This window comes from Camellia sinensis, chromosome 8 (assembly GCF_055761805.1).
Source record: "Camellia sinensis isolate YWXY chromosome 8, ASM5576180v1, whole genome shotgun sequence".
In the NCBI taxonomy this organism is placed as follows: Eukaryota; Viridiplantae; Streptophyta; class Magnoliopsida; order Ericales; family Theaceae; genus Camellia; species Camellia sinensis.
In genome coordinates, this window is record NC_138968.1 from 168,503,808 (window position 1) to 168,575,896 (window position 72,089).

The 72,089-nt window shown below is 39.1% G+C and overlaps 2 protein-coding genes and 1 pseudogene across 2 annotated transcripts; all 3 read right to left on the minus strand.

Moving 5' to 3' along the window:
- Positions 1-26,558: 26,558 nt before the first annotated feature.
- Positions 26,559-27,263, minus strand: LOC145798274 (uncharacterized). The gene is made up of 2 exons (XM_082885783.1): positions 27,036-27,263; positions 26,559-26,984 (listed from the first exon to the last, which is right to left on the minus strand). The coding sequence occupies exons 1-2, from the start codon at positions 27,261-27,263 to the stop codon at positions 26,559-26,561; spliced, it is 654 nt and encodes a 217-aa protein (XP_082741909.1).
- Positions 27,264-32,869: 5,606 nt separating this feature from the next.
- On the minus strand, positions 32,870-36,733 carry LOC114322460 (transmembrane 9 superfamily member 12). The gene is made up of 2 exons (XM_028269756.2): positions 36,464-36,733; positions 32,870-35,213 (listed from the first exon to the last, which is right to left on the minus strand). Exon 2 carries the CDS (start codon positions 35,127-35,129, stop codon positions 33,117-33,119), a length of 2,013 nt encoding a protein of 670 aa, XP_028125557.2. The 5' UTR covers positions 35,130-35,213; positions 36,464-36,733; the 3' UTR covers positions 32,870-33,116.
- A 9,570-nt stretch (positions 36,734-46,303) lies between these two features.
- LOC145797306 (transmembrane 9 superfamily member 12 pseudogene) lies at positions 46,304-48,183 on the minus strand (annotated as a pseudogene).
- Positions 48,184-72,089: the final 23,906 nt, after the last annotated feature.

Here is a 72,089-nt window from a genome sequence, read left to right on the forward strand (position 1 = left end):
ATTAAATTTGTGCAAATTGGATCTTTGGCTATCATGCATTGAGATGCTTGATTGATGGTTTTGGATCCAATTATGCCTCTCCCTTGATGTTTTGAGATGATATGGAGGGGCATAGTACATACATGTTCTTGGGAGACCCTCCATTTCCTCTGTTTTGTGCTCTATTGCGGTTTGGTGTCACAGCACACCAGTGGCCAGCACCCTCTCATTGTTGGCCGACACCCCTTCATCCTTGGCCGGCGGTGCACATCCTTGGCCTGCAGGGGGGTCGGCAGTAGCTTCTCATGGCCGGCAGGCCACTGGTGCACTCCCCAGTATTGTTTTGGTAAGTTTCAGCAACAAGCTCTGGAAGACACCCTGCAAATAGAGCCTCTAAAGAGCAAACTGGAGAGCTTTTCGAGGCAAAAACTGAGCATGCGTCTTTAACCTCTTGGAACAGAGCTAAGGTAGTGTAATTTGTAATTATCTTTACTTGTTAGTTAGCTTGACTTTGTAATTTAATTAATTTGTTAATTAGTTAAAGTGTTGTAATAATTAGTGAGTAGTTTACTAGTTATTCATTTTGTGGTGTAATAATTAGTCTAATTAGCTTAATTAGATTAGTTGATTAGCTTAGCTTAGATTAGCTTAGCTCTCATTCGGACCGTCCTTCACGAGGGCGTAATGTTGTAATAAGAGTGCGTGTGTGTGTGCATGTCTTCCAACCCCACTTCTTTCTCCCTTTTACTTAACTACTTTCGATGGTTAGTTTTAGGGCATTTTTTGATTAGCATACCTTATGCTTTGCATGCATGCATCATTCATTTGTCTTGCATGCACCGGGCTCGGCGCATCATTCAAACTTTATTGTATTTCAATACACTTACTTGAATACGTATTCCAAAGCATGTTATCAAGTGTTGCATTCATATGCCATTTTAGATAGCCGAGCCTATTTAACTGCATTTTGCATATGTTGCATTAGGCATCTTATATAGTTAGGATTATGCATTGATTTCTAACTAGTTCTCTGTTTTGGCTCGAAGTACACTGCAAGTGTTTATGCTTTAGCATCCTTGCATGAGTGTGAGTGATTGCCATGATAGCATGCTTGCCATGAGGCTAATTGCTTAAGTGATTTAACTCCATGAATGCCTATGGATGAAGGCTTCATTGCCTAAATTGGAACAATTCGACAAATGCAAGTTTTAAGCCCACTTTGCGAAGTGGCAAATCATCATGTTTTAAGCCCATCCGAGGGTGGCAAATCTGTGCTTTAGCCTACTTGCGAGTAGCACTTCTAAATCATTTTCAAAAACAAACATGAGTTGTTTTGTTCCAATTCTTGTGATTGAGTCTATACTTGTATGCTGTGCGCATCACATAGTAAAATTAGCTAATAACTGGAATAAGAACACATGTGTTTATAAAACAACATATCATGTTTAGTAGAGGCTGGTCCTTTGATCGAGCGAGCGAGGGTGCTCATTTCAGGACCTTTCCCTCTCATACCCAAGTTCCCAAGCCGAGGCAACTTTGGTGATGATGGACACGTGGCCTTTGGCACAAGTCAGGGTTTCCTAAATTTTCCAAAACAAAACATTTAGGTGGCGACTCTGTAATCTGGCAAAGTAGTCCAGTTTTGGCATTATTTGATTTAAAATCTAATTTTTCAAAATGATTTGCCGAATTGGACTCTTTGGTGTTTATCAGTCTCACATTGCACTTTGTGAAATTAGATTCAGAACTGTGACAGGAGTCCGAACTATAGTAGCATGGACCTAATTCGCGCCCTCTCCGAAAGGAGTGGCACACAGAGAAAGTTCGGGCAGTCTACACAAGGTATGCCAGTTAGATCCCACTATCTGCATGAACAGGTTGAATCACCCAAATCAACTACAAATTATTGCCCATTGAAGCAATTGATTTGGTACCTCAGGCTTCCTGCCCACATAGCAATACAATTGTGTAGACACCCCATTTTTGACCGACCTTAAGACTCAGACATCATCGATTGAGCGCTCGGTGATGGTGCATGTTGTGCTCGTCCTGAGGTTTCGGAGTTCTCGGCTGAGAGTCTTGCCTCCGAGCCTCGAAACGTTTTGTGCTTTGACTCGGTCCGCGGACCAAGTCTTGTTTTCTCTTTTCGGGGGGAGGGAGAGATCTTGTAGATCATCTCTCGGTGGTCATAGGCTACTTTTCGTGGTCATAGGCCACCGTTTCCATTTGGAGACTAGTTTTCAATTTTTGGAGCCGTCGGTCGTGCGCCTCGGCTTAGGACCGCTTAACATTCTCCGTTTGGCACGATTTTTGGAGCACACCTTGTTTCCTCTGTCCAGAGGGGCACCGTGGTCCAGGAGACCACTTTTGTGGTCATACACCACTTTTGGTGCTCAACAGCCAGTTTTTGAGGCTCTCGGTCGCGCGTTTTGCCTCCCGAACTCTCGTTTTGCATCCGTGTTGGTTTGTTCTTGGAAAGAACCTTGTTTTCCTTGTTTGGAAGGTGGTACAAGGGTAGGAGACCAGCTTTCTCCTTGGAAACTACTTTTCTCCCCGCCAGCCGATTTTCTTGTCGGGAAACTAGTTTTCTTGATCTTTGGGCCACATTTACTGGTCTCTCACCCCACCATTGGCTTGGTCTCAGTGTGGAGACCTCCAATTACCTGGGCCGACCACTTTTTTTTTGGGAGAGCACTTGCCTTGGTCAGCCGACTAGGGAAAGTGGTCGGCTGACCACCTCTTCTGGTCGATAGGTTTCTGCCTGTTTTGTCTGACTAAGTGGATGCTAGTTGTGCCAGCTGGAAGGCACAGACTGTATCCTCCATACACATGTATGGAGGATTTGCACCCTTGTTTTAGTTTCTTGGGGAAGCTTGAACCTTTGCTCTTCTATAAGAGAGGCTCTCCCTCTCCTTTACACAGGTTCTAAAATTTACTAAGGCAAAATATATATCTCTCTCTATATCTCTACATTTTGGGTTCAAAAGTGTGTTGTTCTTGACCTATTGCACCACCTCTCATAGCCATACACCCCCACCATTGATCTGAGGTTCTTGGAGGACATTTTTGGAGGTTGAAGAGTTGGTTTTTGGTCCAAAAACTTGCTGATTTTGCTGTGCTTCAAGGGTAACCTCCTTTCTCCATTTTCAAGCTTTGTTTTGGTCATTATCTTAGCCATACTTGCATGCTTATTTGAGCTATGTTTTCAACTGAAAAAATTCTTGTTTTAAGTTGCTTAAAATGTTTTCTTAAGGCCCTTTGGTGTTGAGGGTCATCTTCCCTCTTGCATGCCCTATTTGGCCTTGTTTTATGCCATGCCATAAGGCCTTTGAGTTGATCTTTTCTTGGCCTTTTAGCCACTGAAATCCAGCGGATTTTTAGTGGTTGGCATGTGGTTTTGAGGGCCTAAATCAGAGAGGGGAGACCCTCTCTCTTTTGGTCTTGTTTGCTTATATTTTTGGCCTATCAAAGGAGCATAAGTTTTCATACTTTCAAGGCTCGGTTCAGGCACTTTTTGGTGACATTTAGGGTCTACCTAGACTTTTTCTATGGCTGGTTTGGTCACCTTGGGTTTGCTTTTTGCATGTGCAGAGTAGCCCCATTTATAGCTTATCAAAGTAGCATGTCATTCTTGCATGTATTGGTCATATTTCAGTGGCTTTTTGGTCATCATTTGACATGCCATGACTCTTTTTTTGGCTGGTTTGATAGCCTCTCACATACTTCATATGCTTGTAGTGTAAATCATGTTTACTAGCTTAGAATGCATGTTATTTTGGCCCTCTATTCTAGCACATTTTGGCCATGTTCCAACCTAATTTTGTTCATATTTCGGGCTACCTTAGCTCTTTTTTGAGGCCTCTTGGTTGAATGATGCTTTCCATGCATGCTTGTAGTGTAATACCCTTGACTAGCTTTGATTTTTGAAGTCCCTTGCATGCTTAACTTGAGGTATTTTCATGTTTTGGCATCATTAAGCATGATATTTTAGAGCATACAGGGCTGTCATACTTCCATGTTTTCCACTCTTTAAGTGCCCTTGAGAGTTGTGTCTTTGTACCCTATTTGTGAGCCATTGCATGAGTTTCATTTTTGAGCCTTTCAAGCCATCATCCCAACTCATTTTGCTACTATTTTGGGCCTACATAGGGTGTCACGACCCGAACCCGCCCCCGTGGGTTAAGGACGTAACCGGCCAGTAATCATGAGATTACCTACGGCCTCAAACTGTTCTAAACGTATTCTAACAGAGTTAATGGGGGCCAAACGGAAGCAAAATTAAAAACTTTGTCCATAGAGCCGTGCTTATATGCACATCAATCAAACCATATTCAGATACGTTAATAACTCACATCAAAAGTACAGTTTCACAAAATTCATTACAGACAGGATCGTCCAAAACGAGTCAACCTATAACAGACTATGTACAGACATGCACTAGGTCCTTGCCAACAAGACAAAACATAGGTACATAGTAAAAGGGCAAGGATGGTCTCATGCGCGAGGCACAAGGCTGACTCTCCCAAAACTCCTGTTGTTCCTAGCAGACTTCACTGGGGCTGGGTTTGGACTTCCCTTGGCTCACCTACAAATACATGAATGAGCGTGAGCGATAGCCCAGTGAATAATATCAAATATAACAGTTACATAACAATATGTAGAACAACATGCTCCAAACGGCCTTGGGCCCAATTCATACTTCTGTTTAACAGCAAAATATATATAACTATACGAAATGCAAGTCAAGTAACTGTAGTTCCAGACATTCTGGCCTTTGGCCCATCCGGGTTTCTATTCATGGCAAAACAGCCTTCGGCCCATTCATTCATGTCAAACGGCCTTTGGCCCACTCATTCATGTCAAACGGCCTTTGGCCCATTCATTCATGTCAAACGGCCTTTGGCCCATTCATTCAAGTCAAACGGCCTTTGGCCCGTTCATTCATGTCAAACAGCCTTTGGCCCATTCATTCATGTCAAACGGCCTTTGGCCCATTCATTCATGTCAAACGGCCTTTGGCCCATTCATTCATGTCAAACGGCCTTTGGCCCATTCATTCATGTCAAACGGCCTTTGGCCCATTCATTCATGTCAAACTTTTGTCCACAATCCCAATTAACAACTCATAATATTTATAGGGGAATAACAATTGGACATTGACAAGTTTTCAAATATTGATATTACTCACAGTGATCGGCTTGTGGATGCGCCCTGGAGCTTGACTCTACACATTTCATGAATACAAAAGGGTCACTAACAGTTCAATCCGTTCTTTAATTCACATATTCCTCTTTAGGCTTTGTTCTTATCTCATTAACTCATTTACAATGCTTAACACATGCCTAAGAGTGCTTACAAGTGAAAGAGAACGGAAAACGAATCACAGAATGCATGAACAAAATTCCAGAAAACAAGGTCCCCGCTCGAGCGTAAGCTTCTACGCTCGAGCGGACCCTTAAGGCCTGCAAGGTACTGGTTGCACAAAAGATGCGCTCGAGCTGAAGGTCCATCTACAAAGATCCACGCTCGAGCGTGAAATGTCCCGCTCGAGCGGGCATCCAGCTCTGCAAAAATGCTGGGAGCACGATTTTCCCGCTCGAGCGGCCATTACCCCGCTCGAGCGGACCTCAAAAATCTGGGTTTCCCAGATCGTGTTCTTGAGCTCCAAATCAGTTTTCCATCTACATTTCTTGCATGCAATGGTTCAAATTACACATTTACACATGCTAACATGCTACTAATGCAGATTACAACATTAGGAAGCTCAATTACATGAATTATCTACATGCATGTCCCAAATTGTCTCAAACCCATCATCAACATGCTCAAATTCAAACATTCAAGACTTATACTCCCATGATTTGTACATGCATGTGGGAGATGCTCATCATTCTCAACTTAGATGGTACAAATGGTGACTACAACATGAGCTTTACCCAAAACTCCACATGAATCATGTGTTTCAAGCTCAAACATGCAAATTCAAAGTAATTTCTTACATGCATGAGTTCTAAGACTTCAATCTCAACAAAATCGACTCATTACATGTTCTTGATCACAAACAACCCTTGAACTTACAAATTACAAGTAAGAGTTCAAGAAATCACTTACCTAAGAGCTTCAACACTCAAGCTCTAGCCAAATCTTGAGCTAGATCTTCAAATTCCCAAGTCTTGAGCCCAAATTACACAAATCTCTCCCTTTTTCTCTCCATGGCCGGCCTCTCTCTCCCTCTCAATTGTCTAACTCAGATTTTTGAGTTTTAAGAGAGCTAAAGGGGAGTGCAATGCAAATATACAACAAGCCCCACTAACAAATATTTTAATATAAAATAATGGGGTACTTAATTTATCAATTTAATCAGTTTAAATTGACCAGAATCAAATTTCAATTAAATTTCACCGTAGGCCCTAAAAATTATGCCAACCACAATGGCGTAGTCAATTTCGGGTTCCGTGGCCGATAAGGCCCTCAATTAAATTTCCAAAACAGACTACTCAAACAGATATTCCTACGATGAACAGATAAAATTTCAAACCACATATTTTCACATAGTGGAACACAAAATCATATCAAAATACATAATCACATCATGTTAAGGACCAATTAACATACTACGGAACAGGGGTGTCACAGTCTTCCCCCCTTTAGGAAGTTTGGTCCTCCAAACTTAACTTACCTTCGTCGGGAAACAAATGTGGATAGCGTAGACGCATTTCCTCCTCTTTTTCCCATGTAGCATCTGTCCCATAGTGTTCCTTCCATTCCACTTTCACCATTGGAATGGATTTGTTTCTCAATTCTTTCACTTGTCGGTCAACAATTCTTTCCGGCCATTCAGCATATTCCATATTTTCATCAATAGCAATCCGGTGATAATCAATCACATGCAACGGGTCTCGGAGGTAACCCCTCAACATTATTATAGGCAAATTCTGCAAGTGGCAGGTAATCTTCCCAACTCCCCTGAAAATCCAAAGCACACATGCGAAGCATATCTTCCAAAGTCTGTATTGTTCGTTCTGACTGCCCATCTGTCTGTGGGTGGAATGCAGTACTGAACCTTAGTTCTGTTCCCATAGCTTCCTGCAAACTCTTCCACAATCTAGATACAAACTTCGGATCTCTATCCGACACAATGGTTACTGGAACTCCATGTAAGCGGACAATTTCATCAACATAAATAGTAGCCAACCTGTAAGCAGTAAATGTAGTTTTGACAGGCAGAAAATGTGCAGATTTAGTCAGTCTATCAACTACAACCCAAACAGAATCCATACCACGGGAAGTCCGAGGTAGGCCAACAACGAAATCCATAGTCACATGTTCCCACTTCCACTCAGGAATGGGGAGAGGTTGAAGTAGACCGCCTGGTTTCTGATGTTCAGCCTTAACTTGCTGACACTGAAGGCACTTGGACACATGTTCTGCAATCTCTTTCTTCATTTTAGGCCACCAATAGGTTTGTTTCAAATCCCGATACATTTTATTGTTACCCGGATGCATAGCAAATACGGATCTGTGGGCTTCATCTAAGACCCTCTTCTTTAGCTCCGGAATAACTGGAACACATATTCGGTTTCGAAATTTCAACATTCCATTCTCGATGCTGAACTCTGCTTTTGGGCTGACTTCAAATTCATCAATTACCTTTCTGAGGAACTCATCCTCTTTCTGTTTTTGCTTGATTTCATCAACAATTGCCGGCTCGGCTGTAATAGCGGCTATCAATCCGCCCTGTTCACACACTACCACTTCAATTTCAGACTTCTCAAAGTCTTGCAAAATCTCCCTTTGTTCAGTAAGCAAACAAGCCATACTTCCCGTTGATTTCCTGCTCAAGGCATCAGCCACTGTATTAGCTTTTCCGGGGTGATACTGAATTTTTAGGTCGTAATCTTTTATCAATTCCAGCCATCTTCTCTGACGCATATTCAACTCTTTCTGCGTGAAGAAGTATTTTAGGCTTTTATGATCTGTGTAGACTTCACACTTTGCCCCATACAAATAATGCCGCCAGATTTTCAAAGCAAAAACAACTGCGGCCAATTCTAGGTCATGTGTTGGATAATTCTTCTCATGTGGCCTCAACTGTCGGGAGGCGTAAGCAATAACCTTTCCGTTCTACATTAACACACAACCCAAACCCTTATAAGATGCGTCACTGAAAATCACAAAATTTTCCGTACCTGAAGGTAGTGTCAAAATTGGCGCAGTGGTCAATCTTGTCTTCAATTCATGAAAGGCTGATTCTCTTTCACTATTCCACTCAAATGGTTGTCCTTTACGTGTCAATTGGGTAAGAGGCACAGCTAATTTCGAAAAGTCCTTTACAAATCTTCTGTAGTACCCAGCTAAGCCCATGAAACTGCGAACTTCTGTCACATTAGTTGGTGTAGGCCAATTCACAATTGCTTCTATTTTCTGCGGGTCCACTGAAATTCCTTCCTTGTTGACCACGTGCCCTAAGAAAATAACCTCATCTAACCAAAACTCACATTTCTTTAACTTAGCAAATAGTTTTCTTTCCCGAAGTATTTGTAAAACAATCCTCAAATGATGTTCATGTTCAAGTTTATCTTTAGAGTAAATCAAAATATCATCGATGAAGACTACAACAAACTCATCAAGGTAGGTTTTAAAAATTCTATTCATTAGGTCCATAAACGCTGCCGGAGCGTTAGTCACTCCAAATGGCATGACAAGGAATTCAAAATGACCATACCTCGTTCTGAATGCGGTTTTCTCAACATCTTCTGCCTTAACCTTCAGCTGATGATACCCAGATCTCAAATTAATCTTAGAAAACACCTGTGATCCCTGCAACTGGTCAAATAAGTCATCAATACGGGGTAAAGGATATTTATTCTTTATCGTTACCTTGTTCAATTCCCGGTAATCAATACATAGGCGTAAGGTACCATCCTTTTTCTTTACGAATAACACTGGTGCGCCCCAAGGCGAAGTACTGGGCCGGATAAACCCTTTATCAAGAAGGTCTTGCAACTGTTCTTTTAATTCTTTCATTTCGGCCGTAGCCATCCTGTAGGGAGTTTTAGAAATAGGTTGGGTGCCTGGCACAGTTTCAATAGTAAACTCTATCTCCCTGTCTACCAATTCCCCTGGTAATTCATTTGGAAACACATCTGGGAATTCTCTAACGATGGGAATATCATTCAATTCAACATTCACGGATTGTTCAGTCAATACATAACACAAATAACCCTGGCATCCCTTCCTGATCAATTTACATGCTTTCATTGCAGATATCAAATATGGTGGAGGTACTACCCCATTTCCCACAAACACAATTTCTTCCTGTTCTGGTGGTTTAAATACAACCCTCTTTGTCACACAATCTATAGTGGCACAGTATTTGGTCAACCAATCCATGCCCAAAATTACATCAAAGTGTCTAAAGTTTAAGGGCAACAAATCTACATACAGGGTAGCATCCTCAATATGCATGTCACAAAACCGATATATATAGTCACATAACACAGATTCCCCCGATGGAGCAGACACACATAACAAATATGGCAACAATTCTAGGGGTCTTTTCAGTCTAGATGCAAATGCATATGTCACAAATGAATGCGTTGATCCAGAATCAATTAACACAAAAGCATCCTGATTACATATCGAGATAGTACCTGAGACAACGGCATTGGCATTCCGTGTATCACCCGGAACGAGTGCAAAGACTCTCCCTTGTCTCACTGTATCCCCAGTAGCAGCAGATCTCAAAGTGTTTCCCGGCTTCGGGATCGATGCAGTGGAGCTAGCAGCTATCTTCCCACTATTCTGATTACAATCTCGGGCTATATGCCCTTGTTTCCCACACTTAAAACAGGCTCCCGATGCACGGTAACAAACTCCACGATGCCTTTTGCTACAAGTGTTGCACATGGGAGTCGTGTCTCGGGAAGAACTTGAGGTAGTTGAGGAGCCCGTGTTTTGCTTTTTCAGAAATTTCTTCTTCGAAAAGAAGCCTTGTCTTTTGTTGCCTCTCCATTCGGTTGTTGGCTTAGCTTGTCTAGCTATATTAGCCTCTGATATGATGGCCCGGTCAAGCACTCCAATGTAGGTCTCCAATTTCAGGACATTCACCCGCTCTAGGATGTCACTTCGGAGCCCACCTTCAAAATGCCTTGCCTTCTTATAATCAGTGTCAATTACGTGTGGTGCAAACCTGGCCAACTCAGTAAATTTGGCCTCATACTCAGCTACAGTCATACTGTCTTGTTTGAGTTCCATGAACTCTGCCACTTTCCTGTCCCGGACACACTGCGGGAAGTACTTGTCATAGAAGATTTCCAAAAATTTCGCCCAATCAATATCTCTGTGGCTTTCCCTCATCAACATCCACCATCTTCTCGCTTCATCTTCTAGCATAAAGGTGGCTAGAAGCACTTTCTGTGTATCCGAGCACGGAAACACCTCAAACAGTTTTTCAATCCCAAGTACCCAAGCTTCGGCTTTTAAGGGATCTAGTCCACCATGGAACTGTGGTGGTTTCATTTTCTTGAATTCCTTGGTGAGGGCGATTATCCGATCATCATTTTGATTATCTGGCACAGGTGGTGCCGGAGGTGGAGGTGGCGGATGTGGTTGCTGCCACTGTTGTTGCCACTCCTGTTGCTGTCTCAAAGCTTCTGCCATTTCCTGAATCAGTCTTTCCATTCTGTCCAGTCTGGCAGCAGAGGATTCCTCTAACTCATCACCTCTGGTTCTCACCATCTAATTAAACTTGCATTATATTCCATACCAAAGGTACACAAGTACACATACACTAAGGAGCACATATTTCCAGATAATTCGTAATGCAAGTAGTTCACAACTTACACATATAATTATTCATAACAAAACATTTAAGCATATAATCAATGCTTCCAAACTTGTATTTATCACATGAATGCATCCTAGATCTTATCTAGACGCTTATTGCTCTTTTTGGACAAGTGTGTGAGTTATTAACTCGTGCTCTGATACCACTCTGTCACGACCCGAACCCGCCCCCATGGGTTAAGGACGTAACCGGCCAGTAATCATGAGATTACCTACGGCCTCAAACTGTTCTAAACGTATTCTAACAGAGTTAATGGGGGCCAAACGGAAGCAAAATTAAAAACTTTGTCCATAGAGCCGTGCTTATATGCACATCAATCAAACCATATTCAGATACGTTAATAACTCACATCAAAAGTACAGTTTCACAAAATTCATTACAGACAGGATCGTCCAAAACGAGTCAACCTATAACAGACTATGTACAGACATGCACTAGGTCCTTGCCAACAAGACAAAACATAGGTACATAGTAAAAGGGCAAGGATGGTCTCATGCGCGAGGCACAAGGCTGACTCTCCCAAAACTCCTGTTGTTCCTAGCAGACTTCACTGGGGCTGGGTTTGGACTTCCCTTGGCTCACCTACAAATACATGAATGAGCGTGAGCGATAGCCCAGTGAATAATATCAAATATAACAGTTACATAACAATATGTAGAACAACATGCTCCAAACGGCCTTGGGCCCAATTCATACTTCTGTTTAACAGCAAAATATATATAACTATACGAAATGCAAGTCAAGTAACTGTAGTTCCAGACATTCTGGCCTTTGGCCCATCCGGGTTTCTATTCATGGCAAAACAGCCTTCGGCCCATTCATTCATGTCAAACGGCCTTTGGCCCATTCATTCATGTCAAACGGCCTTTGGCCCATTCATTCATGTCAAACGGCCTTTGGCCCATTCATTCATGTCAAACTTTTGTCCACAATCCCAATTAACAACTCATAATATTTATAGGGGAATAACAATTGGACATTGACAAGTTTTCAAATATTGATATTACTCACAGTGATCGGCTTGTGGATGCGCCCTGGAGCTTGACCCTACACATTTCATGAATACAAAAGGGTCACTAACAGTTCAATCCGTTCTTTAATTCACATATTCCTCTTTAGGCTTTGTTCTTATCTCATTAACTCATTTACAATGCTTAACACATGCCTAAGAGTGCTTACAAGTGAAAGAGAACGGAAAACGAATCACAGAATGCATGAACAAAATTCCAGAAAACAGGGTCCCCGCTCGAGCGTAAGCTTCTACGCTCGAGCGGACCCTTAAGGCCTGCAAGGTACTGGTTGCACAAAAGATGCGCTCGAGCTGAAGGTCCGTCTACAAAGATCCACGCTCGAGCGTGAAATGTCCCGCTCGAGCGGGCATCCAGCTCTGCAAAAATGCTGGGAGCACGATTTTCCCGCTCGAGCGGCCATTACCCCGCTCGAGCGGACCTCAAAAATCTGGGTTTCCCAGATCGTGTTCTTGAGCTCCAAATCAGTTTTCCATCTACATTTCTTGCATGCAATGGTTCAAATTACACATTTACACATGCTAACATGCTACTAATGCAGATTACAACATTAGGAAGCTCAATTACATGAATTATCTACATGCATGTCCCAAATTGTCTCAAACCCATCATCAACATGCTCAAATTCAAACATTCAAGACTTATACTCCCATGATTTGTACATGCATGTGGGAGATGCTCATCATTCTCAACTTAGATGGTACAAATGGTGACTACAACATGAGCTTTACCCAAAACTCCACATGAATCATGTGTTTCAAGCTCAAACATGCAAATTCAAAGTAATTTCTTACATGCATGAGTTCTAAGACTTCAATCTCAACAAAATCGACTCATTACATGTTCTTGATCACAAACAACCCTTGAACTTACAAATTACAAGTAAGAGTTCAAGAAATCACTTACCTAAGAGCTTCAACACTCAAGCTCTAGCCAAATCTTGAGCTAGATCTTCAAATTCCCAAGTCTTGAGCCCAAATTACACAAATCTCTCCCTTTTTCTCTCCATGGCCGGCCTCTCTCTCCCTCTCAATTGTCTAACTCAGATTTTTGAGTTTTAAGAGAGCTAAAGGGGAGTGCAATGCAAATATACAACAAGCCCCACTAACAAATATTTTAATATAAAATAATGGGGTACTTAATTTATCAATTTAATCAGTTTAAATTGACCAGAATCAAATTTCAATTAAATTTCACCGTAGGCCCTAAAAATTATGCCAACCACAATGGCGTAGTCAATTTCGGGTTCCGTGGCCGATAAGGCCCTCAATTAAATTTCCAAAACAGACTACTCAAACAGATATTCCTACGATGAACAGATAAAATTTCAAACCACATATTTTCACATAGTGGAACACAAAATCATATCAAAATACATAATCACATCATGTTAAGGACCAATTAACATACTACGGAACAGGGGTGTCACATAGGGTCTTTTTGGAGTTGGTTTGGCCATTTGAGCATTGCCTTGCATGCCTATAGTGTAATGCACTTTACTAGTTTCGATGTTTGAGCCATTCAACATGCATTACATGAGTTGTTTGCATGATTCAAAGTCATTTGGTATGCCATTTCAGAGCTAAAACATGTGTCATTGCACCCCATGTTTCATTCTTTCAATGCATTTGGAAAATTGTGTTTTGTGCCTTAAGCTTGGTCCATTGCATTGTGCATGCTTGCATGTGTTTTGAGGCCTTATTTTCATCATCTTTGGCCACTGATTTGGGTGTGGCTGAGGCCCATCCATTTTGGTTTAAGTCCATTTTGCATTAAGTATGCCATTGTAGTTCATAGCATTGAGTATGCCATGTTGTCGCATGATTGATCATTGCATTGTGCATGCCTTGTTCATCTCATTGTGTATGATAGTTTCTACGTGCATTGTGTATGCTAGTTGCATGTTTGCATGTTATCCCTTGCATGTTTGCATGACTTAGTTGCATTGCATTAAGATTGCATGCTAGAGTTGCATTGGCACATGCCTTGTTTGTTGCATTGTGTTTGGAATAGGAGTTAGTCCAAACACGAAAAACGAGGGGCGTTTCATACTCGAAGTAATGAAACGTGCCTCAATTCCCGGTCGCCGACACTTCTTGACTACCCATGACGGAGTTGTTGGCTTTTGGTGCTTGCATGTGCATTCATTTCATATTAAGTTGTGCAATTTGGTTCCTCGGCCATCATGCATCGAGATGCGTGATTGGTGGCCCGAGGGTCAAGGACTACGCTCCCTTGAGCTTATGCAATGATGAGGAGAGTGGTCGTGCACACTTGTGTCGCGAATACTTTGCCATCTCTCTCTCTTGCCTTTTGTTGCAGAAAACCAGAAACCAAGGGCAAAAGCTGGTCGGCCGACCAGATTTAGTGGCTGGCCAACCACTTTTTCTGGTTTTTCACCACAAAAGTGGTCGGCAGGTGGTCTCCAAGGCCAATAGCTGGTCGGCAGCATTCCCACAGATTCCCAGGGTGGAGTTTCAGCCTTCTAGAGCTTTGTGCAATGTTCTGGGTCCAGTTGCAAACAGAGGCAAGTCGGGGCGTCGCGAGGGATTTCCGAACAAGGCAATTCAAGCATGCATGCATCCTTTGTCATTCAAAGCAGAGCTGGGGCAGCCCACATTCATTTAGTTTGCATGCTCATTTAGATTGCTTACTTAGTTAATGTTGTGTAATAAGTAGTTGTAACTTGTTATTCATTTCATTGTGTAATAATTAGTTTAATTAGATTTAGCTTAGTTTAAGCTAGTTAGTTCTGTATTATTCATTCAGACCCTCCGTCGAGAGGGCAACTGTTGTAATAAGTGTGCGTGTGTGCGATGCATGTCTTCCAACCCTCATTTCTTTCTCCCTTTTATTTACTAGCTTACGATGGTTAGTTTTAGGGCATGTTTCAAGTAGCATCCTTATGCTTCGCATGTTTGCATTCATTCATCTGTCTTGCACGCACCGAGCTCGGCTCATCATACTAACTGCATTGTATTTCAATTCTTGTTTGAATACATGTATCAAGTTGCATTTCACATGACATTTTAGAACAGTCGAGCCTATTTCTAGTTACATTTTGCATGCGTTGCATTAGCCATCTTAACATGAACTAGGATCATGCATTGATTTCTAACTAGTTCTCTGTTTTGGCTCGGAGTACTCAGTAAGTGTTTATGCTTTAGCATCTTGCATGAGTGTGAGTGCTGCCATGATAGCATGCTTGCCATGAGCCTATTTGCTTATGTGATATAACTGCCTGAATGCCTGTGGCTGAAGGTTGGATTACTTGAATTGGAACAATTCATCAAATGCGAGTTTTAAGCCCACTTGCGAGTGGCAAAATCATGTTTTTCTAAGCCCACCTGAAGGTGGCAAATCCATGTCTTAGCCTACCTACGAGTAGCACCTTCAAACCATTTTCAAACAAACAAACAAAAGATGTTTTGTTCCAACTCAGGTGATCTAGTCTATACTTGTATGCTGTGCGCATCACATAGTAATTCTAGGTTAATACACCGGTATAAGAACGCATGTGTTTTCAAAAATAAGATATCATGTTTACTAGTGGCCGATCTTTGATCGGGCGAGCGGGGGTGCTCATTGCATGACCTTCCCCAATCGTACCCAAGTTCTCGATCCGAGGCAACTTTGGTGATGACGGACACGTGGCCTTAGGCACGAGTCAGGGTTTCCTAAATTTCTCAAAATAAAATATTTAGGTGGCGACTCTGTATCTGGCAAATCAGTCCATGTTTGGCACTTCTTTCTCAAAAATCAATTTTCCAAAACGATTTGCCGGATTTGGACTCTTTGGTGATGTATTGGTCTCGCATTGCACTTTGCGGGACTAGATTCAGAACCGTGACATTTTGAGTCCGAACTGTAGCATGAGGCCCACAGGCGCATCTACAAATTGCTTGCATCTTCTTTTCTTTTCTCCAATGCTTGTTGTATAATAGGGCAAAATAGATCCTAGGCAAACCCTCATTATTTCCCTTCTCACCTACAGCCTCTTCATCAAGATACACCTAATGTCCTCTAACAAAGGGATTATGGTTTTTCCTCTAGCTTCTAGGATCAAGCTATTAAAGCTCTCACACATATTGTTGTCTAAGATATCAGACTTAACTATAGGTGTGAAATGAGATCTAGACCAAGTACTTAGGGGTTTTCCAACTAACCAATTGAATGCATCTTCATCAGTTTCCTTTAACTCTTCCATATGAGCCTCAAATGCTTGTACATAAGAATCCTTTGCAGCTTTGTACACAATGTCCTTCAGGTGCACCCCCTTGAAGCTATCTCTAAAATTGGTGTAAAGATGTCCGATGCAAAACCTATGCTCTGCCATGGGTACAACCTTTACAAGTGTTGGACATAATCCCTACATTTGCAGGAGGAAACAAAAAAAAAAGTTACACATATTAAATGAACTAAACAGTAAAAATAAATGCATGAAACTTCCAATAAGCATTTACCTTTTGCTTGTCTGACATGAAAGTCACTCTTTTCTTATTGAACCACCCAAGAGTGTCATACAATATTTCAAAAAACCATTTCCATGAACTCTTTGTTTCTCCTTCAATAACTACAAAGGCCAATGGATAGCTGTTGTTATTCACATCCAAACTAATAGCTTACAATAGTTGTCCTGTATGGCTCTTTCAAAAAGCAAGCATCAACCCCAATGAATGGCCTATATCCTGCCAGAAAACCTTGCTTGCAACCTCCAAAGCATACAAAAATCCTTTGAAACCTAGGCTTGGCTTCATCTATTTCATGTTCTTCATTTTCTGATTCTTTATCATCTTCCTTGCCTATGATAGTTATCCCTAGATTAATTCTTTTTATCTCTTCACAGTAATCCCATAACTTGGCATATTGTTCCATGAGGCTTCCCTCTATCAATTCTTGTTCTTTTCTCTTTGTCCTATACACTTGGCTCCTGGATATACCAACCTTGTGATCCTTTTGCACAGCTTGCTTGAATGACTGCATTGGAATAAATGGATTGGACTTTAATTTCTCTAAGTACTTCTTAGACAACCAGGTAGAATTCAATTGTCTATTATAAAAAAAATTCTGCCACAATTGTGAGTGGGGACATATGTCTTTATCTGGAATGATGGTTGTCCTTGCATCTTGGATGCATAAAGCATCCACTTACATGCTCCTTAATAGCCTTTCCAATCTTAATACCATGCTCCTTAACAGCAGCTTTGAATATTTTGGCAGTGCCAAAAACCATGCCAACCTTGAATTGTAGGTCTGCCATATCTGTGTTTGGATTAAACTCTGGGTATCTAACCATGTTGTTTCCAGCCTCTTTATCAGAAGATCCATTAATGCCCTTCAGGTCATCAAATGCAGTATCAGGCTCTAGGCAGTCAATATGAGGTACCTCAACCCTTTCATCATTATGCTTCTGCCTCCCGAACCCACCCCATTCAACATTCCTATCAACATTAGCATCAAATAGTATGTCATCCTCATTGAAATCATAGTCACTATCCTCAAACTCCTCTAGATCTGTAGAATAGTTGGATAAATCATGACTTTGCCTTTCAACTTCAACTTCAACTTCAACCTCACCCTCTCCCTCACCCTCATCCTCACCCTTTACATTACTTGTGCCACTTCTAATTTCCTCAATAACAACTGATGCATGATAAAAGTGATTAAACTCTTCAAGCTCAAGTAACTGATCATCAGGGATGTGCTCTAAATACACTTCAATTATCCTACTTACATGCACCCATTTCACCATATCTATTACATCACTATCATTCCTAAGTGGCTATAATCCATAATTTAAGTCCCCACCAGTCACTCGATAATTGTATGAAATGAATTCAGTATAACCTAACTTTTGAGCCATATCCCCTATCTCTGTCAACCTTATTTTGTCAGCATCACAGTTGTCCCAAAATGATAATTTCCCCCTCTACATAAGCCCTATTTACTAAAGACTTAAAAACCCCACCATGATGCATTTTGATAGTTAAATAATCATCATCTGGATCTAAAATCGAAGATAACATATTTATTGTATGATCCACAATACAGGACAAGGGAGACCACAACATATTATATTTACATCAATTATATATATTAATTAGTTTTTTTGTCAGTGTGCAATTGTGTAGATGTGTCGACATGCGTGAATATATAAACATATATTCACCTCGTCACTTTTAAACAAAGCAAAGCAAAAGTAGATTCTTTAACCCACCCAATGATTCAACTTGCAGACAGATAAAATAAAGCAAAATACAAAACCAAAAAAAAAAAAGGTAAAGAGTACTTTTTTGCTTACCATAATCTGGTATTTCATCACCAATCCTCACAATCACCATGTTCGTCTTCTCACCTTGTCAATCGTTTTCTTCTCTATCCATGCCAATTTCAGCAGATTTACAATCAAACAATTTTTTGGTAACTCAAAACCCCAAAAACGATTCGATTGTGTAGAGAGAAAATGGACTTTCTGATTTTGGAAAGATGCAAGTATAGGGACGATGGAGGTAACCTAGGGTTTGAGGTGAAAAGACAAGTATACCCCTCAGCAATTGCTAAAGGGAGCACGTGAGAGGCAGGTGCTGGCTTTCCGTCCATAATTTCAAACAGGTGTCAATTATTGGATGAAATTGACACACTTCGTTAAATTGAGGGACTAAATCGAGCAATTTGAAATGTCAGGGACCAAACTGACACACGGGATAAAGTACAGGGACTAGTGATGTAATTTACCCTAATATTTTAGCCTTTTATGAAAAGACGTGTAAAAAAGTAGAAAGAAGAATGGACATTTTGACTATTATAGTATGTTCCCAAACTTGCAACCTACTTTATTTTATACCCAAATAATTGATTTATGTTATTTTGGTTCATGTATATATTGTTCTTTACGTGAAAATATGTAAGAGCATAATGGTCTGCTATATGTCTTGCTATTGTGTCAAATATAGCATAAGTTTTGCTTATAGTTAAAATCTTTGTATCTCTCTCTATCTTCTTTTTTGAAAACATGGGAAATATTATATTAATAAATAACAACATTAGATAAACAAGATCCCAAAGGGTTATCCCAACCAAACAACAAAAAACAAAAAACAAAAAATAAATCCACCAAAAAAATAGTTACAAGTTAGGAAAACCCATCGATCTTCTCAAAGATGTGGTCTGAAAAGTAAGATCTACTTGAAAGGCCACCATCCCCGTCGACGTTGTCCCCATTATTGCTGCCGCCGTTGGACATTGAACACCACTAGAAGCTAGAGTTAAGAATAAAGTACACCTACAATGGTATAGGAGAAGGCTTGAGAGATGAGGAAACCATTGTGAATGTTGAAAATCTAAATATCTATGTCAAAACCAGAGAAGAAAACTCTCAAAACCCTTATTTCGGACATAAAAAGTCTAGATCTACACTCAAAAACTGTCGATCTATACTCTAAGGGTGTGTTTGATTGGACGGACTGATAAGAGGGGATTAGAATCCATCGGACTTGAGTCCTGGGACTGTGAATCCCCCGGACTATTTGGTTGGATTGGATATATATCCTGTGTTTGTTTTTTCATGGGATTAGATGTCTGGAAATGACTATTTTTAGTGAATCCAATGTTTGGTTGGACGGACTGAATAGGATAAATGAACAAATGACTATTTTATCCTTTTTTTAATTGTTTACAAAGTAATAGCAATATTAAACATATCTTTAATATTTTAATTTTTTAGCTAGATTAAATAAAATTTTATTTTATTTTATTTTATTTTTTACACAATTAAATAAATTTATTTTCTTAAAATTAAATAAATAAAATAAATAAAATATCAATAAAAATATATGTTATTTTTTTAATTAAAATTTTAAATAAATTTATTTTTAAAAATAATAACAATTAAATAATGAAATTAAATAAAACATTTATTAAAATTTAAATAATGAAATTAAATAAATTTTAAAAAAAATTAAAATAAAACATCAATAAAATATCTATAAAAAATTATTTTAAAAAATTAAATAAATAAAACATCAATAAAAAGTTAAACAAAATTATTTTATTTTTAAATTGAGACATTTAAATTTTATTGAATTTTATTAAATATAATACATAATTAAATAGTAGAGGGTCAAAATGGTCATTTCATCACCTAATCCCAACAGTGGATAGTCCTTCGAAAATTGTCCCATACCCCCTACCCCCCCCCCTCCAAGGATACAATAGTTCCCCATATGGGAGATAAAGAGTCCAGCCGAACTCCATGTCCGACGGACTAAAAAAAAAACAAACGCCGAATAAAGAGCCTACCCCGGATTATAATCCCAATAATGAATAATCCCCCCCTTATAGGGTGTGTTTGATTGGGGGGATAAGAGGGGGGACTATTTACTATTTAGATTGTAATCCATTGGAAGTGGATAATCCGGCGTTTGTTTTTTTTTTTAGTCCGCTGGACATAGTGTAACGCCCCAAATTTTCAGCCCAAATGATAATACAACAATCATGGCTCTTAAAAGGAAAAATAGAAATAAATCTCCACACTTGTATTACAAGATACAAATAGTTCCTCATGCGATTACATATTTAATCCAGCAACAAATAAATAAACAAATAAATACCCCCAAGGGTTTACAATTTTCCAAAGCTTAAGCCTGATTACACAAAGCGGTTATTCCAACCCACACATACAAAGCCCTTGGCTTACAATCAGAATCACAGCAAAATGAGAACATTGTGCTCTCAGCACACACATTTCCACGCCCTCAGTTAGGCGGATTCACCACGTCTTTTCCTGCACCAAAATTCCCGTAGGGTGAGTATAAAGCCCAGTAGGAAATCCTTAACAAAATATATACATTTAATACAATTCTCAAGAGATGAATACACACGTCATGCCATGCCATTTTCAAAATAAAACATATCTTCATCTTTTGAAAACCATCATGCTCAATGATGTCATGCAACTTCAACTATTCAACATTTATCAGTTTTAACCAAAAGGGCAGTAAATACAACTCTGGTAATCCCTAGGTCGGTGTCTGCAAGTAGACTATACAAGTACTACCAAATTGTCATTTTTACCGGTACCAACCGGAAGGCTCGACACCTATCAATTATCATTTTTACCAGTGTCAACTGGAAGGCTCGCCACCTATCATCTACACCACCTGTTAAGACTTACCACTCTATTTATCCCAAAACCATTTTATGAAAACTCATTTCTCAACATTCTTTTCTCAATGCAAGTTTTCAAATCAACTTTCAAAGTTCAATGTAATTAAATGAATTGATATGCCAATGCAACAATAATCAATACAATACAACAATTCTTTCATTTCCAATTCTTCCACACAATACTATCATTATGATCAAAATTCTCATTTCTCTTTTCCATGCAATTTTACAAGAAGAATAAATATACATTTATTTCAATTCATCCAAGGAATAACACATCTTCCATATTTCGAGCATTTTCAACAAATTAGTCATTTCAAGACTAAATCAACATTTTAAATAACAATTTCAAAATGAATAACAACTCTCATATTTCTCAAAATTTATCATTTATACAATATAAACAAGAAATTTTCCAAATATCACTTATTTTGGCAATCAAAATAAATATAACAATACCAATCACGAATTTTCAACTTCTTTTAAAAATCCCCAATTTCTAGGTTTTCTCACCAAAACCATCCATCTTCAAACATATGAGAAAAATCTCACCAAAATCCTCTTTCTTCAATCAACATCGTTCAAAACCCTCAACTTCTATTTTTAAGGAAACAAGAAAATAAACCTACTTTCAAAAATTACTCATCTTCTTGAATCAACTACCCATTTTCAAAGTAAATCAAAGGATGATTTCAAAATCATCTAGATCTTGCAAAAACATATATATAACTCAAAGAAAATCCCTACCTCAAGTTTAAAGAAGAAAAGAGTTGAAACCCCCAAAATCAACGACAATGAAACTCAATCTCCACCACATACAATGAAGCCCTCGAGAAGTTACACAACTTTGACAAAGGAACTATGGCCAAAATCCCAATGGATTTGGAGAAATCAAAGAGAGAAGATGGTTTCTAGAGAGAGAGGCTCTAGATCTGGATCTTGGAGACTTTTAGAGAGAGAGAGGATTGCAAAAAGTGATCTGAAATGTCACTTTCGCGAGTTGATAAAACGCGGTCCACTTGAGCGTCAGACACAGACTCCCGCACGAGCGTGAAACCCTGCGCTCGAGCGTAAAATACGCTCCTCCAGTACTTTCGCAGACAGAGACCCCGCTCGAGCGTAGAGCAAAATTTCAGAAACCCACTCGAGTGCAAGATTGTCACTCGAGCGGAGAGCCAAAATTCTGGGCAACCAAAAGTTTGGAAAAACAAGCAACCAACCTTTTCCAAACACACAACTACAACCCAATAACCAACAATGAGGGGAAGATAAGGGAAACAAGACATGAACCACCATTCAACCCATACAAACCCGAGTTCGGAACACCACAAGGGACGGGTCAAAACCAGGGTCGCTATAACCTCCCCCCCTTAAAGAATTTCGTCCCCGAAATTATAATTTCAAACCAAAGTCAAAATTGAACCATTTACAACAATGTTATTTCCACAAATTCATCACCATGACCCATTCTCCGGTCACCTTTTCTCATCGTCTTAGTTCACAAGTCCCAAATTAAAATGAAATTTTCAATTTCCCAAAACATTTACAATGTTTAAATCAAGTCCAAATTTTCAAAAATGTACACAGCATGTACACTACTTTCCAAAAATGATACAACATCATTAATCTTCCATATTCTAAAAACATACGCAGTGCTTAGACTTTTCATTAATACAACAAATTCTCAATACATATTCCTGCATCAACAAACAAATCCGGATATTTCTCTCGGACTTCTAAGTCACGTTCCCAAGTCGCTTCCTCGACTCTGTGATGTTTCCATAATACCTTTATCAAGGGAATTGTCTTGCCTCGCAAAACTTGATCCCGTCTATCCAAGACTCTCACCGGTCTCTCCTCATACGAGGCATCCTCATCTACCTCTAAGTCGGTCCAATCCAATACGTGCGATGGATCCGGCTCATATTTCTGAAGCATACTAATATGAAACACGTCATGAACCCTGAAAATTTGTAGCGGTAATGCCAAACAATAAGCAACTTTCCAACCCGTTCAAGGATCTCAAAAGGGCCAATAAACCGAGGGGACAACTTCCCACTCTTTCCAAACCTCATCAAACCCCGTCTAGGTGATATCTTCAAAAAGACATGATCTCCCACCTCAAAAGACAAAGGTCTCCTCCTACGGTCGGCATAACTTTTCTGGCGACTCTAAGCCGTAGCTAGCCTCTTACGGATAAGTACAACTTTCTCCGTCGTTTCCTGAACCAACTCTGGACCTAACAAAGGTGCATCACCCACCTCGGCCAAACATACAGGGGATCTACATGGTCGACCATACAAGGCCTCAAATGGTGCCATATTAAAACTCGATTGGAAACTATTGTTATAGGCAAACTCTACCAAGGAAAAATGTCTCTCCCACAAACCCTTAAAGTCAAGGACACAACCACGAAGCATATCCTCAAGGATCTGAATAGTATGCTCGGACTACCCATCAGTTTGAGGATGATACGCAGTACTAAAAGTCAATCTAGTGCCCAAGGCACTCTACAAGCTCTGCCATAACTGAGCTGTAAAACGTGGATCTCTATCCGAAATAATCGTCACAGGGACTCCGTGCAACCTCACTATGTCCCTAATGCATAAGTCGGCAAGTTAATCTACCGAATCACTTACACGCATAGGAATGAAATGCACCGACTTAGTCAATCGATCAACTATCACCCAAATGGCATCACTACCCCGTTGAGTCCTTGGAAGACCCACAACAAAATCCATCGTGATATGTTCCCACTTCCATTCAACTATAGGCAAGGGTTGCAACAAACCCGCTGGCCTCTGATGTTTAGCCTTCACTTGTTGACAAGTAAGACATTTCGATACAAACACAGCCACATCCTTTTTCATACCTCTCCACCAAAACTGGCAACTAAGGTCATAATACATCTTTGTGCCTCCAGGATGCACCGCAAGGCGCGAATGGTGAAACTCTTGGAGTACTTCCTCTCGGCAAGACTCCGGTACAAACAAACGATCACGATATCTCACACTCAGGTCGGGATACACAGTCAAACCTCTTTCTACCTTCCCATTGAAAATCTTCTCTCGGAAAGATTCCACCTCAAGATCACCCCTCTGTGCTTCCAACACTTGATTCACAAGTGTAGGTTGTGCAACTACTGAAAACAAAGCTACAGATTCAACAGACTCACTCAGATGCAAGTCAAACTCATTAAGAGTACCCAACATTTCCCATTCTCAGATGGCGATAAAAGCTACCCTATTAATTGGCTTCCTACTCAAAGCATCGGCTACAACATTGGCCTTCCCAGGATGATAATGCAACTCAAAATCATAATCCTCTATGAATTTCATCCACCTCCTCTGTCTCAAATTCAAGTCTTTCTGTGTAAACAGATACTTCAGACTCTTATGATCAGAGAACACCTCAAATTTCTCACCATACAGATAATGCCTCCAAATTTTCTAGGCAAATATCACTGCCGTAAACTCTAAGTCATGGGTAGGATAATTTCTCTCATGTATTTTCAACTACTGTGAGCCATATCCACTACTTTCCCTCACTGCATCAATACACAACCTAGACCTTCCCGTGAAGCATCACAATAAACTGAATAACCCAAACCCCTCTTCGGAATAATCAATACTGGAGCAGTGGTGAGTCTAATCTTAAGCTCTTGGAACGACTTCTCACAAGTCTCACTCCACGCGAATTTGATTTCTTTTCTCGTCAGCGTAGTCAAAGGTGAAGCTAACCTAGAAAAATCCTTCACAAACCTACGATAATACCTGACCAATCCCAAGAAACTACGAATCTCGAAAGCATTCTTAGGTTGTGCCCAATCTTGCACTGCCTCTATCTTGGATGAATCTACAGTCACCTCTTCCCCAGATACCACAAGGCCTAAGAACTTAACCTCTCTCAGTCAAAATTCACATTTCCCATACTTAGCATACAGCTTGTGGGCTTTAAGTAACTCAAGTACTACTCGCAAATGTTCCTCGTGTTCCTCATCGGAAGGTGAATAAATCAAAATGTCGTCCACAAAGACAGCCACAAAATGATCTAATAACTCACAAAAAATCCGATTCATTAGATCCATAAACACCGTAGGTGCATTGGTTAGCTCAAAAGGCATCACAAGAAACTCGTAATGGCCATATCGCGTACAAAATGCCGTCTTCGGGATATCCTCCTCCCTTACTCTCAACTGATGATAACCCGATCTCAGGTCTATCTTAGAGAAACAACAAGACCCTTTCAACTGATCAAACAGATCATCTATATGAGGCATTGGGTACTTATTCTTAACAATAACTCGGTTTAATTTTCAATACTCAATACAAAGTCGTGAGGCTCCATCTTTCTTTTTAGCAAAGAGAGCCGATGCTCCCCAAGGTGATGTACTAGGACGAATGAAGCCCTTATTTAAAAGTTCTTGGAGTTGAATCTTCAACTTATGTAATTTAGTGGGTGCAAATCCATACGGTGACATGGAAATCGGTGTCGTGCCAGGCACTAATTCAATGGAGAACTCGATGTTTCGGTGAGGTGGTAAACTAGTAAGATCTTCTGGAAAGACATCCGGGTATTCACAAATTATCCTTGGTAACTCAACACGAGACTCGTCACTCTCACTACCCAAGAGAGTTGCAAGAAGGCCACTAAGTTTGCTCCTACTATGAGGGTCAACAACTGGCGACAAGGTTCTATCAACTCGGTTCCCCAAAAGATAGAAACGATCACCGTTCAAAGTGCACACCGTAACTCTCTGACGGTAACAATCAATCACAGCTTGGTAAGAACACAACCAGTCCATGCCCAAAATGACATTAAAACTTGACATATCTATCAACACAAAAGCAAATGGAAGTCGACGCTCGGCAACTTCTATTTCACAATCACGACAACCCTGGTCTAAATCAATCGTACCCCCAATAGGTGACTCTACTCTGAGTGGAGACACTAATCATGCTACTTCTAACCCCAATGTAGAAGCAAATGCAGTAGATATAAATGAGTGAGACGCACCCATGTCTATCAAAACATTAGCCAAAGAATTACACACAACAAAAGTACCTCTCACAACTGAGGATTCTGGCAACTGTTCTGGCACGGTAGTAGCATACACGTGCCCCTGTGGCCCCCTGATTAACTTGCTCCCTTCTCGGAGCATAGGTTTGTTGTACTGGCTGAGCCGAAGCGGCTCCCTAATTAGCTCGTGAAGCCTGAGCTGAATGAGCCTGCTGGTGGCTCTGAGTCTGCCTCGACCTTGATGCGCCAGATGCGCCTCCCAACTGAGGGCAAGTTCTCTTCATATGCCCCGACTGACCACACTGGTAACAATTAAATCCCTAGCCTCCATTCTGAGACTGAGACTGACTTTGAGATCGGTTAAGTAGTAGCGGTAACGTCAGCTGCCCTCCTCCTTTCTGTGGGCACGAAAAGACTTTGTGACCTAGCTGGCCACAGTTGAAACACGTGAAGCCACCCGATGTACTTTTTCCCGAACTCGAACTAGGCAAAAGAAAAATGGATTTAGATTGCTATGGTTAGGGTTGGGATGAAAAGGTACCTCTGCTCTTCTTATTCTGCCTATAGTCTCCTTGAGACTCTTGGCCCCTAGACATCAAACTCCGAAGCCTCTCCTCCTTGGCTTGCACGGAAATCTCTACGTATGTCGCTGACTCTACAAGACGATCATAGTTCCGAATCATGTTCCCAGCAATCTTAAAGAAAATTTTGGTTTTCAACTTTTTCTCGAATTCAATACAACGACGCTCTTCCGTTGTCACCAACTCTGTTACAAACCTAGATAAACTAGAGAAGACTGCCTCGAACTCGGCCACGGTCATGTCAAGTTGTTTGAGGTCTTTGAACTCTTGCATCAATCTCTCCCTAGCAGCGGGAGGTAAATACCTATCTTGGAAAGCAACTACAAAGGCTTCCCATGTTGGCTCCACTCTACTCTTGGCATACTTCCACCATTGACCCGCATCCCCTTTAAGGTAGTAACTCGCTAGAGTCACTCTCAACTCGCTATCATCAATGTGAAGCATCTCAAATGTCTTCATAGTTTGTTCGAGCCACACATCCGCTTTCTTAGGCTCGGGGCCACCATGGAATTCATCCGGTTTGGCCTGCAAAAACTCCCTAGTAAGGAAACTCGCTCTTGCCTCTAAGATGTTCTCTCGGGCTTGGTACTTTGCCCTCAACAAGTTCATTGCCCCTGCTATTTCTCTAGCTAGGGCCCCCATTGCGGTTTGACCCACTTGGTCCGCTTGTTTGGACATAATAGCTAGGCCTGACTCTTCCTCTTGCACCGGGACCTCATGGACCGGTACCTTATGCACACCCCGGCAAGCCCTACCACGTCTCCCGTCTCTACCACCACGGGTTTGACCTCTTCCTGACATCCTATAAAGGACAATAGAAATGATTTAGCACACTAACCCATACGTGCCCGCAATTTACCTCACACGTTTAATCACCGCAATTCTATACATTTCACTACTACATAGACATTTCAATTTCATTCCACATAAGCACTTAGTCATATAAACATATACGGATTATTCTTTCACGATGAAATTCGTCCCACGAAAAATCAAGAATTCTTAGTAGAACGAGTATTGATCAAGTACCCCTCTAAAAAGACCTCAAGGAATTTAACAGCCGCAAACAACATCCCAAAAGTCCAATCTCATACCCATATAGCCACATAAACATGTTAGCACATAGTCACACAAACATTTTCCTATTATGCAACCTATCATGCAACATGAACCCATTGTGGTAAAATAACCACTTCCCACGAGCTCCAAGTATTCAAACCCGGTAGCCTTGATACCAAGCTGTAACACCCCAAATTTCTTGCCCATATGATAATACAACAATCATGGCTCTTAAAGGAAAAAATCGAAATAAATCTCCGCACTTGTATTACAAGATACAAATAGTTCCTCATACGATTACATATTTAATCTAGCAACAAATAAATAAACAAATAAATACCCCCAAAGGTTTACAATTTTCTAAGGCTTAAGCCTGGTTACACAAAACGGTTATTCAAACCCACACATACAAAGCCCTTGGTTTACAATCAGAATCACAGCAAAATGAGAATATTGTGTTCTCAGCACACACATTTCCACGCCCTCAGTTAGGCGGATTCATCACGTCTTTTCCTGCACCAAAAATCTCGTAGGGTGAGCATAAAGCCTAGTAGGAAATCCATAACAAAGTATATACATTTTATATAATTCTCAAGAGATGAATACACACGCCATGCCATGCCATTTTCAAAATAAAACATATCTTTATCTTTTGAAAACCATCATGCTCAATGATGTCATGCAACTTCAACTGTTCTACATTTATCAGTTTTAACCAAAGGGGCGATAAATACAACTCTGGTAATTCCTAGGTCGGTATTTGCAAGTAGACTATACAAGTACTACCAAATTGTCATTTTTACCGGTACCAACCGAAAGGCTCGACACCTATCAATTGTCATTTTTACCAGTGTCAACTGGAAGACTCGACACCTATTATCTACGCCACCTGTCAAGACTTACCACCGTATTTACTCCAAAACCATTTCATGAAAACTCATTTCTCAACATTCTTTTCTCAATGCAGGTTTTCAAATCAACTTTCAAAGTTCAATGTAATCAAATGAATTGATATGTCAATGCAACAATAATCAATACAATACAACAATTCTTCCATTTCCAATTCTTCCACACAATACTACCATTGTGATCAAAATTCACATTTCTCCTTTCCATGCAATTTCACAAGATGAATAAATATACATTTATTTCAATTCATCCGAGGAATAACACATCTTCCATATTTCGAGCATTTTCAACAAATTAGCCATTTCAAGACTAAATCAACATTTTGAATAACAATTTTCAAAATGAACAACTCTCATATTTCTCAAAATTTATCATTTATACAATATAAACAAAAAAATTTCCAAACATCACATATTTTGGGCATTCAAAATAAATATAACAATGTCAACCATGGATTTTCAACTTCTTTTAAAAATCTCCAATTTCTAGGTTTTCTCACCAAAATATCCATCTTCAAACATTTGAGAAAAATCTTACCAAAATCCTCTTTCTTTAATCAACATAATTCAAAACCCTCAACTTCTATTTTTAAGGAAACAAGAGAGTAAACCCACTTTCAAAAATTACTCATCTTCTTGAATCAACTACCCATTTTCAAAGTAAATCAAATGATGATTTCAAAATCATCTAGATCTTACAAAAACATATATATATATATATATATAATTCAAAGAAAATCCATACCTCAAGTTTGAAGAAGAAAAAGAGTTGAAACCCCCAAAGTTAACGACGATGAAACTCGATCTCCACCGCAAACAACGAAACCCTCGAGAAGTTACACAACTTTGACGAAGGAACTATGGCCAAAATCTCAATGGATTTGGAGAAATCAAAGAGAGAAGATGGTTTCTAGAGAGAGAGGCTCTAGATCTGGATCTTGGAGACTTTTAGAGAGAGAGAGGATTGCAAAAAGTGATTTGAAATGTCACTTTCGTGAGCTGATAAAACGCGGTCCGCTCGAGTGTCAGACACAGACTCCCGCTCAAGCGTGAAACCCTGCGCTCGAGCGTAAAATACGCTCCTCTAGAACTTTTGCAGACAGAGACCCCACTTGAGCGTAGAGCAAAATTTCAGAATCCCGCTCGAGCAGAGAGCCAAAAATCTAGGCAACCAAGAGTTTGGAAAAAATAAGCAACCAACATTTTCCAAAAACACAACTACAACCCAATAACCAACAATGAGGGGATGGCAAGGGAAAAAAGACATGAACCACCATTCAACCCATACAAACCCGAATTCGGAACACCACAAGGGACGGGTCAAAACCAGGGTCGCTATATATAGAGTCCGGCCGGACTCCTTATCCCTCATATGTGAGATTATACTATCCCATGGTAGGGTGTGAGACAATTTTGGAGGGACTATTTACTGTTGGGATTAGGTGGCGAAATGACTATTTTAACGCTCTACTATTTAATTATGTATTATATTTAGTAAAATTCAATAAAATTTAAATGTCTCAATTTAAAAATAAAATAATTTTATTTAACTTTTTATTGATGTTTTATTTATTTAATTTTTTTAAAATAATTTTTTATAGATATTTTATTGATGTTTTATTTTAAAATTTTGTTTATATTTTATTTAATTTCATTATTTAAATTTTAATAGATGTTTTATTTAATTTCATTGTTTAATTATTATTATTTTTAAAAACAAATTTATTTAAAATTTTAATTAAAAAAATAACATTTATTTTTATTGATATTTTATTTTTATTTTTTTAAAAATAAATTTTTTTAATTGTGTAAAAAATAAAATAAAATAAATTTTTATTTAATCTAGCTAAAAATAATTAAAATATTACAGATATGTTTACTATTGCATTTACTTAGTAAACAATTGAAAAATGGTAAAATAGTCTTTTGTTCATTTATTCTATCCAGTTCGTCCAACCAAACATTAGATTTACTAAAAATAGTCATTTCCAGACATTTAATCCCATGAGAAAACAAACACATGATACATATCCAATCCAATCAAATAATCCGGAGGATTCACGGTTCGAGAATTCAAGTCCGATAGATTCTAATCCCCTCTTATCCAGTCCGTCCAATCAAACACACCAACTATACTCTAAGAGTGTAGATCTACATTTTAGAAATGTAAAATGAGTCGCCAGAGTATTGCCAGAGTACCACCGAAAATAACCTATCTCTCTTTCTCTCTCTCTCTCTCTCTCTCTTGATCCACATATAGCATCTTGATTTGACATTTTGTGTGAAAAGTTAAAAAGTTTTTACTTTGTATCATTGAAGAAAAATTGCTAAAATTAAGGGGGCATTTGGACAAGTATATTTTTTAAATTTTTACGAAAAAAGTGTAAAATATGGGTTAAATTATGGGTTGAATTTGAAGTGATGTGATAGAGAGGTGATGTGACTCAAATAAAATGATTATTGTCAAAATAAGATAATGTACTCAAATAACATGTGCTATTTAACAAATACCAAACACCCCTAAATATTTTAAACCCATTCATTATTAAATTATAACAGTAATTAGCTCTTTACCTATCCAACTATTGGAGATACTCCAACATGCTTAGAGTTGCAATCATCTGAATTCTACTGTCGTATTTCAGATGATGGCACTCTATTAAGCAGAGCAATATGTACAGCCGGTTGGGCAAAATAATTCCAGATTTGGGAATGCTGCCATTCAACATAAAGTTTCCGTCCTATTTCAATTGCATCAGACTTGGCCATTCTTTGGACATAAGCCAAATTGCAAGGTTGGAAGACACAAAAATACCACTGGCATTGTGCCGTGGGGATGGAATGAGAGTACTCAGCTCGGGAGGGATGGCCCTGAGAACCTCCCACTGCTCCGCGAGCATCCAGTTGCTGTGACATCTAAAAGGGAGGTATGGGTTTGAGGCAGTGGTAGAAATGGGAGGCTTGGGTTAGGTAGCTCCATTGGTGAAGATGAGCCAAAGTTAGTTGAATATTTGGAAGCTTCTGAGGTTTTGCAAGCTGTTTCAGGCTTTGATTGTTGTCCTGGTTTTTTAATGATGTAGCTTGATGAAGGCCTTGAACATAACAGCCCCCTAACTTTTCTCTGAACATAATTTCTTCTATGAATTTGTTACAGTTTGTTTTGGGAGCAGCGAATAGTATACAGAACAAATAAAGTTTGCAAATTTAAATTTAGTAAGAAAAAAATCAAATTAAAGATAAAGAATGAAAGAAAGAGAGAAGAAATAAAATGAGAGAGACTATTTGTTGCTTTTGTCTCATTAGAATGAAAAATAAGAAAAACATAAATAAATATTTCTCCAATAAATAATTTTTATTTAATTACCCATAAAAAAATAATTTGATTCGAGTAATTTCAATTACTTCTCATTTTCCTTTCTAAAGTCAAATACAAGATCCAAAACATAGTAAAATGTACCCTAGCGCACGAAACTCGCGTTTAAGAGGAGTTTGGAAAAAAGTTGATGTACGCAACCTTAACTTTGCAAGCGGAGAGACTGTTTTCGTGACTTGAACCCGTGACCACCAGGTCACCAAGAGATAACTTTACCGTTATGCGTGCCCTTCATCTAAAACATAATACAAGATACAAAATATTAATACATTTTGGTTTTAAGTCTTCAAATACAAATTTTGAGAATTTTTTTTTTTTTTTTTTTTTGTCTTAAGTGAATTATTTAAATATTTTAATCAAATTTTTTTTGTACTTTTTACATGCACATCAAAAGCAAAATATTTTTTAAAAAAAATTTAAAAAATTCATTAAATGCAAAAAAATATAAAAATTCAATACATTTTCATAAGTTTTTGTATTTATTATTATAAGATTTCTCCATATATATTTTACTTTATAGGTAAATATAAAAAAAATAAAAAATTGAAAAAAATTGACTTAAATATTTAAAAAATTCACTAAATATGAAAAAATATGGAAAAATAAAATTCAAACTGTGTTTGAAAATTCAAAATCAAACAAAGTGATTAAAAAGTAATGATACATATATATATTTTTTTTAATACAAGTGTATACAATGTGTCTAATTCATATAAATTTCATCCAAAAATAATAAAACAGTGATAATTTTAAAATTATAATGTTGGACGTATTATTTCGAAATAAAAAAGACCATAGAAACCACATTACTGTGGTCCCATGCCAGGAGATGTCCAGGCAAACAGAGGGCTGCATCATATAGTCAATAAAACAAACAACACCAATTGCAATATAATTATACAACCTACCTTTCTTTTCACCATAAAATCCAAAGAGCATACTAGGATAGAAAGTTCAATTGATTACATTTAGTTTCCAGTACATGACAGGTGAGGGGCAAAAAAAAAAAATGCAGAACACAATGAGAATGAGACAGCTAAATCATAATTTCAACATTATTAAAATCTGTAACCTGTTGATGTTGTGCAACATGATAATATAGCAAGCCAAATTTTGCAAAGCAAAATGTTGGATTGATCCCTTGCACCAGGACACTTAAACCGGCCCATGGGACTTAGCAAATATACATTTGGAATCAATCTCCACCGATGAATAAAGGTACTGGACAAAATACAACGATGTGAGGAAGCCAATAGTGCCGGTAGATATCATGATCGCAATGGCCATGATCAGTGAATACCCAAGATAAAGTATAGCTGACGCAGACCCATTCAAGCCCTGAAGGTCAAAAATCAGGTAATTGATTGAGTAGAGGAACACATAGAGAGCAACGGAACCTGATGCATAGAATGCTTTCCACCACCACTGCCAGTCCTCACGACGGAGATGCATGTAGGTAAGGACCACAGATACTTCTGCACATATGATGACCAACAACAAGAAGACAACAAGCAGGAATCCAAAGACATAATAGAACCTCCCGAGCCAGATGCTAGAGAGGATAAAGAAAAGTTCAATGAATATGGTTCCAAATGGAAGGGTCCCGGCCCCAAGAACAAGAAGCCATGATGGATATTTGCGTGCAGGGATCTCTCTTGGTATCTCGCTGGTTCGTATAGGGTACTGAATAGGCTCAACTTGTGTACCTAAGAAACCTCCCAGAAGGGTGAGTGGCACTGAAATGCAGAACCAGAGAGATAGGAGAACAAAGTAAAGAGAAATGGGAATTGCACGGGTGCTTTTGCTATCCCAGAGAATAAAATTCAGCACAGTGAGGATAACAAAACAAATTCCAGGGAAGAAGCATGCAACTGACCAGGCAACTGACCTCCAACCATCTGAAGTCCCCTTGATCGTTATCCACAAGCGTACACCAGCATAACCAGCAGTAGTCCCCATGAAAAGATAAAAAATTATCATACCCGTCAACAACATTCCACGAGAAGCTGGTGACAGGAAACCAAAGGCAGCAAATACAATAGTAACAACAGCTGTCCCAGTGATCTGAACCCCATCTCCAATCATCACGCATAGTAGCTTTGAGTGATTTGGTTCTCTGAACACATCGGCCACAACAAGCCTCCAGCCTGAAAGCTGCTTGTTCATCTGTACTTGAGCTTTTTTGTCCAATTCCTCGTACATTGTCAAATCGCTTCTGACTGTCCGTAAACATAGAGCAAAAACGATACCAGCTAAGAAAAAGATCACCATTAGCGCATTTAGGATGGAGAACCAGTGGACTCGAGCACCTTCCATCTTCAGGTAAGCATCCCATCGAGAAGGCCATCTAATATCGCTCTTCACAAATTCAACTTCATAAGTGAACGATACTCTCTCTTGCTCCCTTATTATCTGAGATTTGTCAAGTTCAAACGGGCAGTTTACATAGATATTGTCATAAATATGGTGTCTTAACATCGCTTTGGGGTCATGTTTGACACTGCAAGGGACAACCTCAAGACCGACTATCTCATATCCAGAAGCCACCTTCTCATCAGCTTCCAAAATGACAGCCATACCCTCTTCCCCAGGACCAATTATCTGCACACCTGCCCCTTCATACCCATTAACCAAAACCCTGAACTTGAGATGATTGATGATGTAATCTTCATTACTATTTGGCGGTGTATACCCAACAGGAAACCCAGTCCATTGAATCTTAATTCCATTTTGTTGAGCAAACCTCATGGCAGGCAAATTATCCAAAATCATATTTACTTGATACAGATCACGAGTTCTCTGTTTCAGTAGCTTTACCTCATGCTCACTTAATGGACTTGTAGTGCAGAGGAATACAGATTCATTGACATTCATTCGAAAACGGTATGGAGAGTTGAGAATCTGGTCTCCCATGAGGAGTTGTCCAAGATTCTCTGCACTTTCCTTTATTCCCATAGGGGGTATGCAGTATGGGAGGCTGTAATAGCTGAAGGGAAGCGCAGTTTCAATAGAGGTCAATGAATTAACTTTGGCATATATTTCGTCGCCTGTTGAATATGTATGCATGTAGTTTTCTGAAAGATAAAAGCCATTGCAGGCTTGTGAAACAAGAACTGTATAGATGAAAGCTACCCAATATGCCCTTTTTGGGATCAACTCACAAGCCATTGAGTTTGAAAAAGGAACACAGAGCAGATCCCTCAAAACTATTCTTAGTCTAAGCTACGGTCGCAGGCTTATTCAACATCAAATCTGCAGAAGTGAAATCTTCATGTCAGTCTTCAAAATTGATCTCACCTAATTCATCTAACAAGCAAGAAGGTCTCCAACAGCCATCCCTTCCCAAAGAAAATATAATTTGCTATATGGAACAAGAAAGGAACAAGTAAAAGAAAAAGTTTGCCTCCGGTCCATAATTTGGACCGGAGTGGCACGTGGCGTCTACCACGGATTCCGTTTCGATGATTCGAGTTGTTCATTTTGTAACATTCTTTGTGTCTATCATTCATGAAAAAAAAAATGAAAAAGTTACGATTATCGGATCGACTTAATTTTTTTTCGTAAATGATATATACACAAAGGGTTTACAAAATGAACAATAAGAATTATCAAAACAAAAACCCGTGGCGACCCCACATACCCCTCCATGTGAGTACCAGAGGTAAAGCCTAACCCTTCGGGTCGAGTTAAGTGGGTGTTTTGGTGGATCAACCGCAACCCGACCCGAACTCGTGAAAACAAATAATCTAGGCCCGCACCCGCCCGCCACGTGTTACGCATCCACCCAAAAGTGGTCGGGGCAGGCTGGTTTGGCGGGTCGGGCAATCCGGTGCTCAACCCTAACAATTAACCCTTCCTATTTCAGATAAATAAAGGACAAATTACATTGGTTGCCCTGCATTTTGTTTTTGTGTCATTTTAGTCCCTACACTTTCAATTGTCTCAATTTCAACCCTCAATTTTAGATTGTGTCAATTTAGTCCAATTGATAATATCTTTGTGACAATAAATGATCACGGAATTGGTTGAGGTTAACTTAAGCAAACTTATAATTTTGTCTCTAAAATCATGCCCCTTATGTCCGTTCTTTTTTATTAAAAAATGCTACCAATTGTATTCAATAAGAGTAATTGAGACAAAATAAAAATAAAAAATTCAAGATTAAAATCAAGTCAATTGAAATAAAAGAGACGAAAATGACAAAACCAATATAATTTGCACATAAATAAAGTATCGAAAGCGTCCTGCCCCATATACATACGGTAAATACATTACATACATACATGAACTAACAAGTAAACAAAATACTATATTTGTTCTCAATTATCAATCTACAAATCCATTCAAATCAACGGCAGAGAAAAATTGAAAGCAAGAACAGACAACTGAACACAATTCCACAACTCTACAAACAACAAACAAATCAGATACACATTTATGTATGTGTGTATCGATGGTAAGAGAGAGAGAGAGAGAGAGAGAGTAAGAGATTGAAGACGCACCAATGGCAGATCGCGTAACTCAGAAACAGTCTGTTTCGATTCCGCTCGGTTAGCCCTGAGATCAAAGGTTGTAGAATCGATATAGATTATCCAATTTTCTGGGGTCGACGTTTTGTATATAGCCCTATCTGTAGCTACATATCGATGATCGCATAATTCGAGTTCGATTTAGTGACCAGTGACCATTGACCATTACAGTTTTAAAGAATTTTGGCTAGGTTTAGTTAGTTTTTGAATTATAATTAGAGCGGAGAGTTGTGATTTAAGCGCAATTTGAATTATAATTAGAGCGGAGAGTTGTGATTTAAGCGCAAAATTATAAATTAAATTTTGAAATTAGAAAATTTATTTATTTATGAGTTTTGAAATGTGTTTTGCGTTTTATTTTAAGTTTTGAAAAGAGTTTTCAGTTTTATTTTCAATTTTGAGTTTTGAGTTTTAGAATTTTAAGTTGTATTTTGAATTTATTTTTTTGAATATTAAAAAATATTTAAGAAAATTTTATTTTTTTATTTAAATATTTTATTTTATTTTATAAATATTTTAATTTTAATATTTTAAACTCAAAAACAACTCCACACTCAAATTGTAACAAAACATATAATTCAAAACTCAATTTAGAAATTATTTTCAAAACTGATAACCAAATACAAAATTCAAATTTGCATACTACTTCAAAACTCTACATTGAAATTGTAACTAAACATATAACAAAAAAATTAAAATATTTAAAAATATATTTATAAAATAAAATAAATTATTTAAAATAAAAAAATAAAAAAATATTTAAAATAAAAATAATAAATTTTAAAAAAATTAATATTTAAAAAAATACAGTACATGATTATATGAAATACAATGCACATTAAAATAAATAAATAAATATTTAAAATATAAAATATTTATCCTACAAAAATAAAACGGGATTTTTATTGATAAATCTCATTTAGAAGTGTTTTAACCCAAGAAGTTCATGAAGGAATTTTTTAACCCATTCAGTCCCATGTAAGCATACTTTTATTCCATAAAGTCATTTTTCTTGATTTACACTATTTTCTTGGACACTTATACCCTTATATTTAATTTTGATACCCTTATAAATAATTTTTGAACGGTTAACAATTTTATGATGTGAACATTCATATTTTAAAATTCACATTGGTAGGGATGTAAAATTGGCCCGTGAGCGGCCCGAAACCCGCCCACGAGCCGGGGTGGGCCCGGCCCGTTGACAATGTGAATATTCACATTGACATGTTAACATTCACATTAATATAAGTGTAAAATTGGTCCGCGTCCCGTGGCGGCACGAAACCCGCCCGCGGCCCATGGGCTGCTCGGGGCGGGCCCGTTCCGACCCGTTAACAATGTGAATATTCACATTGATATGTTAACATTCACATTGATAAAAATATAAAATTGGCTCACGGCCCATGGGCGGCCAAAAGCCCGCCCGTGGCCCGGAGCGGGCCCGGCCCGATCCGTTGACAATGTGAATATTCACATTGACATGTTAACATTCACATTGATAGGAGAGTAAAATTAGCCTGCACCCTGTGGCTGCCCGAAACCCACCCACGGCCCATGGACAGCCCGGGACGGGCCCGGCCCGACTTGTTGACAATGTAAATATTCACATTCACATATTAACCTTCACATTGATAAGAGTATAAAATTATGTGAATATTCACATTGATATGTTAACATTCACATTGATAAGAGTGTAAAATTGGCTCGCAGCCCGTGGGCGGCCCGAAGCCCGACCGCAGTCCAAGGCAGGCTTGGCCCGACCTGTGACAATGTGAATATTCACATTGACATGTTAACATTAACATTAATAGGAGTGTAAAATTTGCCCGCTGCCTGAAACTAGCCCGCAGCCCGGGGTAGGCCCGGCCCGGCCCGGCCCGTTGACAATGTGAATATTCACATTGATATGTTAACATGCACATTGATAGGAATGTAGAATTGGCCCACAGCCCGTGGACTGCCCGAAGCCTAGCCATGGCCCGGGGCAGGCTCGTTTGGGTCCGGGCCCGAGCATGTCCGAGGCCCTAGGCTAAGGCCTAAGCCATCACTTTGAAGCCCGGCCCGGCCTATTGGCCCGGTTAAGGCACATTCAAGGCTCAGTCCGAGACCCAACCCACCCGAGGCGCAATGTCTTTTTTTGTGGAAAATAATAAAATTTTGGTAGAAAAAATTAAAAAGAATTTTTAAAAAATGGCCAGGCCCACCCAAGCCCGACCTAAGTTCGAGGCTAGGCCCAGGCCCACCGGCCCGACTCGAGGCTCGATCCATTGGCCCGTCCATGGCCCAAATACCTTTGTGCCAAGGCTAGGGCCTGAGCCTAATTTTTTGGCCCGTGGACCGGCTCGGATTTTTTTGGACACCCACGAGGCTCGATATGGGCCGATCCGAGCCTCTACGCATTGATGATATGAACATTCACATTATGGGTATTTTGGTAATTATGTCTCCCATAGGACTTATTGAAAGATAAGAAAATAACGTGGACTAAATATAATATAAATAGATGAAAATGGTATTTTGGTCTTCTTACCTCAAATAGAACTTAATGGAATAGTCAAAAAGAATGTAGGCTACCCGAAGCCCGCCCGCGACCTAGGAAAAGCTCGTTTGGGCCCGGACTTGAGCCTAGTCCGAGACCCTAGGCTAGGGCTTGGGCCATCACTTTGAAGCCCGGCCCGGTCCATCGGTCCGGTTAAGGTCCATTCAAGGCTCGTTTGGGCACGGGCCGCGAGCCAATTCTATATTCCTATCAATGTGCATGTTAACATGTCAATGTGAATATTCACATTGTCAACGGGCCGGGCCTACCCCGGGTCGCGGGCGAGTTTCGGGCTGCGGGCCAATTTTACACTCTTATCAATGTGAATGTTAACATGTCAATGTGAATATTCACATTGTCAATGGGTCGGGCCCACCTCGGCTCGCTGGCGGGTTTCGGGCCGCTCACGGGCCAATTTTACATCCTTACCAATGTGAATTTTAAAATATGAATATTCACATCATAAAATTGCTAACCATTCAAAAAATATTTTTAAGGGCATCAAAATTAAATATAAGGATATAAGTGTCCAAGAAAATAGTGTAAATCAAGAAAAATGACTTTATGGAATAAAACTATACATACATGGGACTAAATGGGTTAAAAAATTCCTTCATGGACTTCTTGGGTTAAAACACTTCTAAATGGGATTTATCAATAAAAATCCCATTTTTAAAAAAAAATCTAAAAAATTTCAAAATACAACTCAAAACTCATAACTCAAAATTAGGAATGGCAACGGGGCGGGGCGGGGCCAGGGATCACCCTCCCCGTCCCCGATCCCCGATGGCCAATACTTCCCCGTCCCCGGCTCTGATCCCCGACGGGGAACCTTTCACAGTCCCCATACCCGTTCCCAACGGGGATCGGGTTTCCCCGAACTCGAAATTCCTCGATCCTCATCAACAGATCAAAAAACAACAGATCAAAAACAAACAGATGAAGCTCATCATCAACAACAGAGATCAAAAACAAAAAAATTACAGCTTATCATCAAATTACAGATCAAAAAAAAATTACCGATCAAAAAATTACAGATCAAAAAAAAAATTACAGATCTGAGCTGATGAGGGCGGCGGAGGAGGATATCGGCGGAGGAGGGCGGCGGTGGAGATCGGCGGATGAGGAGATCGGAGGAGATCGGCGATAGAGATCGACACGAAGCTCTCCAGTGAGAGAGTTGAGAGAGTGAGAGATCGGCGATGGAGATCGACACGAAGCTCTCACTGGAGATCGACCAGTGAGAGAGAACGAGAGTTGAGAGAGTGAGAGAGAAGAACGAGAGTGAGAGTGAGACCGAGTGAGAGAGTTGAGAGACAGAGAATAACGAGAGGTGAGAGAGTGAGACATAAGAACGAGAGTGAGACGCACGGGTTTATTATATATGTATATATTATATATAAGGGGTATAAAAGTAATTTTATTTCAAGAAATTTCGGGGATGGGGTCAGGGCCGAGGATGGGGACGGGGACGGGGACGGGGACGGGGACGGGAACGGGGCCGGGCCGGGGCTTGAACACTAATCACTGTCCCCGGCCCGAAACAGATCAGGGATTGATTTTCAAATACCGTCTTCTCCCCGTCGGGGGTATTTTTCGGGAAAAAACTACTAAAATCGGGGTTGGGGTCGGAGATTCCTGTCGGGCCGGTTTCAAATTGCCATCCCTACTCAAAATACGACTCCACACACAAATCATAATTCTAAAAATAATTTTAAAAAACAAAATAAAAAATATTTTTTTGATTTTTTCTTTTAAAATAAAGTTTTGAAAAGAGTTTGGTTTTGAATTTTGAAAAGAATTTTGATTTAAGTTTTAAATTGTGTGTTGAGTTATGAGTTTTAAAAATAATTTTTAAATTAAATTTTTTAATAATTTTGAATTATATGTTTGATTATGAATTTTTAAAAGGAAAATTAAAAATTTTTAATTAAAATTATGATTCCATTTGTCCTTGGTGCCTCAAGTCAACGTTAATTGGTCAAGGTCAATTTGATCTGACGGTTCAAAATGTCATGGTCCCCACGGTTGAAATTGTCTTGTGCCTTACATTCTACGGCACTTTACATTCTACGGCACTGCCTTACATTATACGCTGGAGGAGGCTTTTTCCTCTTTCCTTTTTAATATTTAAAAATTAAATAAATTTAATCATCATAATATATTTAATTTATATCGTTTGTCACACAAAAGAATAAATTATTTATTTTTAAAAATATAATTGTTATCTATTTTTTTTGTGACAACACAATAAATTTAATAAATTATGATTATCAGATCAACCTATTTTTTAAAAAATAATATACATGAAATGCTCGACAAAATAAACCGTTCAAATCATCTATAGTGAGCTTCACGGATTTGACGAAATGAACAGTTCGAATCATCGAAATGAAACTTATGGTGAGCCGCACAGATCCGAACAACACCCTCACAATTATGGATCAGAAGAAATGTATCTATATGTCATCTGTCTATATATATACATATCATCTCTTTATCGACTTTGTCACCTTCACCAACTTCATATAGAGAGAGAAAGAGATTGAAGTCGCACCAATGGCAGATCGCGTAACTCAGAAACAGTCTGGTTCGATTCGACTCGGTTAGTCTTGAGATCAAAGGTTATAGTATCGATACAGATTATCCAATTTTCTGGGATCAATATTTTGTATATAGCCCTATATGTAGCTACATATCGATGATCGCATAAATCGAGTTCGATATAGTGACCATTGAACATTACAATTTTAAAGAATTTTGGCTACATTTAGTTTAGTTTTTGAATTATAGTTAGAGCGAAGAGCTGTGATTTAAGCGTAAAATTATAAATTAAATTTTGAAGCTAGATAATTTATTTATTTATAAGTTTTGAAAAATGTTTTGAGTTTTATTTTAAGTTTTGAAAAAAGTTTTGAGTTGTATTTTGAGTTTTAAGTTGTATTTTGAATTTTTTGAATTTATTTTTTAAAATATTAAAAAATGTTTAAGAAAATTTTATTTTTTTATTTAAATATTTTATTTTATTTTATAAATATTTTAATTTTAATATTTTAAACTCAAAAACAACTCTACACTCAAATTATAACGAAACATATAACTCAAAACTCAATTTAAAAATTATTTTCAAAACTCATAACCAAACACGGAATTTGAAACTGCATACTACTTCAAAACTCTACATTGAAATTGTAACCAAACATATAACAAAAAAATTAAAATATTTAGAAATATATTTATAAAATAAAATAAAATATTTAAAATAAAAAATAAAAAAATTAATTTTTTAAAAAAATTAATATTTAAAAAATTACAACACATAAATATATGGAATACAATGCACATTAAAATTAATAAATAAACATTTAAAATATAAAATATTTATCCTACAAAAATAAAATTAAGAAAAATTTTAAATATTTTTAAAAAATAAATCTAAAAAAATTCAAAATACAACTCAAAACTCTTTTCAAAACTCATAACCAAACAAATTTTCTCAATTCAAAACTCATAACTCAAAATACGACTCCACATTCAAATCATAATTCTAAAAATAATTTTAAAAAACAAAATAAAAAATATTTTTTTTGAATTTTTTCTTTTAAAATAAAGTTTTGAAAAGAGCTTTGTTTTGAATTTTAAAAGAATTTTGATTTAAGTTTTGAGTTTTGTGTTTAGTTATGAATTTTAAAAATAATTTTTAAATTAAATTTTGAATAATTTTAAATTATATGTTTGATTATGAATTTTTTTAAAAAAATTTAATTAAAATTATGATTCCATTTGCCCTTTGTGTCTCAAGTCAACGTTAATTGGTCAAGGTCAATTTGATCTGACGGTTCAAAATGTCATGGTCCCCACGATTGAAATTGTCTTGTGCCTTACATTCTACGGCACTGCCTTATATTTTATGCTGGAGGAGGCTTTTTCCTCTTTCCTTTTTAATATTTAAAAATTAAATGAATTTAATCATCGCAATACATAATTTATATAGTTTGTCACACAAAAGAATAAATTATTTATTTTTAAAAATATAGTTATTGTCTATTTTTTTTTGTGACAACACAATAAATTTAATAGATTGTGATTATCAGATCGACCTATTCTTTTTAAAATAATATACATGAAGTGCTCGACAAAATAAACCGTTCAAATCATCTATAGTGAGCTTCACGAATTTGACGAAATTACGATCATCAAAATGAAACTTATGGTGAGCCGCACGGATCCGAACAACACCCTCACAATTATGGACCAGAGGAAATGTATCTATATGTCATCTGTCTATATATATACATATCATCTCTTTATCACGTTCACCAACTTCATCAGCATCACCACCAAAATCAGCAATTTTACCGCTACCATGAGCATCACTATCATCACCACCTTTCAACACCAAACCCATCTCATTCACAACCAAGTTCCATTACCGCCACCATACCGTGAGTTATGCCGTCATCGCCAAATCGCCACCACCACTATCACCAAGTCCATTACCACTTAGAACCATGCTCCACATCATGTTATAAGTGAAGAAGAAGAAGAAGAAGAAGAAGAAGAATAATAATAAGGAAGATGGAGAAGAAAGAAACAAAAGATGAATTTTTTGGAATTTTTGAAGTTAGCTTTCGGACAGGTTTTGGCATACCGAAACCGCCCATTACACGAAGAAGTGAGAAAAGTGAGATATTGTAGGACGAAATAGGAAGTGAGATGAAGAGAATGGCAAAAGAATAAAGTAGAATCGTCAAGAATCGAGCAAGATGAGAAATCTGAAAAATGACTCGAAAAAAAGTCAAAAACGAAAAAAAAAAATGTTTTTTTTTTGGATCAACTTTCAAAGTTCCGACGGCATGCAAAAAGAGAAAGACAGAGACGTGTGAGAGGTGATACGAAAATTAGGCCATGAGGTGAATTCAACAACGCAAAAATAAAACGAAACAGAATTATGACGAAGGAGATGAAGGGCTTGAAATGGTGGTTGATGGTGGTGGTTTGTTGGTAAGAAAGGATAGGTCTGTATCTTTCTTTTGAAAATTGAGATCAAAATATAAATTTTTTTAACTTTTTTTGTTTTAAATGTGACAGTAGAGGCAAAATTGATACGATTTCAAAAAATTTGAGGGTAAAATTGAAATTATTCGAGGTTTAGAATGTAATTGAAAATTAAGACAAAGTATAGAGGTAAAAATGAAAATTTCTCTTCCCTATGCTGTTAATATATCATTGGATTGGATTCATTTGGAGGGACAAGAACAAAGATAAATTCTGAGAACTAAAATAGCAAAAGGATTGAAAGTAGAAGAAGAAACAATCAAAGAAAGAAAGAAAATTGGGAACGATATGATGCTTCCATCCGTTTGTTTGGGCGAAAACCCTTCTTTTTAAGATGGGTTAATTTTGCCCAATTTTAAAGCAAGCGAATAAAATGCTCGTTTAGGATATGAATTAATTTTTTAGTTTTTTGACTATTTTAGCCTGGACTAAAAAGTGTCGTTTGGAATAGGCTTTTTTGACTTTTTTGATTTTTGTGAGAGAAAAAATAAAATGATTGTAATTTGGATGTGACATTTTATCTTATTAAGTTAAAAAGTTTACTTTGCCTTTTTGTGACTATTTTAACCAAAAAAAATCCCGTTTAGCTTATGCCAAACGAGGGCATGGTACATAAAATATCACATCAAATAATATTAATACAAAATTTGATCATATGAAAAAGTTATGAATTTAAAAGAAAGTAGTTGGAAAAGTAATAATAATAATAAATGGAGGAAATATTATTTTACCCTCCAAACTTTCACACTTTTTTCAATTTGAATTCCAGATTTTAATTAATATCAATTTTCCACCTAAACTTTCTAAATTTTAATCAATTTGATTACTGCTGTCACATTCTGTCTACAATTGGACAGAATGTGTTGACGTAGTACCAAAATTCATTTGAAATTTTATTTTATCCTCCCCAAACTATACCTTAAAAATCAATTTATCCCCCAAATTAAAAATCAATTTGCACCCAAAATTATACCTTAAAAATCAATTTGCCCCCCATGTCAGCACATTTCGTCCAATTGTTGACGAAATGTGACGGCAGGGACCAAATTGATCAAAATTTCGAAAGTTTTAGTGTAAAATTGATATTAATTGAAATCTGAGGGTCAAATTAAAAATTGCATGAAAGTTTGGGGGGCGAAATGATATTTTTTTCTAATAAGTGTCTTGTTAAAAAAGAAACAAAAAGAACTTACCATGGGCTTGGTGAGTTTAACCATACATAGTAGATTTGAGTATACAGAAAATTATTGTATGGACCTAATATTTGATCCTACTTCATGATCCCAAAAACAGAGAGAGATCCCTTTGAATTTTCCAAACGCTATCAGTTGTATGGATTTTGCATTATGCTTTGCGTTTTCTACCACTGGAAAGTCCCTACTTGTCTAGCTTGTTATAATGTCTTTTTCTCTCTTATCTTTTTATTTTTTAAAAATACTTTCCTTTCTTTTTATTTACTAGCAGATGAATGATATCCCCCAAGGAACAAGGGTTTAGAGGTTGGGATTACTATATGATGGTCCAGATCAGATCCCCATTCATACTGAATTTGCCAAACTAGTTTCATTTGTGGTGCTACTTGGATGTAACTGTGTAAAATTATCCAGCACGTGCCTTATTTATATGCACGCACAAATGTATGATTTTGTCCTTCATGTTATTTAACAAAATATGTATTTGGACCTTTATTTTAATAATTCCCGATATTTTCTTTTAAATAGAATATCATCTCCCTCATCAGAGGTGTAAAACATTCAATTGCCCTCCTTGTGATTCAGTAGTCCTCTTCTTTCTTCGATAGCTTCTTAGGCCAGTGAATTTCACTCCTCCAGTTCCTACTTTCATTTGTTATAGAGTAATGCTATAAAAATTAACTCATCTTACAATACTGAGGTCCATGCCAGGAGCTGTCCATGCAAACAGAGGGCTGCACCATATATAGGCAATAAAACAACACAATTTGCAATATGGTTTTTTTTCACCACAAAATACGAAGAGCATACTGGGATAGCAAGTTCAACTGATTACATCTAGTTTCCAGTACATCACTGGTGAGGCCAAAAAAAAAAACAAGAACCAGGCAGAACACAAATAGAATGACATAGCCAAATCATGACTTCAATATTATTAAAATCTGTAAACCTAGGGAAGCAGAGAAAATATAATAACCTCTTGATGTGGTGCCACATGATGATAGTGTAGCAAGCCAAAAGCAAAATGTTGGTTTGATCCCTTTCACCGGGAGAATTAAACCAGACCATGGGGCTTAGCAAATATTCCTTTTGAATCAATCTCCACCGATGAAAAAAGGTATTGGACAAAATAGAACGATGTGAGGAAGCCAATAGTGCCAGTAGACAACATGATCGCAATGGCCATGATCAGTGAATACCCAAGATAAAGTATAGCCGACGCACACCCATTCAAGCCCTGAAGTTCAAAAACAAGGTAATTGATGGAGTAGAGGAACACATAAAGAGCAACGGAACCTGATGCATAGAATGCTTTCCACCACCACTGCCAATCCTCAGCACAGAGATGCATGTAGGTAAGGACCACAGATACTTCTGCACAAACGATCAACAACAAGAAGAAGACAAGAAGCAGGAATCCAAAGGCATAATAGAACCTCCCGAGCCAGATGCTACAGAGGATGAAAAAAAGTTCAATGAATATTGTTCCAAATGAAAGGGTCCCAGCCCCAAGAACAAGAAGCCATGATGGATATTTGCGTTCAGGGATCGCTCTTGGTATCTCGCTGGTTCGTATAGGGTACTGAATAGGCTCAGCTTGTGCTCCTAAGAAACCTCCCAGAAGCGTGAGCGGCCCAGAAATGCAAAACCAGAGAGATAGGAGAATAAAATAAAGAGAAATGGGAATTACACCGATGCTTTCGCTACCCCATAGAATAAAATTCAGCACAGTGAGGATAACAAAACAAATTCCAGGGAAGAAGCATGCAACCGACCAGGCAACTGACCTCCAACCATCTGAAGTCCCCTTGATTGTTGTCCACAAGCGTACACCAGCATAACCAGCAATAGTCCCCACGAAAAGATAAAAAAGTATCATACCCGCCAACAACATTCCTCGAGAAGCTGGTGACATGAAACCAAAGGCAGCAAATACAATAGTAACAACAGCCATCCCAGTGATCTGAACCCCATCTCCAATCATCACACAAAGTAGCATTGAGTGATTTGGTTCTCTGAACACATCACCTACAACAAGCCTCCAGCCTGAAAGCTGCTCGTTCATCTGTGCCTGAGCTTCTTTGTCCAATTCCTCATACATTGTCAAATCACTTCTGACTGTCCGTAAACATAGAGCAAAAACGATACCAGCTAAGAAAAAGATCACCATTAGCGCATTTAGGATGGAGAACCAGTGGACTTGAGCACCTTCCATCTTCAGGTAAGCATCCCATCGAGATGGCCATCTAATATCGCTCTTCACAAATTCAACTTCATAAGTGAACGATACTCTCTCTTGCTCCCTTATTATCTGAGATTTGTCAAGTTCAAACGGGCAGTTTACATAGATATTGTCATAAATATGGTGTCTTAACATCGCTTTGGGGTCATGTTTGACACTGCAAGGGACAACCTCAAGACCGACTATCTCATATCCAGAAGCCACCTTCTCATCAGCTTCCGAAATTACACCCATACCCTCTTCCCCAGTAACAATTATCTGCACACCTGCCCCTTCATACTCATTAACCAAAACCCTGAACTTGAGGTGATTGATGATGTAATCTTCATTACTATTTGGCAGTGCATACCCAACAGGAAACCCAGTCCATTGAATCTTAATTCCATTTTGTTGAGCAAACCTCATGGCAGGCAAATTATCCAAATCATATTTACTTGATACAGATCACGAGTTCTCTGTTTCAATAACTCTACCTCATGCTCACTTAATGGACTTGTAGTGCAGAGGAATATAGATTCATTGACATTCGTTCGAAAACGGTATGGAGAGTTGTGAATCTGGTCTCCCATAAGGAGTTGTCCAAGATTCTCAGCACTTTTCTTTATTCCCATATGGGGTCTGCAGTACGGGAGACTGTAATAGCTGAAGGGAAGCGCAGTTGCAATAGAGGTTGTTAGAAATTGGGCGCCCATGTGGCATGACCCTTAGAACCTTTTGAACCTCATCCAAATGGGTTTTGAATTTAAATTCAAACCTATTTGGATGAGCCACTCAGGATATATATCTATCATATCATGATATGGATAGATGATATAGATATCAGATATTATCTTATTTAACCAATGGCTAAATGAGATAAATATAATATATATCTGATATATGGTTATGGAGAACCAAGAGAGAAACAACGTATGTTTTGTTTCTACCCATGATACTGACTCTCTCCCAAAAAAAAAATAACGATCAAAGTCATTTTGCACTGTGGTTTGTGTGGGTGATATTCACCATTGTAATATCACCACACTGCTGGGATTGATTGATTGAGTATGGAAGCACGTGATTTATCCACGAGGTTTTAGATCAAACGAGGTATGATCTAAACACTTTATTCCGCTGCATGTTTTGTGTTTTGATTACATTGGTATCAGAGCCATTAATGGATTTTTTCGTGCTTTCTTTTATCATATGTATATTTATAAAAGATAGTGAGATCCAAAATATTTCATTTTTATGATCATTAATGTCATTTTTAAGAGCATAAATAATTTTATTTTGGAAAAAGGAGTCCGAAAGTACAAAAATCGGACCAGTCAGCACCCTGGAAGGCGGCGCGTGGAATTCACGCGCCACCACGCGGCAGCCACGCACGCCCACGCGCTGTCACGCGCGCCCACGCGCTGTCACGCGCCCGCACGCGCTTTCACGCGCCATCACGCGCGCGTCGGCGGCACTGTCCACGCACGCGCGCCGTCCGCGCCCGCACGCGCGCCGCGTGCTGGAGCCGAGCGCCGAGCCGAGGGCTGGAGCCGAGCGCCGAGCCGCGGCTGAGCCGCGCGCCGAGCCGCTCCTTGAGCCGACTCGCGCCGAGTTGCACTGAGCGGAGCCGAGCCGAGCCGAGCCGAGCCGTTTTTCCCGCCTGGCTTGGCTCTAAGGCTCTGTTTGTTTGCTTTTTAATTCTGAATTGCGTTAATTGGCCATAATTTATTCGTTATAGCTTTGTTTTAAGCATGGTTGGTACCCTTAGACTCAGAATTAATTTTTCTACATTCTGTAAAATTTTGAAAATTTTACGAAAATATGTAATATTTTTCCTGTGTTAATAATGCATTTTTTTTGCTTTAAAATGCATCTGGTGTTGCATGATTAATTTTCTGGGGTTGAAATTTTTATTGTGGACTTCTGAAATGTTTTAATATCTACTGGTAATATTGTCTCATTTTATCAGTTTCTGGATTTTTTATTTCTAATTTTATGTGTATTTATTAGTCATTTAAAATTCCAGAATATTTCAGAAAAATTTCAGAATATTTCAGAACAATGTACATTTTAATTATGGCATAATCTGAATATTTTTTCTGTTTACTAGTTTCTGGATTTTTTTATTTCTAATTTTATGTGTGTTTAATTAGTTATTTAAAATTCCAGAAAATACCAGAAAATTCCAGAAAATTTCAGGATGATGTACTTTCTGTTATGGCATAATTTAAATATTGAATACAGCAAATTTTTTTGGGTTTGTAATATGTTGTAATTAGAAGAGCATGATTATTTATTTATTTATTAGAATTCCATTATTAAATAAATATAGCATGAGTTATTTGTAGATTTACATTAAAATGCTATTGTATGGAATTTATCATGCTTTGTATATGCCATAGTCAGTGGGAGGTTATTCGGTTGAGAGAAATCTTTGTAGATTAACTCCCGAAAACTAATATTTTGCGCATAAATTAAACTAAATTTTGGATAATTGTCACTTGTGGCGCAAGAGATGATTACGAGCATAGCGGATTTTCGATCTTGCGACTTGTGTAATATTGTCACTATTTAATTTAGATTTTTGCGGCAAAATTATATTATGCTAATCAAATTAATCCCAATGCGAATTTCTCTCTAAATTGATTTAGCTTATGGAAGTTAATTTGATTGACCTAGACTTAGTAGAGATGTTCAAATGTGAACAAACTAATCCCATTCTTTAGATGAGCAAAAGTCTTGGAGACTTTAGGTCAAACCTTAATTGAGCCAAAGTAAGGAAACATGACTCAAAGTCGCCGTGTTTTTTGTTGCCTTGTTTGGCACAATAAAAACTAATGTGTGCGCTATAGTTAGCGGCACGCTACATAGTTTTGGTTGGCGAGTTTTGGAGTTATGAAATTAGTAAGCCCTCAATAGATCTGTATATGATCTTGACTAATGAGCTGCGCGGATTGACTTTGTAATTTGACTTGTAAATAATGTTACATCATTGGATGAAGTAACATTCAAGAGTCACGTCATCCAAGAAATGCGAGCTTAAATAAATTAGTCATTAAGTGTAAGACGAGTAGCCAGTACGAGCAGTGTTTTGCTCTTTACCCAATTATTGGGAATGGATTGAGCGAAATTTCATGCACTATAATAGTGTGCGTTGAAATATCACGTAAAGTTAAAAGATTAGCGCTTAGAAGCTGCAAAATCTATTAACACTGAGTGAAAAGATTAGCGCTTAGTGGCTGCAAAATCTATTAGCATTGCCAACTTGTCTAAGTGTGGACACTTACTGTTTCCACACTTGAGTGTGAAACATGGATGAGGTGCTTCTTTGTGTGATTCCTTTACTAGGCTAACGTTTTGAATAACATTTACCACTAAGCGCAAACGTTGCAGCATAGTAATGAAAAGGTTAAGGCTGACAAGGTTGTTATGACTCTAAGAATTTAACGCATCGCTTGTAAGAGCATTGTGTTGAATTAGACTCTTTAGCCTAATTCGCGCTTAAGTTACTTCAGGAGCTATCATAGTTGATAGCTTATTCTCTCCTTCTTGTGGATAGTAGAATTAATTGCAAGTAACTATGAAGCGAGAAATAGAGATGGCAACAGGAGTATCGTCATCTTTCAACTAGATGTATTAAAGTGTATGGAGAATAAAATTGACTTGAAGGTGCAGGGGATTAGCACTTACTAGTTAAATTTGCGACTTAGGCGCAGTTGATATCTCCATGACATCCTTTTTATGATCTAGTGAATATGACTTAGTCGTGAGTCATTACCTAGTTGGGCCTAAACCTTTAAAACTTGTCTTCGAGAACTCACACATTAAGATGATTGGAATTAGTTTATGACATTGGTCATGAACCAGTGGCTTATTATACTTAATCACATTAATGAGATGATGACACGATGGTTTGAGTAGGCCTTCTCGGGCCCACTCGCTTATGACATCCTGCTCTCATGTGAATGTGTAACTTTGTTCGCAATGGGTGCGCACAAGTAAGTAGGAAAGCCGCAGAAGGTCATTTGTTTTGGCGCATTTAGTCCACTATGATATTTTGTGACTAGATATGTGTGAGGGTATGATAGCTAAGCCTCAATCTCGACACATTTATAGATTACGATACGCATCTGAGTCAAGACTATTTGATCTCCCATAAGTCAAAAGTTTTGAGATGATTTTTGACATTGCACATATGAGGTCGAGATCAATTAGATAAGAGTTTTTTGTGCTTTTAGTTTTGACCAAGGTGGCGAGTATCTATTTGAGTTATTTTTTCAGAAAAACTCTGTGAAGAGAGATGGATGCTTAGAAAATTGATTATTCCTAGTACTCAACAACACACTGGTGTAGTAGAGATAAGGAATTAAATATTGTTAATGTTAGGTAGATAATGGCGCAAAATGTTTCCCAATTGGGAATTGCACTAGTTTGTTGCCTGTATCCCTAACTAAGTGCCCTCCATATCAGATTTTACACTCCATTTTGAGTAATGGGTTAGTAGAGAGCCATCTATGGGCGATCTGTAACCATTAAGCAGCTTATCTTTATTCTACTTCTCATAAGATTGTGAAGTTAAGACCTAGGGTTCTATAGCGCATTATTGTATGCTGTCTTGTAAACATAAAGGGTCGTGTGGCGCATTATTGTATGCGGTCATGCAAACCCTCCGGGTCATGTGCATATAGGTAAGCAGCTTTGTGGTAGTGTAACTAAGTCACATAAAGTTTTATTAGTAAAGGTGACGTGAATAGAGTTTTCGGAACTCTATAAGATGGAGAATTCCAAGCATAGCGCTCTATGTAGCCTAGTTGAGAATGGAAAGAAATTTCCAATATCCTAGGGACAGTGGGAGCGATGTGTCTACTAATGGATTACTCCATTAGAGCAGAATACTCTACATTCTTAGTTGCGTGGTAGCAAATGTGAAATTTTTCCACGTCATCACTGGGTGATTGAGAGGGAAACATTCATGATTGCTCCGTAAGATGATAAAGAGCCTAGGATAATGCCAAAGGCTCTAGTCCCCTGTTTTTTAGAAAGTGGATCAATGTTGCGCAGTTTAAGACAAAGTCTTTGAGGATTAACCATTTTTATAATTTGGTTGACTTTCCATTATGACGCAAAACTGTTATAAAGTTATGCGTAATTTGGATAGTCATTTTTGAGGCATAAGGCTCGCTAGATACCGAATGGTCACACCATTGAGGAAAGTGTAGACCATGAGAAGACTTCCTCCTGGGGAGTGAGGTTATTTTGACTTAGGCTATAATTGACATAAGTTCGGAACATTGATTTGTGGACATTGTGACCTGATTTCTCATTAGAGAATTGGATAAGTAGATCCGTAGGGATTTACCTTCTGCTTTTATGGTGAAAAGTTAGGAGCGCAAAAAGGTTGCTAGTTCCAATAAATCTTTTACAGCCTAAAGCAGTTATCCAAACAGTGGTTCTTAGATTTCGTCAAGCCATGATAGGGCAACGATGATCGATGAAGACCACTGAGGCATGATCAATGGTCCAAAAGAAGTTTTTCCTTACTTAGTCATTATGAGCCAGGAATTTATAAGGTTGTCGCCACCTAGGGTGGGCAGTCCTCCATTTTAGATATGATGGACATGGGTGATGTAATTCATATGCTCGGATGTACGATCCTTAGGGATTGTTTTAGGAAAATTCTCGGTTTGTCTTCGATGACTTACATAAGGAATATCCTAGAACGATTCTAGATGCAAAATTGCAAACCCATTGACTTACCTATCGGTAAAAGCCAAAGCCTTAGCTATTGAGTGAATCCTCAGATTGTCTTTGGGAGAAACAGATGACCTATATTCCTTGATTTTTTCTTTGTTGTGGGAGCCTAAAGTACGCTATGTGGGCGTATTCGGCATGATAAGTTTTATCTTTGATAAATGGTTAACTGAGTTGTATAGACATTGACCTTGCTCATTAGACTGTGGATAAAATGCTTTATTAGAAGCATATTAATTTGCTCATTGTAAAATTCAATGCGCTAGTTGGGCGCATCTGCGCTAGTTGGGCGCATTAAGAATGAATGCAAATTGGTCACCAAAAATATCTTTAGAGAGGTTATTGCGCAAGAGGTAGTGATCTTAAATCATTTCATGTGAGGCGCACATGGTGGATTCCGTTGTATATACTTATCGCAAGAGGTGCTGATAAGGCTTATGTTTGGAATCTATAATTGCGCAAGCTGTGGTCAATTTTTTTTAAATCGATCACTTATTTTGAGATGATGGGATGTTGACACTATTATGGTTTGTGTCATAATGATTAGCAAATGATGATGTCAGCAGGCAAGATTGGCTCACTCACACGAGCAATCGCCCTTGGCGCTTGGGAGCGAGCAAGGATGAGACTGGTGGTTTATTTTTATTCGGAGCCAAGAGAGGCTTAAATCATCCACTATGTATGTCGCCTTGGTTATAACCAAGATGAGGTCGTGTTAAGGACCAAACATGGATGTTAGTACCCACTTTCCATGTTGTGCCTGTTATGATTAGCCAGATTCGAGATCTCATTTGGCGCCTAGAAGGCGAGCAAATAGAGAATTCGGGTTAGGCGCTAGAAAGCGACTAGACTAATATATGTACGGTGTATCGAGTATGACGTCACTCTTTATGGAAGAGTTACTCCACCGTAACATATATTCATACTATATGTGCTTAGCGACTGAGTAATGAGGTGAGAGAATGGATCCCTGCTTCCTCACCGTGTGAGTCTTACGAGTCATTATTGATATGACTTTCATTTATGTACCCTTTTGTGACTTTTGACTATGTCATAAGGTAAGGGGTTGATGTTCTGCTACTTTGGTATGTTGCCTGCGGTCATGCATGATTCGGCCTTAAGGGACATCACTGGGAAAGCGGTCAATCCTAAACTAAATGGCATGAGTGCAAAGGGAAGATCATCTAGTATTACACCACTGTTGTATATTCACTACCGGCAACTCACATCGCTCTGTATGAGAGGCGAATTGAGTGTGAATATATTGCAAGAATTGAGAGGGTCAAACATGCTCTTTTTGAGGGATTAGAGATGTTTTTTGGACCGGTGTAATTAGATGGGTCTGGGGTATATGAGACACTATTTCTATTCTTTTTGGGTTGATGTCTCTATGCTGGCTCATTTTGAGTTTCTAGTATAGAGCTCCCACATGCAGGTGTTCTCAGCAGTCGCACGGTGCAGTGGCTAGTATGAGATTGTTTATTTTTGGGGAGATTGAGATTGAGACGTGGCAGTGTCATGCCAACTCATGTCCGAGTGGGAGATGTTAGAAATTGGGCGCCCATGTGGCATGACCCTTAGAACCTTTTGAACCTCATCCAAATGGGTTTTGAATTTAAATTCAAACCTATTTGGATGAGCCACTCAGGATATATATCTATCATATCATGATATGGATAGATGATATAGATATCAGATATTATCTTATTTAACCAATGGATAAATGAGATAAATATAATATATATCTGATATATGGTTATGGAGAACCAAGAGAGAAACAACGTATGTTTTGTTTCTACCCATGATACTGACTCTCTCCAAAAAAAAAATAACGATCAAAGTCATTTTGCACTGTGGTTTGTGTGGGTGATATTCACCATTGTAATATCACCACACTGCTGGGATTGATTGATTGAGTATGGAAGCACGTGATTTATCCACGAGGTTTTAGATCAAACGAGGTATGATCTAAACACTTTATTCCGCTGCATGTTTTGTGTTTTGATTTACAGAGGTCAATGAATTAACTTTGGCATATATTTCTTCACCTGTTGAATATGTATGCATGTTGTTTTCCATATAAAAACCATTGCAGGCATGTGAAACAAGAACTATATAGATGAAAGCTACCCAATATGCCCTTTTTGGGATCAACTTACAAGCCATCATTGAGTTTGAAAAAGGAACACAGAGCAGATCCCTAAAGAACTATTCTTAGGCCTCGTTTGGCAAGAGGCTATTTTAGCCAATTAGCCAAAAAGTTACTAAATTAGCCAAAAAGCCAACAACCCATACCAAAAAGTCAAAGATTCTCTTTTCTCTCTACTTTTTGCACATCTTTTCGTAATTAGCCAAAATGTCATCCCAAACATACAAGTTTTTTTTACCTACCTTTTTAGCCAAATAGCCAAAAAGTTACTAAATTAGCCTGTTCCCAAACGAGGCCTTAGTCTAAGCTACGCTCACAGGCTTATTCAACATCAAATCTGCAGAAGTGAAATCTTCATGTCAGTCTTTGAAATTGATCTAACAAGTAAGAAAGTATCCAACCATCCCTTCCCAAAGAAAATATACAATTAATTAGCTTTGTGGAAGAAGAAAAGAACAAGTAAAATAAAAAAAAGGCTTCGTCCGGTCCACATTGTTTGAGCCCGTGGAGTCCAATATTTGTCCTGTTTCGATAATCCGAGCCGTTCATTTTTATAGACTTTTTTATGTATATCATTCATAAAAAAAATGAATATGTTACAATTATCAGATCAACTCAAATTTTTTCGTAGACAATATACACCTAGGGATTTACAAACAAAATGAACTGTACAAATTATCGAAACGATTTTTTTTTTTGAACTGACATACTCCCTCCAGATGAGGACGGGAGGTAAAGCCTAACCCTTCAAGTAGCAGAATACAGATCTATAATCCATTGCTTGACCAATACAATTAACCCTTTGTATTTCAGATAAATAAATGAAGTATCAAAAGTGTCCTGCCCCAAATACATACGGTAAATACATTACATGCATGAACAAAGTAAACAAAATACTATATTTGTTCTTAATTATCAATCTACAAATCCATTCAAATCAAGGGCTGAGAAAAGTTGAAAGCAGGAACAGACAACTGAACACGATTCCACAACTCTACAAACAATAAACAAATCAGAGGACTACAACTACAGCCCGAACTAATCACTTTGTTCTTCATAGATATACAGATAAACATATATGTATGTAATCTATAGATGGTAAGATATTGAAGACGTACCAGTGGCAGATCGCGCAACTCAGAAACAGTCTGGTTCAATTTGACTCCGTTCGTCCAGAGATCAAGGGTTGTAGAATGGATACAGATTATCCAATTTTCTGGGGTTGACATATTTGTATATATCTATATATCGATGATTGCGTAATTCGAGGTCCATTCCATTGGTTTAAGGGACCATTCTTGACTTGTTATCTATTACAAAACAAAACACCAGTTTTTTGAATTTTGTCCCACAAGTCACGTTAATTAGTCAAGGCCAATTCTATCTATTGGTTTAAAAAGTTCTACAAACAAATTATCTTCAAATGGTTTTCATTGTCTTCTGCCTTACATTCTACGGTGAATGAGGCTTTTGCCCTTCTGCTTTTCCCTCCCAAAATGGTTCAAAATGGCTGAGATAGATGAAGCCATTACTCAGTGATTGGGTCACGTACTGCATAACTACCAAATATTTTTCTTTAGTAGAAATTGTTAGCTTTAAACCAGCTTCTTCTCTGATCAGAAATGGCCATTGATTGGGATCACAGAGGACTGACTGAAAGTAGAAGAAGAAACATTGGTGTGTTGTGATGTTATTAGTTATTTTGATTATAATCCAAAACGTCTTTATTTTATTTTTTAATTATCATTTTAAAATAATTGAATTAAGATATTTGTGATAATTAATCATTCAAATATCATAACTTATAAATGATACATATCATTTTAAAAATATGTACTGTGGGGATATATTTTCTGAATACCAACACGTGGCATGGTGACGCCAACGTGTCAGCCGAGGTGCCACGTGTCCTGGTCGTGACGCCGAGATAATCTCAGCGAGGCCGAGGTTAACTCCGAAGATATCGGAATCTGAGATAAGCGAATAAGGGACAAGAGTCATAAGACGAAGAGGGGACTTAACCAAGATAAGGATAAAGCTCTTAGGGAGTTTATCTTTATCTCTTAAAGAGTCCAAAGTAAGCACTAAATTGGAGTTCATAGAAGTCATACTTCTAGTAGGACTTAGATTGAATATATTATAAAAGAGAGGCACCCCCGTGGGTCTAAGGTATGCAATTTATGTTTTGAGTATTAAGTTTTGCACTTGATTATCTTTGAGAGATATACTGACTTGATCGTCGGAGTGCCCCCGGGTGGAAGAACCACCGCCGGAGCCTTTTCTTTATGTTTCAGGTTGCTGAAGCCATCTATTCTGCCTGTGCTCTCCAGTTGATCACTAAGCAGGCAGTGTGGTCAGATTTTCACCCACACAATTTGGCGCATCTTGCAGCGGAAGGCATTCTCACCGGCCTTCCAGGGAAGTCGGACGAGAAGAGCCGAGGCAAGAGGAGTCCCGAAGGACGCACCACATGAAGAATCCAGAGCCCAAAGAACATCGGCATGTTCAAAGGCAAGCACTCTGCTTTGACACAACCCATGGAGAAAGATCCAAACGGGCCCACCACGAGGCCGAAAGCAGCGTACCAAAAAGACTAAAATCCATAGACAGCCGAGCTCTAGGGAGGAGTAAAGAAGACCTGAGGGACTACCTAAAAAGGAGGCAGCAGAATGTTGAAGCCGAGGTAAACTCCCCAGTAAAACCGAAGACAGCCTTCTTGGTAGAACTGGACAAATTCGAACCACCAAAGAAATTCAGTATGCCGAGGTTTCAAATTTATGATGGTAAGTCAGATCCAAACTTTCATGTTGGACTATACCTGAATTCAATGGCGTTATATAGCGGGAACGAGCCGTTGCTCTGCAAAGTATTCCCCTCATCCTTTGGGGAAATTGCATCTGATTGGTTCCATAAATTACTAAAGGGAAGCATAAAGACATGGGAAGGCCTGGCCGAGATGTTTGTGGCCAGGTTCGTGACCAACAAGCTGCAACCCCTGAGGGTTGATGCTTTGATGGCTCTAAGAATCACCAAGGAAGAAGGCCTTAGGGCCTATGCGAAGAGGTACTACGAGGTGTTCAACTGAATACCCGAATGCAACCAAGAGGTAGCGGTCGTGTCTTTCAAGAACGGCCTGAAAGATGATTGCCCACTACGGAAGTCTTTGGCAAAAACATTGCCAAAAAGCATGAAAGAACTCATGGCAAGAATTGAGAAGTATGCCAGAGTCGAAGAAGATACATCGGGAAACAAAGAGATAAAGCAAGAAAAGGGAAACGGCTCGTCGAAGCGAAGCCGAGGCAACAATGGGCCGACCAAACAAGAAACAGAGTTGAGAAGTAAACAGGCGGTAACGACGGTATTCCGGATCCCAATCCATAAAGTCCTAGATCAAATTCGAAATCGACCTTATTTCAGGGCTCCGGCAAGAGCACCAGGGGAATTCATGGGAAGGAACGTTGGTAGACGTTGTGCCTACCACAATGAAGAAGGGCACCCAACTCAAGGTTGCAGAGCCTTGAAAGCACACTTGGAGGACCTGGTAAGACAAGGCCTTTTGAGGGACCTGGTCGATGAGGCCAGGACAAGGAAAGAACAGGCAAGGTTGCCTCAAGCACCAGCAGCACCGCCTCCCCCAGCACAACTACCACAAGCAGGAGGACGGAGGGTAGTTAATGTGATCCACTCAAGGGTCAACGAAAACGAAGTCAGAGGGGAGACCCAGAGGGTAAGACATTTACAACATGTCTACCAAGTCGGGGAGAAGAGACATCGGCCAGAAGAATACCAAGGGCCGATGATAGCCTTTACTAAAGCCGATCTGGAATTGGTCCAACATCTGCATAATGATGCCTTGGTAGTATCCCTCCAGGTAGGGGAGTGCCAAGTGAAACGCATCCTAATAGATCAAGGCAGCTCTTGTGACATCATGTATGTCAGATGTTACAAGGAGCTGGGCCTTCACCCTGATGACTTAGAACAATCCAACGGCCCGATGGTCGGCATCAATGGAACGCCGACATGGCCATTGGGCGCAACAAGCTTGGAAGTACAAGCCGGCACTAAGAAAATCAAGACGGAATTTCTGGTAATTGACACGCCCTCACTATACAACATCATCTTGGGAAGGCCGTGGTTGCATGCAATGGGGGCAGTTCCCTCAACGTTGCATCAACTACTACAGTTCCCAACAGAGCATGGGATTGAAGAAGTCAGAGGAGATCAACTGCAAGCAAAAAATTGCTCCATGACAGCAATGAAGTCCACCTGTAGTATACGGGAGCCAAGGAAAGCAGAAGTTGAAGATGAGGACATGGAGGTCCTAGAAGACGTCGGGAAAGAACCAGCCGAAAAGAGCGAAGAGGCGCTAAAAAAAGTTTTTATCCAAGAGGGCGACGAAGAGCGCTTCTTTTTTCTCGGCTCAGGATTGGCTAGAGAAGAAGAGAGAGAACTGGAAGATTTTTTGAGGGCAAACATAGAGGTGTTCGCCTGGACACCTTACGAAATGCCTGGCATTGACCCCGAGGTCACTTGCCACAGACTGAATGTCGATAGGTCGGCAAAACCTGTGATTCAACGAGCCAGAAGACCGACGTTGATGCACGTCGAAGCAGTAGAAGAAGAGATAGACAGACTCCTGGAGGCCAAGGCCATCCGAGAAGTTCAGTACCCAACATGGCTGTCCAACACAGTAGTAGTAAAAAAGAAGAATGGCAAATGGAGGGTTTGTGTAGACTTTACCAGCCTCAACAAAGCCTGCCCCAAAGATAGCTTTCCTCTGCCCAAGATCGACCAACTGGTAGATGCTACTTCAGGACATGAAAGGATGAGTTTTCTAGATACATACAGAGGGTACCACCAGATTGCCATGTACCCTCCAGACGAGGAGAAGACCGTGTTCATCACCCCTAAAGGCCTGTACTGTTACAAGGTAATGCCTTTTGGGTTAAAAAACACAGGAGCAACCTATCAGAGGTTAGTGACAAAGATGTTTAAACACCTGATTGGCAAAACAGTAGAAGTCTACATCGACGATATGGTCGTGAAGACCAAGGAATCAAGGGGTCATCTTGCCGACCTAAAAGAGGTCTTCAACATACTCAAAAGATATCGGCTCCGACTTAACGCCTCGAAGTGCGCCTTTGGAGTTGGATCAGGTAAATTTTTGGGGTATTTGGTAACAAGAAAGGGCATTGAGGACAGCCCAGACCAAATCAAGGCCATCATGGAACTATAGAGCCCGACATCGGCAAAGCAAGTTCAAATGCTTACTGGAAGGGCCGCAGCCCTAAACAGATTCATCAGCAGAAGTTCAGATAAGTGCAGACCCTTCTTCAAACTGGTGAAAAAAGCCGCAGACTTCCTATGGACAGAAGAATGTGAAGCCGCCTTAACCGACCTAAAAAAGTACTTGACCACAACTCCGGTTCTTTCCAACCCAGTACTAGGGGAGGAACTGTTTTTGTACTTAGCAGTCTCAGAACACGCAATCAGTGCAGTGCTAATCCGAGAGGAAGAAGGGGAGCAAAAGGCAGTTTATTATGTAAGTAAAACTTTGGCCGACGCAGAAACAAGATACCTACCACTGGAAAAATTAATGCTGGCCTTAGTAATGGCTTCAAAGAAGTTGAACCATTACTTTCAGGCACACAAGATTGTGGTCCTAACAGAGCACCCACTGAAATCCTTGTTGCAACAAGGAGACTTAACAGGAAGGATAGCAAGATGGGCTGTAACCCTGGGCCAGTTTTACTTGGAGTTCAGGCCGAGAACAGCAATAAAGGGTCAAGTTTTGGCCGACTTCGTCACAGAACTCACACCTGAAACCATCGCACATCGGGCTCTGTCGAGCGAAGATGAGCATTGTCCCAACAAGCAAAAAGAATCCCAGCCAAAGACAAAAAAGCAAGAGAAGGAAAAGCTCAGACCCTGCAGCATCTACATCGGCGATACATTCGGACTATTCGTCGATGGAAGTTCAAACCGCCAGGGAGCAGGGGCAGGAGTACTGCTGATATCTCCAGATGGAGAAATAGTAGAACAGTCCATCCGTTTGGGGTTCAAAGCCTCAAACAATGAGGCAGAATATGAAGCATTAATTGTAGAGCTAAAACTGGCAGCAGCAGCAGCAGCAGAAGCAGATGAGGTAATTGTTTTTTGTGATTCACAACTCATTGTTAACCAGTCAACAGGAGAATTTGCAGCCAGGGATGAAAGAATGTCGGCATATGCAAAGGAAGTCATCAGATTGGCAGCCTTATTTCAGAACTGCAGACTGCTCCAAGTTAGCCGAGATGACAACACACACGCCGACGCATTGGCTAACTTGGCCAGCTCAATTCAAACTGGAAAAACAAGGACAATTATGATCGACTACATGTCGGCCCCGAGCATAGATAAACAGAGCACCGAACAAGAAGCAATGTGCGTGGACTTGGGACCAAGCTGGATGGATGCAATCATTACATTCCTAAAAGAGGGGAAGCTGCCAGAAGACCATAAGGAAGCACATAAAATCAGGCTGAAGTCGGCCAGATTCAGTCTAACAGCAGAAGGCCATCTCTACAGGAGGTCCTTCACTGGTCCGCTCTTAAGGTGCGTACACCCTTTGCAGGTTGAAGATTTTCTTTACGAAATTCATGAAGGAATTTGTGGAAGCCATGCTGTGGGCAGATCATTAGCCCACAGGGCCATTACCCAGGGGTATTGGTGGCCCTACATGCAAAAGGATGCCGAAGCCTATGTGAAGAAGTGTGAACAATGCCAAAGGTTTGCACCTTTGATACATCAGCCAGCTGCTGACCTGAACCCAGTATCCAGCCCTTGGCCGTTTGCCCAATGGGGCATGGATCTGGTTGGACAACTTCCCCAGGCAACTGGGCAGAGAAAATACTTGCTGGTAGCAACAAACTACTTTACAAAATGGATAAAGGCAGAACCTCTTGCCAAAATCCGAGATGTGGACGTCAAGAATTTTATATGGAGAAACATTATCACCAGATTTGGGATTCCAAGAGCAATAATTGCCGACAACGGAACACAGTTTGACAGCAAACTCATCAAGAACTTTTGTGCAAAATTCAAAATCAAGAATTATTTCTCAACACCAAGTTTTCCTCAAAGCAATGGGCAAGCAGAGGCATCCAACAAAGTAATTCTGGATGGAATAAAGAAGAGGCTGCAGGCAGCAAAAGGAAAGTGGGTAGACGAGTTGCCCAACGTACTTTGAGCATATCGGACTACGCCGAGAAGATTAACAGGAGAATCCCCCTTTGCCATGGCTTATGGCACAGAAGCAGTCATCCCATTGGAGATCGGCATCCCAGGGATCAGAACCCAGGGAGTAGAGAATGGCACCAATGACGTACTCTTAGCTCGAGATCTGGATTTGTTGGAAGAACGAAGAGAAAAAGCTGCAATTCAGCTTGCAGTATACCAGCAACAGCTTGCCAGAGCTTACAACAAGAAGGTCAATCCAAGAGATTTTCAAGTCGGCGACCTAGTCCTGAGAAAAGTCGTCGGGAACAAGAAGGATCCCAGGGAAGGCAAGCTTGGCCCAAATTGGGAAGGACCCTACAGAATTACTTCAGTATTAGGCAATGGAGCTTATCGGCTTGAGGACAACGAGGGCAAAGCATTGCCCAGACCTTGGAATACTTGTAATTTGAAATTTTTCTATCATTAGATGTACATCATATTTTGGCCGATATCATCAATAAAGTCTTTTCAGAATTCTTTCAACACATATGATTGAGAAAGTTATGCTTTGATGTTTATTGAAGACATAATTAATGTGAACCCAAGTCAAACTCAGGTTCACATTGGGGGCAAAGAAAAGGCAGAGATTATTCCTTAATTCACTTGTTGAAATTTGTAGCAATTTACAAGTTGGAATTAAGCTGATTCCTTATCTTCACTTGTTAAAATTTGTAGCAATTTACAAATTGAAGTTAAGCCGAGATTATTCCTTAATTCACTTGTTGAAATTTGTAGCAATTTACAAGTTGGAATTAAGCTGATTCCTTATCTTCACTTGTTGAAATTTGTAGCAATTTACAAATTGAAGTTAAGCCGAGATTATTCCTTAATTCACTTGTTGAAATTTGTAGCAATTTACAAGTTGGAATTAAGTTGATTCCTTATCTTCACTTGTTGAAATTTGTAGCAATTTACAAATTGAAGTTAAGCCGAGATTATTCCTTAATTCACTTGTTGAAATTTGTAGCAATTTACAAGTTGGAATTAAGCCGATTCCTTATCTTCACTTGTTGAAATTTGTAGCAATTTACAAGTTGAAGTTAAGCCAAGGTTATTGCTCAAGTTCTCATAGCAATATGTGGGTTGCTTAACCCTAAGGAAGATGCTTAAACTTGTTGAAATTTACAAGTTTATGTTAAACTGACATATGATCACCCGCTGAGGTATACAGAAATTTACAGGTTGAAGTAAAGGATAAGTATATTATTTAAACACTTGTTGAAATTTGTAGCAATTTACAAGTAGGTTAGACCGAGATCACTGTTCAATACTTGTTGAAACTTGAGAAGAAACTTGCAAAGTTTACATTAAGTAGTATATGTTTTATACTTGTTAAAATTTATGAAAAGTTTGCAGGTCAGTATCTTGTCGAAGTACAAGTTTATAGTTATACCCGAGGTATATAACCCCGAGAAGATTACACAAAGGAAGCAAAATGAAAAAGCATGCAAAAATTTCTAAGTATAGAACTATGCAGAAGCAATCAACAGAACATTAGAAGATTAAAAACATTCATAGAAGGAACAGTTGCAGTTACATAGAGAAAAAGCTACGTTGGCCATAAGAATGAGTTTTTCATTGTCCAGAAATTAAAAGAGAGTACAAATTGCAAAGTGCAGAAAAAGAAGAAAACAGTACAAAAGACATTTTTTCAAGACTCTTCAGTGTTAGCCGCTGCAGGGACTGGGACCTCGGACGATTCTGGTGGAACCTCCTCGGCAACCTTTTCTACTTCAATCTCAGCCAGTGTATTGTCTAGATTTCTTTCAGCCAAAAGAAGGTCGGATGATAGTTGCCCGATGGCAATTTCCTTGGGTGCCCCCCTAACCTCATCACCCTCCTCATCCAAGGTTAAATCCATCACATGCTCAGCAGGAGGAGGGGACTTAGCTTCAGCAGCATCCTTGGCTTTTCTCACCAAGGCCTCATCATCATTTTTTCCTTCATCCTCATCTTCGGCATCAGCCTCAGTCTCTGATTCAACCTGACTTGGAGGAGGAAATGGTAAAGGAATGGCATCGGCCTTACGAAAGGGCGAGTTAACAGGGAGATCAAGTTTTTTTATCAGGGACATCCAACCAAAGGAAAATCCCCTGTTGCATGCCTGCCTGACTTGAAGTTTATAATCCTCTATGACGTCGGCCATACCCTGGGCGTAGGCCTTTTCATCAGCTTCTTTGACTTCGGCCTCCTTGGTGGCCAAAGCCTGCTGGAGCTCCTTCTCAGCCTGGGCCTTTTTCACTTCGGCCTCCTTCTTCTCAGCTTCAGCTACTTTTCGGATAGCCTCAGCAGACTCCGCTTTCTCTTCAGCCATCTGCTAGGCCTTAGTAGCCGCCTCGGCTTGATCTTCCAATTTTTTCATCCTTGATTCAAGAGATTTGATCTCTTTCTTCATGGAAGATGCTTCCCTCTTCATATCAACCAATCTTTGCCGATTTTCAAAAGATTGCATTGAAATGAATGGGCGTGCTGAATGGCCTAAAGAAAAACAGAAGTATTAGAAAATATTCTCAGTAAGAAACAAAAGGGAAAATCACAAGTGCAAACAGAAACACTTACTTGAACGGAGTGTTGGAGCATAAGGGCGTAATTCTCATACTCACTCAGCTCAGCATTTTGTTCCAAATCATTCGGAAGGAGAAGAGCAGTGCTGAGGGCGACACCAACGTTGATATCGTCGGCACTTTCACTGGCCATGATAGGCCTATCCTCCAGAGTTAGTTGAGGGGCCCATGGAACGTCGGGCTTCTTTGACGCCGAGGTCGTCGCAGACGATGACCTTGGCCTCTTTGATTGTGTGGACCCGAGGGTTGGGTCTCAGCGGATCTTTTTGTGGAAGTAGAGGTAGCCTTTTTGCTCTCAGCCAGTTGAGAGATAGGCAAAGCATCCTCAGCCTCGGCGTCAGTGGCCTTGGCTTTGGGCTGAGCCTTTTTTACTCTCTTCGGCTTTGGTGGGGGCATCGCATGCGATGGTACAGCATCGGCGTCGGTTGGAAGGTCGGCAAGAAGATCTTGAACGACAGGCCTTGGACGAACCATCTCGGCAGTCTTTACAAGTCTTCGTCGACGTTTACGTTCTGGAATTGGTATTAAGTAGGGGGCCGAAGTGGATAGAAGATCGGCTGGGTCAGAGGTGGATCCTTGATCTGTTCGGGATGAAGACGCGGTTACAGTTGTGGCAGTTAGTGGGGAAAGACTCTTTTTCTTCTTTTTTGGGACATCGGGTAATGTGGATTTGTATGTCGGAATGAAATTCAGCAACAAGGGAGCCTTGCGCTTGTGGATAGGAAGACCAAGAAGCTTCTTTAGGTCTTTTTCAGGGAAGAAGGATTGACGGAAGTTCTTTGGTGGCTGATGAAGATCTGCAGGACAAGCAAACAGACATTAGAAACAGACAAAATTTTAAAGACTTAAATAAAAACAACTAAGTGTTGGCACTGGGCTCTTACCCTTGCCCTCTTTAACTGATCGAGGAAGAGGGTAGAGATGGATATCTTCGTCTGGGCCAAATTCCCAATTTCCCGAAGCGATAACAAAGTCATCCCCAGCCCCCTTGTTGGAGACTGGGAGGTCGGCTACAATTTTGAACTCGGTAGACCTCGGCTTAAGGTAATAAACAAAGCCCCTTTCCTTTAGGTTGAGGGGGCACATTGTATAACAGTACTGAAGGTCGGCCAGGGTGATCCTAAGATTCTCCTGCCTAGCTAAAGCTATAATACCGTTAATCACCCTATAGGAGTTGATGGTAAGTTGCATGGGGTTCAGCTTGTAGAAATAAAGAACTTCACGAAACAAGGGATCAAGTGGAAGCCGAAGTCCACATTCAGTAAAGGCAACTATAGGAAAGGGCATCGTATGGTCTGTGGGCATGATGGTATCATCATCCCTAGCTAGCTTAAGGTGAACATCGGCTGGGATAGAGAATTCCTGCCTAAAGTATTCAAGTTTTGTTGGGGTATTTACCCTATGCCTCCACATACCCATTACGTCGGCCTAAACAAAAAGGAGTGTGTTTCAGAAGATGGGCGTTTTAGAAGGATTGCGAAAACCTCGCCAAAGGCCTAGGAAAGGACTGATAAGGCTTGTTTCGGTTTTTCCTAAAATTTGAAGGTTCTACGCACAAATCCCAAGCCTAAGAACTATAAAGATCAAGATCGAAGGCACAGATCTGGGACAGATACAAAAAAGAGAAAACAAAGACGAAGTTTCAGATTCAAGAACAAAGATGGACTATCAGAAACACGAAGAATAAAAAGGGATAAAGGTCAAGAATTATGGCAAGAAAAATGTTGAAACAGTGCAAATGTTCAAAATATGAGAGAAATCGAGCAACAAAGCAGTAATGGTAAAAACACATAAAAAAATTGGGAGTAAAGGAAACAGGGCCTTACCAGAACAAATGAAGTCAGAAAGAACGACGCCGAGAAATGGTAACGATTGCAGGCACAACGAAACGGAGGAAACTTCGCTAAGGTGAAGGGACAAAAAATCGCAGAACTTCGAGTTAGAACAATGGCAGATTCGAAAGAGCTTTTGCAGAGAGAAAGAGCAAGAAATCAGAATGAAAAAGTGAAGAAAGAAAGAGGCAAGGAAAAGTTTTGTCAAAAACGTGAAACGGCGGCAAAAATAGGGCATTTATTACGCCTAGAGCAACGCACGCGTCAGACGGCGCAGACAAATGACAGACAGCTTTCAGGCGCGTCACAGACACGCTCCAATGAAGACAATACACGTGAAAAGAACGGTTAGATATGCATGACAGCTCATGCGCGTGGGAGAGTACGTTCGAAACCTTGTTCTCCGAAGAGAATACATCGGCTGGAAGTGGATTATCTCGGCTAAACAGTTCTTTGAGCCATTACTCAGAAAAGAAACGTCGAAATATCGATATAGGTTCCATCACCTCAGAATGCCGAGGTAATAGAACCTAGGGGGCAGTTGTGGGGATATATTTTCTGAATACCAACACGTGGCATGGTGACGCCGACGTGTCAGCCGAGGTGCCATGTGTCCTGGTCGTGACGCCGAGATAATCTCGGCGAGGCCGAGGTTAACTCCGAAGATATCGGAATCCGAGATAAGCGAATAAGGGACAAGAGTCCTAAGACGAAGAGGGGACTTAACCAAGATAAGGATAAAGCTCTTAGGGAGTTTATCTTTATCTCTTAAAGAGTCCAAAGTAAGCACTAAATTGGAGTTCATAGAAGTCATACTTCTAGTAGGACTTGGATTGAATATATTATAAAAGAGAGGCACCCCCGTGGGTCTAAGGTATGCAATTTATGTTTTGAGTATTAAGTTTTACACTTGATTATCTTTGAGAGATATACTGACTTGATCGTCGGAGTGCCCCCGGGTGGAAGAACCACCGCCGGAGCCTTTTCTTTCTGTTTCAGGTTGCTGAAGCCATCTATTCTGCCTGTGCTCTCCAGTTGATCACTAAGCAGGCAGTGTGGTCAGATTTTCACCCACACATGTACCATAACATAACTTTAGAAAGAAAGAAAATTACAAGTCATCTGAGGATGCTTGGCTTTTCATTTTAAAATACTCATTCTTATTGAATCATATAAAAGAACTTGACTTTTTAAAATTATAATAAAAAAATTTCCAGGCATAATCTAACAATTGTAAAAATAAGAAAACAAGAAATTTGAGATAAATGATTATCTGGGCCAATGAACATGACAACTAACTTACCTAACTTCTGTCAGGATGTAGGGTTGTTTTGAAAAGTGGATTAAAAATTGACTTTTTAAAATTTTTTTAGACTTTTTTTTTTTTTTTAAAAAAATGTATAAAAAAATAGAATGATGATATAACTGAAAATAGATTAAAAAATTAACTTTTTAACTTTTAGCCTTTAGCCAAATTCCCAAATTGAGCCGTGATCAAATAGAGAGAGATGAGGTTCTTTCTTTGGTGTAAGTCCCACCCATTCATTAGAGATTTGCATTGCGTCCTCGTCAAATCACAATTTCACACATCGCAATCAAAGTTACAAGGTACAACCACCTACACCAAATTTGGGACTATATATTTAGGTTCTATGATATATTGTTAAGCCGTTTTTGGTAAATAGAGAGCATTTTTAAAAGAAATATACAAATAAAACTTTTGCAGTATACGAAATGATATGACATTTTATATTTATTTATAATAAAAACACTTGTTATTACTTTCACAATTTTATAAATGTTATTATTACATCATTTTTGTTATAAAATTTTCAATTAAACAAAAGAAAACTCTAAATATATCCAAAAATATTGATGGATACACCAAATTTGATATTTTTAATACCATTACACCCTTAAGTCAAATACCATGAAAGACAAAATCTTGAAATTCATTTCTCTAAAACTCTCCATGCTAACTATCTACAACCATCTTCTCCTCTTCTTGTGGCTACCACCACCTCCGGCAACAACCACAACTCATTTCCCACGACACTCTAGACCCTCTCCATGTACAGTCGCCACCCCCCACAACCCCTTCCCACCCTTCCATTTTTGTTTATGACTCTCTTTCTCTCTTGCGAATGGAGCTGGTGGTGGTTAGAGTAGGGTTTAGTAGGTTAGGGTTTGAGAGCAAGTAAAGGGAATGAGATAGCATGGATGGAACAAATAAGGAACGAAATGTGATAGACACTATGTAACAGATGGGATGGAAGGGGTCTAGGTGGCTGTGGAGATAATTGAGAATAGACTACCATAAACAAAACTCAACCCAAGATGAGAAGGGTAGCTGCCGGGATCTAAACCCGCCCCTATAGGTTTAGCATCATGACCAGCCAGTAATCATAGATTACCTACGGCCTCCATACAAATATACTCTTGAACATAAGATACGGAGCTTAGCAGAAGTCTACAATAACAGAAAATCTTTCCATTGAGCCGTGCATACATGAAAAGAGCTTCGTATCATAAGTAAAAATTCACTTTTATATACATACACCACATTAGTTTCAACATCCATACTCTATAGTATTACAAAAAAAACTCAAAAAGATATACATATAAAAAGATTTGTCAAGCGAAAGGGGGTTCAACTAGCATGGCTCTACTGAGCCCAGTTACTTCTCTTAGAAACTCCTCAAAATGGCTGACCCGAGTAGACTTAAGGCTTTCTCAACCATAATGTTCAGCTTGCCCACCTACATATATGTATAAATAAATAATGAGCTAGGGCCCAGTGAGTAATAATAGAATAAAGAGATTATATGAATGAAGCTCAATAATATTGCCAATCATGATTCATTAATTTCACCAACAAGATCTTTCAATATCGTTTTATGTGCTACATCCATGAAGTAACAACATTCCAATGATAACGGACCATAACGGTGTTAGGCCATGGTATTGTTACCCCCAGGCAAGGGCCTACATTCAATGAATACCACAATATCGTTTTAAAACAAAACTTCATTCATTTTGAGAAAACAATGTTTCAATAGGTCATTCAATTAATCATATATCAATTTCGTTAGCAATAACATTTTCGAAAGTAAACATAACTTGAACATATCTTTATAAAGTCATTACTCACAGTGGTTTGTGTTGTCACTAAGCCTCAGACATCCACCTAAACAAAGTACATAACAAAGCACAATTGAAATGCCATTTTATTTTAATTCAATTCTCTCTATGTGTTTCTAGCTTGTTCCATGACTATGGGAGTCCCAAAGGTGTCTAAGAACTCTTGGAATGGCATGTGAATGCAAATATACACTTAAAAGAGTTAGTCAAAATTTGATGAAAATAGGGTCTTCGCTCGAGCGTAACTTCCTTTGCTCGAGCGGGGGTTCAAAAATAAGGGTGGTCGCTTGAGCGCAACTTCTGTCGCTCGAGTAGTCTACAAACTAAGAAAAAGTATTGGTTGCGTGAAATTCCCACTCGACGGTCGCTTGAGCGGAAGACTGAGTAAAAAGGGTCTTTGCTCAAGCGCCACTTCAGTTGTTCGAGCGATCTGTAAAATTTTATAAAACTTCTAGGAGCTCGACTTTCACGCTCAAGCGACACTCTCTTCGCTTGAGCAAACACGACGAATTCTGGAATTTCTAGAACTGTGTTTGAATTTCAAAGTTGATATTCAAAGGTTCCAAACTCATGTTTTTGGTGCAAAAACATGGAAAATCATTGTATAATTTGAAAATACTTCCAATTTGAAACCATTTATTCAAAATCATGCTCCAATTGTCCAAATTTGAGCTTATACTATCAAGTTAAAACCATGAATGTTATGGATTGAATCCTCTTCATGTTAAAACATCACAAAGTGATATGAAATGCATGAATCCATGGATGATCTTCAAGTTCATGCCTCCTAAGCTTCATGCATGTATGAATTTCAACAAATCTTAACTCAAGAATGAAAGATTAAGCATGCATGTACATAATTCAACTCAAATTCATCATATTCATGGTAATTCATGCTCAACCTACTCAAATTCAAGCAAATGATCCTATACCTCCATGCACTTAGTTTCTGCATGACTTAATTCCAAGAATTTAGGATGAATCTCATACCTAATGTGTGATTTCAAGTGTTGGCCTAGCTCAATTCACCAAAATTCTAGCAATTCACTTCAAGTCTCCTCTTTCTCTTTCTAAAGTGTTGAGTTCTCTTCTCCCTTCCTCAAATTCTCAGCTCAAAAGTGTGTATATGTGAACTCAAGGCTTAATTAGAGCCTTATATAGAGTGTAATTAAGTCAGCCTAATCAAGTATGATTAAGGTTAATTAACTAGGCTTAATTCTAACTTATTTAATCAGTTTATTCTAATTATTTTGATCCAAATCAAATTTCAATTAAAGTTGCCATAAAATTCTAAATATTATAGTTAGTCTATTAAGCTAGATGGATTTCTTAACCCTCTGCTGGGGCACGTGGCAACAACTGGTTGGCTCTCCTAAAAAAGGTGACTGATTGACAAGACAAGAGCATGACAAAGTGTGTACAACAAGCAAGGTGACAAGGGCACTCTAACAAAGTAAGGACCTCGGGTCAAGACATAGGCTTCGGCAAGTAAGGTCTCAATGATCTCGGCTAGGAAGGATAACACTTGGCCCAGCTGTGCCACACCTCAGCCTAGATGTGCCACACCTCGATCTAGGTCATTCCAGTCCCGGAACAAGATCACTAAGTGCAAGGTTCAAGGATGTTGGATGCCTAGATGATAACATCTCGGCCTAGATGATGACATCTCGGCCAAGACGCCTGGAGGTCAACCAAAGTGGTTCCAAGATGGTCCTAGGTGTAAGAGGTTCAAAGGTGTGACCTAGTCTTAAGATGACCTCGGCTTAACACACACCAAGCAAGGAACAAAGCATGCAAGCAACACTTAGATAAAACAAATCAAGATCTGCAGATGCAAGTTTAAGCAAAACAAAGATCATGCAACTGCATGCAAGCATGACTAAGACAAGGTGAG

What these genes read in the sequence shown, in the direction of transcription:
- LOC114322460 (XM_028269756.2), bottom strand. Translation starts at nt 35,129, where the DNA reads ATGGCTTGTGAGTTGATCCCAAAAAGGGCATATTGGGTAGCTTTCATC.
- LOC145798274 (XM_082885783.1), bottom strand. Translation starts at nt 27,263, where the DNA reads ATGGGGGCCCTAGCTAGAGAAATAGCAGGGGCAATGAACTTGTTGAGG. An exon ending in TTGATGATAGCGAGTTGAGA is followed by an intron (nt 26,985 to 27,035) that starts GTGACTCTAGCG and finishes CAATGGTGGAAG; the next exon opens with TATGCCAAGAGTAGAGTGGA.